Below are 72089 nucleotides of genomic sequence, written 5' to 3' on the forward strand. Positions count from 1 at the left end.
CTGTAAAAGTTCAGATGCTTTGTTGCTGGGTTTCTAGCAATTAATTGTGTGAAATTTATCTACTCAATTAAGAATTTTTCATTGTAAAAAAGTAAGCATGCTTTTTGCTTTATACTTCATGGAGATAAATAGGCACTACCAGTCCTACCTCATCTAAGACACAGGTCTAAAATAAGCCAGATGAATCATGCTATCATATTGTCCATACAGTATAAAGACATGTTACGTTATGAGCTTATAGAAGACATTTACATTGCCAATGTTTTAGTTTCTACATCTATAAATTTCTAAAGTTATACCATGTATATCCCATGAACCATGAAGGAAATGCAAAGTACTACAAAGATATATACAATCTGATTTAAAAAACCTCCAAACACATCTGAAGGACCCCATTAGAAGTTTCTATGGCTAGCCCTAAGGAGACTTATATCTATGTAAATCTTATTGAGATACAAAGGTACACATAGCATCCCAGATAAATCAGAATTGCAAGCTAATTATAGTTCTGGGTCTGGTTTGTTTGTAGCTAATTCAGATTGTTCCTTCAAAAATAAGAATGCCTCAGCCTGTGCTATTAAAAACAAAACTTCTCAACCTTCTGTAGTGGGAATTCAAAATGGAATCCACCGCCTAGGTTGATCCTGGAGAATATGAGCAATATGGAACAGATGAAGTGTAGACTGTTGTGTCAGTTGCATGATTTATACCAACACAGATAAATCAATCTTCAGTGCCTCATGAGATTTGAATTGTAGATAGCCTCCCAGTGGAAGCAATCACAGAAAGAGGAGGGATGCTGTTGTTTGCTCTGTGATTCCATACAGAGTAGAAGTAAAAAACTCTGAAAACATCTAAGACTTTGTCTGAGACACTGAACAATGAAATAACACCAGCTGATGTCTACTGTTTTTTATAGGGCAGAAGGAAAAAAACCACCAAAAACCCCAAAACCTAAAAGCCCTGAAGCAGAGGATATGGCAGTCATTTTCCAAAGGCTAAACTAGAAAAAGGCTTTAGTGTTCTAAATCTAAATCCAGAGCCTTAACTGGTAATCAGTTTTGGAGTAAGTAGTTTCTCCTACACTGGAGTTACTTTTACAACTTTCAGGTCTATGAATAGCCATGCTACGCATTTTCTGAATAGTACAGTACAAATATTATGTTGTAATGATTCCTCCAATAGTGTGAAACATCTCTATTAGATAGACTGAATCAACTTCTCAAGTTGCCTGATCTGTCTATCTCGACTGATGACACTGACATATGGAAATTGTTCAGTACCTGCATGCCTGATTTAAGTACTCACAGTCATGTACAATAATTATCAACTAAAACCTCAGCTTCAAAACGGAGATTTATTTACATATAGGTTTATGTTAGATATGGGTTTCATTTGCCCCAATTTAAACATCTAATATGAAAATATTTAAGACTGAGTTCACCCACCTAAACACAGCAGTCTAGTGCCATTTGGGATGTTCTCAATTCTTACTGGCTTCTACTTAAAGGACTCCCAAACAGTAGAGCCAAAGGAGTCCAGAAAGCAGTTTGAGCAGGCAGTTCAATTATTTGCTCACCTGGATAGCTATTTGGATTCTCTTCATTGTACTGAGTTGGATTGTTGTCATGGTTTAGCCCCAGCCAGCACCTAAGCACCACGCAGCTGTTCGCTCACTCCCCCTGCCCCGGTGGGATGGGGGAGAGAATCGGAGGAGTAAGAGTGAGAAACACTCCTGGGTTGAGATAAGAACAGTTTAATAATTGAAATAAAGTAAAATAGTAATGATAATAACAACAATATAACAAAATAATAATAATAATAATAATAATAATAATAATAATAATAATAATAATAATAATATACAAAGCAAGTGATGCACAATGCAATTGCTCACCACCCACTGACCAATACCCAGCCAGTTCCCGAGCAGCAATCGCTGCTCCCCAGCCAACGCCCCTCACTTTATATACTGAGCATGACGTCAGATGGTATGGAATAGCCCTTTGGTCAGTTTGGATCAACTGTCCTGGCTGTGTCCCCTCCCAGTTTCTTGTGCACCTGGCAGAGCATGGGAAGCTGAAAAGTCCTTGACTGGCATAAGCAGTACTTAACAACAACTAAAATATCAGCGTGTTATCAACATTCTTCTCCTACTAAATCCAAAACACAGCACTATGCCTGCTAGTAGGAAGAAAACTAACTCTGTTTCAGCCAAAACCAGGACAAATATATATAAGCCTTGTCATTCAACACCATGGGTGACCCTCCAATGTTCATCTAAGTGTTTAGGTCTAAACTAGTTGTCTAGGTTTTGTCAAAATTTATGTGGTGACAACAGCTATATGGGAGGTGAGATTAGTTTAGATAACAAATGAATAACCTTCCCCCCCACCCCCCCAGCTGATACCTTTTTAAATATTTGCAGTGTAGATAACCTGTATGTGAGGTAGTAAAAGTGGGTTGTCCTTCTGAAAGTAAGAAACAGGCACTTATAAAACATGATTCGTCTTATCCATTTTAATTATCAGTCATATGATAAGATGAATCACGTTCTAGAAGCATTTATTTCTCTCCATTGAGTGTGATGGAAACCTTCAGTGACATAGAGATGTCTAAAGATAGGAGAAATCACCCTACTAACTCATGTGCTGCACAGTGGATTACAGTGGAATAAATCTGGAGATTAGTTATACATAACTGATTATAAATAATAAGAATATATAAAAATATACTATAGAAACAATATGATATATGGTATTTATTATACTGTATCATATAAAATGTTTTGCATATATGTATAATATATAACAAATCTATAAACAATATTGATTATATATCCCCCAAGTAATCTTGATCAATGTACATAACGCCACTCATTTAAAAATAAAGACACAGACAAGAAGAAAGGAGATAAGGAACAAAATTTTTCATGCATCCAGAAAACTACCCTAGCACTAGCAGTTAGCATAGGCATTTCTGTTATTTAAGGCTGAGACAGGCACCCTGTGTTCCTATACTGAACAAAAAAAAGACATTCACTAATAGGCATTTATGAAAGGAAAATTTCATACTGGATCTCAACATAAGTAGCTCAGATTTAGATATCTTTCAGATGTCTGAAGTTGAGACAGATGAATCCTGTCTCAAGGGACAGGATTCCAAGATCCAAGAAGTCCTTCCATTTTAGTGACCAAAGTCCTACCTCATGCTGGCGTAGAAAAAAATGCATCAAATGATGCATGATGATATTTCCAACAAGCTTAGTATCTTCTGAGACAGCAAGATCCCAATGAATGGTTAGGGGTAGGCTTACTCTCATCACTTCCTTCCGAGTATAGTGAGCAAAAGTCTATGCTTTTAAGCTCATACTTTGTTCCCATGAGGGGGGTTTACAAATTTTGTAGCTTCTTTGTCATTCTCTTTCTCATATTATCTCTTAGCAGTGGAAACATCTGAGTGTGGTTCTTCCCAGGAAGTTACAGAAATGTAATACCCAATGTCTGTTGATTTCAAAGACAATTTAGTACCTAACTGTTCTTTTGAAAATCCCCATTCAACATACACATTAAGAAGGCACTAAGCTCCAGCTGGCATCCTGGATCTTGAATAGGTTGATGTTGCCTGCAAACTCTTTGATTCCGTCTGGTGAAAAGGAAAGACACTGGGTAAAATTTTCATTAATCATCATGGTAGTACTGAGAAGATACTGCTTTTTGAAAAACTCATGTGTTGTATGAATATGTGTGTGGCTCCTATCCTCCTCTAGAATGAATGAGACCAGATCGAGGTATGTTTGCATTTTTAAATTCAAATCCCACCAGAAGGTGTCCACACTTTTTAAGATTTCAATCAGAAATTTGACATACGATCCAGAGACTAAAAAAGACATGAAACAGACAATCTCAAATTCTAATCACAACTTCTAGTGTGGGCTCCATTGATGGACTTCTGTGTACACCACAACCCTCATGGTATTCTCACCTCAGATGGATTGATCTAATGGCTAGTGTTTATAGAGTTCTTTGATCTGGAAAAATAGGATGAATTATAATGAAGAAATTACTTCCATGTGAAAAATTATGCTTTCTGATAAAATCTGTGTTTTTCAGAAGAGTCATGGGGTGAGTGATTCTAACACTTAAATAGCCTAATGACATTTTAAAATGTCATAAAATGGGGCTGAAAGGTATGGTACAGGACTTAAGGGTTCTCCTTCTTAAATAGTGTCTGGAGGCCAGGTGAGATAGCCTACAACACCTAAAATAACACAACTTGCCAATACTCCTGAATGCTGCTCAAATCTGACAAAGGATGCCCTGGAAATTATAGCCTTAACAGAAGATACTTGGAGAGAAGGGATAAATGTAGTACTGAGAAGACACATTCCTGATGCCCAGTAGAAATGGGGACTGCAGTACTCTGCTGTATATAACCCATTGCTCCCCATAATGCAAGAAGAACAGATGTAGGATACACTTACCTGAAACTAGCTTCCCTTCATTGATACCTGATGCCACAAATAAAGATATACGTATAGCTGTATTCACTCTGTTAGCACTCCTAACACGGGATTTATCCCCTCAATCTCAATAGAATGATTCTGTTGATAAATGAAACCTGGTGGGATGAGTCCTGTGACTGGTGTGCCATGATGGATGGTTATAGGCTCTTCAGGAGGGATAGGCAGGGCAGGCGAGGCAAGGGGGTGGCACTGTATTTAAGGGAGGGGTTGGATTGTGTGTCACTTGCAGTTGGAAATGACATGGTTAAGACCCTCTGGTAAGGATGAAGGGGAAAGCAAATAAAGTGGATGTTGCTGTGGGAGTTTATTATTGACCACCCAGCCACAATGATGACACTAATGAATTATTCAACAAGGAATTAAGGGATATGTCTAGATCAGCTTCCCTTGTCCTTATGAGTGATTTTAACTTCCCAGACATCAGCTGGTAATATGATACAGCAGACACAAACAGGTCCAGGAAATTCCTGAAGCACGCTGAAGATAACTTCTTGGTGCAGGTACTAAGAGAGACAACTAGGAAAGCTGCTCTCCTAGATTTCTTGTTTGTAAACAGAGAGGGACTGTGGGGGAAGCGGTGATTGGTGGCTCTATTGGTCACAGTGACCATGAAGTAGTTCAGTTTCAAATCATTGGTGATAGGAGAAAAACTGCTAGCAAAACTTCATCCCTGGATATAGGGAGAGCAGACTTTGGGCTGCTGAAGGAGCTAGTTAGTTAGGTCCCCCAGGAATCTTCTTTTGAAGGTATTGAGGTCCATGAATACTGGTCACGTTTTAAGACCCGTCTCTTAAGAGTGCAGGAGCAGGCAATTCCGAAGTGTGGGAAGTCAAGCAAGCAAAGCAGAAGGCCGGCTTCGCTGAGCCGGGATCCTCTTCTAGAACTTAGGCACAAAAGGAAAGTGTATGGACATTCGAAACAAGGACAGGTGACACAGGAGTTGCTGTTTGCCACTGCAGGGAGAAAATTCATGCAGCCAAAGCTCAAATAGAGTTCAAACTGTCCAGCACTGTGAAGGGTTTTTTAAAATGTGTTAACAGCAAAAGAAGGATCAGAGATAACATTGGTCGGTTAGTTGGTGAGGTCGGTTACCTCACAAATAGGGATGTAGACAAAACAGAGATGTTTAAGGCTTTCTTTGTCTCTGTCTTCAACACCAATAATGGGCCCTGGGACACCCAGAACCCCATGCTGGAAGATTGTGACTGGGTTGATAAACTCCCAGCTGACTCTGAACTTTTTTGAGACTTGCTGCTCCAGCAGGATGCACATAAGTCTATGTGCCCCCATGGGGTCAATCCCAAGGTACTGAAAGAGCTGGCCAACGTTACTGTGGGATAATTTCTCCATTATTTCTCAACAGTGTTGGGAGTCTGGAGAGGTGCCAATTGACCGGAAGCTGGCAAATGTTGTCCCAATTTTCAAGAAGGGTAAGAAGGAAGACCCTAGTAATTACAAGCCTGTCAGTCTCACTTCAGTGCCTGGTAAAATTATGGAGAAGGTTATTCTGGGAGTTATTGAAAAACACTTGAGTGAGAAGGCAGTCACTGGTCATAGCCAGCATGGGTTCGTGAGGGGAAATTCCTGCTTAACCAACTTAATTTCCTTTTATGACAAGGTCACCCATCTGGTTGACCAAGGGGAGCCAGTAGATGTGGGGTTCGGGGATTTTAGCACAGCTTTTGATACAGTGTCTCAGAGTATCTTTCTGGACAAAATGTCCAGCACACAGCTAGACAAGTCCATAATACATTGGGTGAACAATTGGCTGATGGGTTGGGCTCAAAGAGTCGTAGGAAATGAGGTTACATCAGGCTGGTGGCCAGTCACCAATAGGGTTACCCAGGGCTCAATTTTAAGGCCATTGCTCTTTAATGTTTTTATATATTATCTGGACACAGGACTCGTTCAGCTTGACTATGTGCTTAGGTTACACCATCATGAAATTCAAGTACATGCAGTGAGTGTTTTCCTCTACATAGCTACTTCCCTGCAGGCACATATAGTCTAACCTCCGTTATCAAACCACCATGCTTTTTGTGATTCAGTGACTGCAAATTAGGTATCTAACCCAGCTCAGCTCCCTGTAAAAAGCATATGCATAAAGTTTCATTTTCTGAGTGCACATTACACTTCATCATCCCCAGATCTTCGCTACACTTTCTCTGGCTGCAGCCACAAAGACACTTCAAGACAGAGCAGAGCTCCATTGTCACACTGAGATTATAGTGCAAATCTCCTGGAAACCATACAGAGGCACAGGAAAGGCAAAAAGGTAGTTGTGAGCAGCCATCATGGATTTACCAAAAAGCAAATCTTGCCTGACTAATGTGATAGCTGCTTATGATGGGATGACTAGCTCTTTGAATAAGCTGAGCTCAGTGGATTATTTTTACCTATGCTTTAAGAAAACATTGGAAAAATGGGTCTCAGAGAGGTGAATTACAAATTGACTGAAAAACTGACCAGACTGCAGAATTCAGCAGGTACAAAGTTCAACTGGCAACTGGTATCATTCCTCAGGAACTGATTCTGTGGCTGAAACTTTAGTGTTTTTACTGAAAACCTGGACAATTGCATGCAGTGAACCCTCAGCTAGTTCACAGGTTATACATAATTAGGGACAGTTTTGGATATGTTGCATGGCACAGCTGCTATTCAGAGGGACCTCAATAGGCTGGGGAAATGGGCTGACAGGAACCTCTTGAATTTCAGCAAAGAAAAAATGCAAAGTCCTGCATCTGGACAAAAAAAACGCCTCCTGCAACAAGACAGGCTGGTGCCTGAATGACTATGAAACTACCTTGCAGGAAACCATCTGAGGATCCTGGTTGACAGCAAACTGGAGTCAGTGGTGTGCCCTTACAGCAAAGGCAACCAACCACATCATGGGCTGTATTTCTAAGACTGGAGCAAGTGGGATGATGGAAGAGATTCTTCTCCTCTATTAAACACTTGCAAGACCCCAGTCTGCAGTATTGTGTCCAGTCTAAGATTCTCCAGGATAAAAAAGACAGTGACATATGGAGTGGAGTGAGTCTAGTGAAGGACCACCAAGCTGGCTAAAGGTCTGGAGAGCAAGACACACAGGGAGAGGCTGAGAGAGCAGGGCTTGTTTATCCTTAAGAAGTCAAGTCCCAGGTGAGTTCTCATTGTCTACAGCTCCCTAGTTGTGGGGAGGGTGTGGGGGTAGAGAAGTTGGAGACAGCCTCTTCTTGGAGGTACTCATGCCAGGACTAGAGGCAATAGAGGACAAGTTGAAACACAGGAAATTCCTATTAGATATAAGGAAATTCTGTTTTCACAGTAAGGATGGAACTTTGGCCCAGATTGGTGGTGGAACCCCCAATGAGATATTCATCTACTTGGAGATAATAACAATTCAACCTCATGTGACACTGAGCAAGCTGAATTATCTTCAGATTTGGCCCCCCTCTGAGAACGATGTTAGAATTCCAGGTGTCCTTTTGAACCTAAATTATTTTATGATTCCATGATTCTGAAGTTAGCAAACATTCGCATACACATGCAGACATGCTTGGCTCTTACCTGTGAAGTGGTACAGTAAGAATGAGGAGAACAGGAATGGTAGAATGCATGCTGGGAAATTTTGAGAATAAAATAGTAGAGACAATGCAAATCAGTGTAATTAAGCAATCGCATAGGGGATTAGGGAGAGTTTCAGTAAAGGAATAAGTACAGTTTGGGTAGCTAGGTGTAGATCTAAATCTCTCCAAGAAGAAGCTTCAGTTCTCCTCTGAGCTCTGAAGATACTGATGTTTTTTACATTTTGCTTGAATGTGCTTAGTTCAAAGTGTTTGAGAAAATACGAAGGCTTTGCTGCAACCTTCCAGAGTCATGTTTCATGGTATGAAATTGAGAGCATGTCACACCCAGAAACTCTCTAAAAACTCCACAGTTGTTCTACAGAGGAAGGAACCAAAATTCAAATAGTTTCTATGAGGAGCAGACCTTAATGAGTTTTGGCTGAGAGAGAATTATTTAGTTCCAAAAGGGAGCCTGCAAATGAATTTACATTCTTAAGGTATGCGTGATACAGGAACAAGCCAAAATTATTTGACATAAGCTTGATAAGCATTATAAATCATTATTATATAAGCACTATAATGCTTATATGTCTCTTACACACTTTGTGACCTGTCTAGGGGATTAACCTCTATTCCCCTGAATGGACTAGAATGGTATATATCCACATGGCTTGTAGCTGATCACTCCTTTAGAGTAAATTCCCATCCTAAGTACCTAAGAGGTGATTATAGTCAATGAAACTCTGGGCAATCCAGTCTCTGTAAACTGTGGGCAAGGTGAGATACACAAGTTCTTTTGAAACGGCTCCAGATGGCTACGTTTAGGAAACTGTATCCTGCTTTATACTTAAACATCTCAACAGATCTCTAGACACTGTTTTTATATTGTTTAGAAAACTATTCAGTGCCTGGGATAGATGTCTATTATTTTGAGCATCCCAGAGTATCCAGGGCACCTTATAGCACAGGTTTTGTGTAAGGCCAGCGTCCTTCTGGAACAACAACTAGAGGACAGCCAGGGTATACAAGGGCATTTCAAGAGGCACTAAGCACCCATGACTGTGCAACTGACTGAAGTCCTAGAACTTCCTTGATAATGCTGAAAGCTGAGACATCTGCTCCCACTTACGTGTTTAAACCTGGAGTCAAATCCCATTCATAAAGTTAGGTGAGATGAATACCAACCAGGCATGCTGAGTTGCAGCCCTATTATTTATCTGCATAATTAAAGGTAAGCATGAAGTTGAACTTGTCCTCCAAGTGGCATTTTCATAGTCACTAAACACAGTTTGTCAATCAGGAATCAGATAATGGTTCTATTGAAAGGAGCCTATACTGGATTGAGTCTATGTTGTTACTATGGATCTCTCTGTGTTTCACTATAAACTGCAATTCATCTGGCTGTCTCTCTATAAAATCTATATTGACTATTTAGTGAATGTAGGTTAGGACTCTTCTGCAATGGAGAACTAGTTCTTTCCTCAAACAAAATGTAACAGTGGTACTGTGGTTCCAATCAGTTTAGAGCGCATTTGACTTGGATGCAAAGATGAAACATCTCCCTCTTGCTCTGTCCACATGGACCAGTAGTCTGAAACTATTGCATCAGTCTTGGCATCTTTACTTGCCTCATTTTTTCTGCAGCATAGAAACTCAGTACCATGTAGAAGCATAAACATCATAGGCTGTAGGGTAATCCTTAGCTGTATTATAAACAATTTGAACTTTTAGATTAACTTTTAAAACTAGTACAGTATTTCCAGCCCAGTGAAGGGCCACAGGAACGCAATAGCATCCCAGGAACCTGTGTTTGGAAATGCAGGAATCTTGCTTGTAACTGAATGAGACAACAATGTAGTTGCACCTGAAGTGTTTTAACAGTGTCTTTCTAAATAAATAAATAAACAAGTACACAAACAAATAAATAAAAAAAGGAACCCTTAAAAGCAGCATATGTCAAGATCCATGAGGGAAACTGGGAAGATCACATTGCTGTTGTGGAACAGAGAAATGGCAGTGAAAAGCACACACAACACACTGGCAGAAGGCCTGGGTGAACAGATGCAAAAGCCTTTGGTCACAGTCAAGGGATTGCTCATTGGCATGGCCAGCCTGGTCAAAAGGGGCCTACCCATGAATGTTATCAGCATCTGACACTGTGGTATGTTTAGAAAAATGGCCACAGATCACTCCCTAGAGTAAATTAATGTACTGGTGCAGATGTTGACAAAGGCAGCAGAGACGCAGACACTGACTCCTCAAATACACAAAATTCCCAAACAACTGTCTGTTCATTCATATTCAAACTAATACACAGTGACTTCAGCAGAACTTTTAAGAACAGAAAGTCATTCAAATGTCCTATATAATGGAAAAAAAAAGTTATTTTATTTACAGTGACCAGGATTTAAAGTCTTCAATTTATTTCAACCTTTCTTAAGAAGTTACGCTTCTCCCATTCCACTGTGAACATTTTCTTTCCTTCTGCTATCACTCTTTTCCAAGAGGATTGATTCAGGTTCTGAAGTACAGGCTTCTTGTAGAATATGAAATACTGTGGAGTGCCTGAGACCCCCCCTTTTGGATAGGCAGATATGGTACAGGAACTGAAGAAGAGACTCTTCCTTTTAGCATTGCATTTTTAGATCGAGCAGAATACCCAAGGTTTTTAAAACATTAGGCATGTGCCTATAGTTAGGCACATGCATCTCACCTTAGCTGTGAGATATTGCCTGGAATTGGGAATTGTATCATATGCTACTAACAGAACATTTCAACTGCATTCTCAAAGCCATTGATGTATGATATCCTAGACATGTCTTTTTGTTCCATGAAGTGCCTGTGAGTCAAACCAGTAACTTCACTGTGCATCAGAGAATAAAGATCATTTGAAGGTAATAGGTAGAAAGGTGATTTCTTATTAAGGATAAGTGATCATATGTATGCCTCAGTTTCTTGATTTACCAGCATTATGATGATTGCAGTTCTGACTAAATACTACCTGAATCTTAAAGCCTTTCCTTCTAACTCTCATACTTAAAGTCTGTCTATAAAGAACTATCTTAAAGGTGGACAGCAATGGATTGAGAGACCTTGGGGGCAGTCTGTCTAACAATGAAAATTTTTTTCACAACCTGTTTAACCTCCTGGTTCCTCAGACAGTAAATGAAGGGATTAAGCATAGGAGTTACAATAGTGTACACAATTGACACCAGCTTGTTTAAGTCAAAAGGGTGGATTCTTTTGGGCCGTGCATACATAAACAGAGTGGCTGAAAAGAAGATAATGACTACAGTGAGGTGAGAAACACAAGTGGACAAGGCTTTCTTCTTGCCCTGGGCTGTGGGGATATGCAGGATGGTGCTGATGATGCATATATAGGAGATAATTGTGACAGAGAGGGGAACCAGCAAGATAAGCAAGGCCAGGATGAAATCCACTATTTCAGCCATTGTCATGTCAGCACATGATATGTTCAGCAAGAGGCTGATGTCACAGAAGAAGTGGTTGATGACATAGGAGCCACAAAAAGAATGCTGAGAGATGAAAAATACTTTCAGCATGGAGGCCAAGAAGCCAATGAGCCAGGAGCACGTAGCTAGTTGCATGCAGAGCCGGTGGTTCATGATGACTGGATAGCACAGGGGATTGCAAATGGCCACATAGCGATCATAAACCATGACTGCAAGGAGGACACACTCAGTACAAATAAGGGAGCTGAAGAAGTAAAGCTGGGTGATACAGCCTCCAAAAGATATATTCTTGCTTTCCACAAGAAAATTCATGAGCAGTTTAGGGACCGTGACTGAGATGTACCAAGCCTCCAGGAAGAAGAGGTTGCTGAGAAAGAAATACATGGGCTTGTGAGGCTGATGGTTCATCTTTATCAAGACAATTATGAGTATATTTTCAAAGATCGTCAGCATGTAGGCCACCAGGAATATCACGAAGAGCAACATTTCAAGTTCCATGGTAGTTGGAAATCCCAAGAGGATAAATTCCTGGGATTTTGTGCTGTTTTTCTGCTTCATGACAAAGGGTACAGCATCAAGCTTCAGAGAAGAAGTAAGGGCAATAAAAGATAAAAAATATGGAATATTTTTAAAATCAAAGAAATAGTGAGAAGAACTGCAGAGGAAGAAAAGAAAAAATGGCAAGTTGAAAAGAAGAAAGAAAGAATGATAATGATAAAAAGGGAAAAACATGAGGAGAGAGAGAAAAGGAAGAACATTATTACATTCCGTTCATATACCATTTTGAAGATGTAAGAACAAATTCAATATGATGTTTTGATATCTGGTTCATAATTAGTGGTCTAGATTATTACTGAAATCCGTGGGTGTTGAATGCTCATATAACAGCTGGATTCCCAGTTCTCTTTAACTTGCAGGCAATACTGGATATTCAGGATGCATCTGCATGACTTGGGCAATTGGACTTATTTCTGCAAAGCCAAGTCATTCCTGTGTTGCCTGTGTTGCCCCCTGTACTCAGCACTGCTGAGGCTGCACCTGGAATACTGTGTCCAGTTTTGGGGCCCTCAATACAAGAAAGACATTGAGGTGCTGGAGCGTGTTCAGAGAAGGGCAAGGAAGCTGGTGAAGGGTCTGGAGCACAGGCCTTATGAGGAGTGGCTGAGGGAACTGGGGTTGTTTAGTCTGGAGAAGAGGAGGCTGAGGGGTGACCTTATTGCTCTCTACAACTACCTGAAAGGAGGTTGTAGTGAGGTGGATGTTGGTCTCTTCTCCCAAGTAGTTAGCAATAGGATGAGAGGGCTCAAGCTGCACCAGGGGAGGTTTCAGTTGGATATTAGGAAAAATTTCTTCACGGAAAGGGTAGTCAAGCATTGGAACAGGCTTCCCAGAGAGGTGGTGGATTCACCATCCCTGGAAGCGTTCAAGAAACAGGTAGACGTGGCACTTTGGGACATGGTTTAGTCTAGTCTACCCTTGATTGGTTTAGTGTGGACTTGGTAGTGTAGGTTAATGGTTGGACTGGATGATCTTAAAGGTCTTTTCCAACCTAAACAATTCTATGATTCTATGATTTAAAATATGAATAGGCATCTCTATCCATGTAAGGCAATGTCTTTGTATAAGAGCTAAGAGCCTGCTTCTTTATTAGTTCTTTGTCTTCTAGCTGTAGCAGAGCCAACTAACTCTCCTTTAGACCAGATCAAAATGTAACTCTATGGCTAGTTTTCTGTAATTACTGTTTACTATAGATAGTATGGCAAAAATTTCTCTGGTCTGCAAATTCCTCAAGCACTGTATCATCAGTCTTTGTTCCTTCATATCACTTCACAGAATACACAACAAAACATCATGCTGAAAAACATAACTAAGAAAAGTTCAGTACAAGTCTGTTATTACTTGGGTTTTTCAAATTGAACACCAAGGAACATAAATTCCTCAGAATCACAAAATGTCTAGGTAGCCTGGGGTGCTATGCAGTGTGAATGTAACCTGTCATCAGGCTAAAGCCATGCAGGATGGATGTCAAAGGTGGATCCCAGGAGACAACAGACTTAGAACAGTCTGGATAAAATATAATAATCAATAAAGAGAGCTGGACGCAACCAGTAGTTAATACTGTGCCTATACTAGAGTTAGTAGACAGCCCAGAACTCTTGCTGAAAACCAAAATCTAAATAGCTGAGATTCACTTAAAATTCCATAGACATTTATCAGATATATTCTTCAGATTTGAGATGAAGATCTATTTTGCTTACTGAGAGAATGAGATTCATATTTTTTATAGAAAAATATGGGGTTTGGTGGGTTTTGCGTGTGTGTGTGTATATGACTTCAGATATCACCAGGATTAATCTAGACCATTACCTTATATTAGTTACCCAGTTTTATGATGCCTGTATTAGGTGATATGACTCCTATCCTTAGCAGAAGTTTAATGACTCTTAGGTTGTTGCTGCTCCATCTCTGTTGATTGCAAGGAAATTTAAGTCTGATCAAAGACCAGTTTTGACAATTAAAATATGCAACTAAGTCAGTCACCTGAGAGCTCAACTCAGTCATGTCTCTAAGCCATGTTGTTCACCCTGTCATAATAGAAGATAACGCCAAATTTAACCTTTGTGGGTGGCACTATCTCACCTACAGAGACACACATCTGAGGTAGTCACCACAACTTTTTCATAGAAGTGTTTTTCACCTCCTTGTTCCTCATGGGTAATGAATGGATTTAACACTGGAGTGACTATTGTATAAATTATGGAAACATGTTTGTTGAGATCCAAGGATTGTATAGTCCTGGTTCAGGCATATGTTGTCACGAATGCAGGTTTGTGAATCCTGCTGATTATGTCAATTTATTGTGAATGAGTGACTTAACACAGTGTGATTTAGTAGCAGTTTAGAATTTACTTGTGGCAAATTGCAGGATTTGATTGTAGTATTTTAATAGCACTCGTCATCAGTGATTAACAAAGTGATTAGACAAAATTGATCAAAACAGTGACTTAGGTACAGATTCGAAGATGGCAAGGTTCACTCTATTACTACATGGAAGTGCATAAAGGAAAATTGTGTTATACTGAGTCGGAATGATTCACGAAGAGATTGTGTATGCAGGGGATAAGGAGGACCCTCCCGTTGAGTCACAAGGTTCAGAATAGACCCCCTTGCTTTCTAAACTCCTTCTCAGAGAGGAGTCTAGGTGTGGCTAGGTGCAATCTGAGTCTCAGACTTGGTCAACGGTTTATGTGAATAAGGATAATGCAGCAGTATAAGACTCACTTTGAAATTAAATCGTACATCTACAGACTACTTAAACTGATTCACACATGCATACACACAAACATGAATACATATATAAAAATAGCATACCTGTTAAAAATTCCCCTCGAGTTCAGTGAAATACTCATGTTGAATGTCTTGGCATTTCTCAGTGGGCGAGAGTTGAGCCTTGAGGAGTGAAGGGTTTCAGCCCAGGCTCCACTGTTGGTCTTTGGCAGTGGATTCCTGGTTGCAGCAAACTTTCAGAGTCTGCTAGTTTTGCTGGCTCTGAGAGGCATCTCGCTCAGAGGGAGATGCTGGTGCAGCCTGGACCAGTCCAGGAGAGCTCGTCTCGGTCAGAGGGAGGTGCTGGTGCAGCCCATGGCAGTCCAGGAGAGCTCAAAGGGCCTCACTTAGGACTGCTGTTTATCGGATCACGAGATAATCCAGGCTGTGGTCTGGAATTCCTGAAGTTGTAAAGTCGTTGAAGAGAAAGAAAAGAGGGGGGTGGGGGGGTGGAATGCACCACCACATATGTGAAGAGGGTTGTTAAGAAGATGGTGACCACAGTCAGGTGAGAAACACAAGTGGAGAAGGCTTTCTGTCTATACTTAGAATTTTAGACAGCTACACAGGTCACCCCACCATGTATACCTACTCAGCTGAATAGATCTCTAGAGTCTACTGACTGCCCTGACAAGTTTCTCATTTCAGCTGTGTACTGTTGAGCTTCCAATACCATATAATGCCCTCAGATACTTGAAATGTTCAAATAAGGCTAACACATATGACACAAGAATTACAGCACATCTGTTCCCATCTGGATTAGCAGCTGAAACTCATGAGGGAGACCACTGAACAGTTTCAATGACACTCTGGATGCAGCTTTTTCACCTGAATCAAAACCTATAGCTAAGTGTTATGACCCTAGTAGAAAAGTAGGCACTTAGGAGGGGATTCAGTTATCTAGAGAGGTGTTTAATTTCAGATTTTGTGGTATTTTATGTACTTCTCAGTAGGGTTCCCAGAAGTTATATGTTTCCAGTAAGTTCTGTGTCAAATCTGTCAACCCATGAAGGTATATTTATTACTTTAGTGACCTCAGATTGTACTAACTGCCAATGCTGAGGTAAGTGAACTCTTAAGTAGATATTTACAGATTAGGTGTAATAGCTAAACCCACCCCTAGAGCTAAATGAAATTATTCCATTTAATTACAATTAATTAGATTCTAAAATAACTTATTTCATTTATCTTCCTCATGTAAATGTCTGCTAAAATAAATACGGTTGTTAGGCAATTTTTCAATTCTATATATGCCCCCAAAATACGGGGACTGTACGGCAGGTCATCTCAGTGTATTTTTTACCGAATAGCAAGAAGGTTAAATGTCAGATGTCCTGGGGCATGACAAAATGGAATTTGAGGATCGAAGACCTGCTGAGGTACTGTTGCAAGATTCTGTAGCACAAAGAGTACAAAACCTGACCTGGTCTCCTCCATACTGTCAAGTGGAAGGAGTCCCTGGAGTGAGCTATTTGTAAACCCGCTTTGGAGTTGGTCTTTTATGAGTCAGATGTCTTACTTAAGCCAAAAGCATAAGATTAAAGTGATATTCATACAGTAAGATTAAGTGGAAGATTAGCACCTAGGAGAGCTGGAATTGTAGAAGTTATTTGGCTGTCAAGACATACAGCTTGATTTAATTTGCCAATATATTAGAATCTAGTGACATTTGATATGTGTTAAGGTATGTTGGTTGACCTCTTAACTGCTGGCCAAAGCCTTATGTGCACGCTTAGACATCTAAGGGCACCTCATGAAGAAAACACTTTTAGAATAATGTAAGTACATGGAGAATGAAGGGTAGTGTTGCCAGGAGAAAAAGGGTTAGTTCTTATTGCCTTTCTATTGGGCTGGTGAGGTTCCACTTGGACTACTGTGTTCAGTTTTGGGATTCCCCCAGTTCAAGGAAAATGTGGAGTTCTTACTAAGGCCTACTAAGATGCTGTGTGCTAGTGTACATGTACTATGAAAAGAAGTTGAGACAGCTAGGCTTGTTTAATGTGGTGCACAGGAGGCTATGGTGTGGTCTAACAGAAGCCTGCAGTTGCAAAGACAATGGGGCCAAACAATTCTTTGTCATGATAGGTACTATAAAGAGGGGCAAAGATAATGACTTGCAACTCAGTAGTTGCAAATAGGCCATTAGGAGAATCTTCTTCACTAGGTCAGAACAGCACTGAAACAAGTTGCCCAGAAAGATTAAAGTATCTCTTTCTTTGAAGGTTTTCAACTCTCAGCTAGACCAGGCCACAGCTGGCATAATATATAGTGAGAGTTGAAAGTTGAGAGTTCCCCCTACAAAAGGGAAGTCAAATTACGGATATACTCGCACCTGGGGTACTGCATCCAATTCTGGGCTCCCCAGTACAAGAGTGACATGGATATACTGGAAAGAGTCCAGTGAAGGGCCACAAAGATGCACCATCTCTACTGTGAGGAAAGGCTGAGAGAGCTGAGACGGTTCAGCCTGGAGAAGGGAAGGCTCAGGCAGGATCCATTAATGTATATAACTGTTTCTGAAGGGAGAGTGTAAAGAAGATGTAGCCAGCCTCTTCTGTGGTGTCCACTGACAGGACAAGAGGCAATGGGCATAAACTGAAACACAGGAGTTTCTCTCTGAACATGAGGAAACACTTTTTTACTGTGAGTGTGAACAAGCGCACTGGCGCAGGTTGCCCAGAGAGGTTGTGGAGCCTCCATCCTTGGAGATATTCAAAAGCTGTCTGAACATGTTCCTAGGCAACCAGCTGTAGTTTTTCCTTGCTTGAGCATAGGGGTTGGACCAGATGACCTCCAGAGGTCCCTTCCACCTTCAACCATTCTGTGATTTTGTGATATTCAGAGGTCCCTAAAAAATATTTCTATGATTCTATGATGCCAAATGGCACTAGGCACTTCTGAGTGGAGAACAGAACTGAGCTCCATTTGTCTACATAAGTTTGAATGGGTGTCCATAAGCCATTGAACATATTGCCTACATTGTATTGAATGCATTGCTCAGTCATATGTTGAAACCTACTCCGTAGGTAGCTACAGTGAGATTCAGTTGCCTAAACATCAATTTCTGTTGCAATTTGAGACACCACAGGCTTTTCCACCTGACACCCAGATCAAAGAATCATACAAAAACTTAGGTTGGAAGGATAGAGTTTCACTTCTGGAAGTTTTTAGCTCATTCTGCTGTCAAAAACATACTTCAGTCAGGTCAAGTTTTTCTTGGACTTGCCTAGTCAAGCTTTGAAAAACTCAAAGGATGGAGATTTCATAAACTCTCTGGGACTCTGTTGCAGTGCTTAATCACTCTGATTTTGTTTTTTTCTTTTTTGTACTATCTAATCTGAATTTAATTTTTTTGCAACTCATTACTGTTGCCTCTTGTCTTCTCAGGTGGGCACAACTAAAAATTACCTCTATCTTCTCTATAATATCCTTCAAGTAGTGGCAGACTGCAAATAAATACCTCCTTAACATTCTGTTTTCCAGACTTAAAAAATTATTTCCATCTGTCTCTCTTTGTATGCCTTGTGGTCCAACCCATCTATCATTATTGGTAACCCTCTGCTAGACTCTCTCCATGTTGTCTTTCTTGTAGTGGGAAGCCCCAAACTGGACATAGTACTGCAGATGTAGTCTCACAAATACATGCAGTTTCAGGAGACTAATACAGGGGAAGGATCATTTCCTGTGGCCTGTTGGCTAGAATACTTCTAACACAGCCAAGGAGGCAGTTGGTCTTCATCACTGCAGGGGCACACTGCTGACTCATGTTAATTTGCCTGCCAGAACCTCCAGGTCCTTTTCTGTAGAGTTGTTGCCAAGTCAGTGAGTGCCCAACTTATACTGAAGTATTGGGCAATTCTTTCCCAGGTGCAGGATTTCACATATCTTTGCTGAATTGTTTAAAGTTCTTCTTGTCCCCCTCCTGAATGTCACTTTAGAAAGGGCTGGATCTCCCATAGGTCCTGTGTCAAAATTGCCAAGCCTGTGTGGATACCATATGGCATCAGAAATGCCATTAGATATCTCTGTTTAGACAATTGATTCTTCTCTTACTGCTTATATGTCTCAACTTTTATTTCAAAGTATGGGTAAACAAAAGTAATAAAGGAACAATGAAGCACTCCAGAAGAGACCTCAGTTAAGTTTTCAGGCAGGCCTGTATCTACATTGGCAAATAACTTCAATTTCTGACTTAGTCCAAGGAAACCTTGCGTTGTCCATTAAACACACCTGTATGCTTCATGCAGAGTTACAGAACACAGAACTCATACACTCTTTTTCATGCAAGTGAAAAAACTCTTTTCTGGATTGTACCACAACTTGTAGTTACTTGAACAGAAATCTCAAAGAGCCACAAGGACACAAGACAGAGCCCAGGGAAGACCTGGGTGAAATGCTATGATGTGATGTGCATGTAGCAATTACCTTTATATGGGTTGAATCCTGTCCAATGCAGAGCCAAGTAACTTTGTACCACTTGATCTGGGGGACCATGGATCACTCAGGCTGGCATGTTATTAATAGCATACTTGTAGATAGACTTTGTTGTGTTTATTGATGCACTGATGGCATACATACCCATAGCTGGAATGATGGATAGACATTTAGAGTTGTACCAAACAGAATTAAAGTCATAAATAATCAACTTTGGACACAGTACTTTTGGATGCCTGAAGACCAAACGAGAAGGATGAAATTTAGGAAAGGTGGGTATTTGTAAGTCTGATTGTGACCTGTTAGTTCTCACCCCTTCTTCCTCCTTCCCAGTCTTCTGTTTAATTAATGCTCCTTCAGGGATGTAAATAGTAACAACACAGGTAAAAGAGAACTCTGCAAGACATTGTCATTTTGCATGCGACCACTTAACTCCACTTTTATGCCTTATTTTCTTGTTACCATTACCCTACCATTTATTTTCCATTATTTCTCTTACATTTTCTGTCTCCTAGCAATTTAAATTAGGGGTAAGCTTCATTTCACTTCATGTTAAGCATGTAGGGCATAGAAACCTATACTTAACCTCACAGTCTGATTCTTTCAATAGTTAAGGGTGAGGATCTCAGTCACATAATTTTCAGGTAGATGAATGGACGTGAATTATATGAAGACCCCCTAGAATTGTCTAATTATCTTCATTGATGGTGAACATATTGTGATCTGGTTGAATAGCTCATCATGTGAAGTTAGGCATAAGGAACTTTACTTCAAGTTACTGACTGACCCTGAGTTACTAGACTGAACCTACCTGCAAATGCTGAAAAGCAGCAGGAACTCACAGTTATCTTCCTGAATCCAACCTTCCATGCATTATTTGTGGTTCACTCAAAAAAACCCAGTTGTTATCCATCGAACTACTGTAGTGCTTTTCATGTCAGCTGCATACTTTCTGTACAATCACTGGAATTGAACAGACTGGCACCAACAGAAAAGATTCATCTTATGTATGACTTGAATCATTCTTTGTAGGCAACTATCTTTTCCTCCAGGAAATGAAGAGAAAGACTCAGACAATGGGCCTACTGTCTTAGGCATCCATTATCTCTGGTCAGTCTAGGCTACTGACTCTAAAGGTCCCCCTTAAGATTAAATTATGTTCTGAAAATGTTTATTTCTCTCCTGTGACTACAAAAAGGATCTTAAGTTCAGTGTAGTTGGAAATGTCTACATTACAGGTATTTGCAGTTATGACAAATAACTCTTGACAAAAATGCCCACATTATAAGAAAACAATCTCCATATCGGAAGCCTAGACAGTCACCTTCTTGCTCATCAGAAATCTCAGTGTTGCAGTGTTAGGGAATAACTGGTTGTTGCAAGTTTCCCGTTGTTTCCCCATTACTCAGGAGGCAGCACTCCCACATAAGATAAGGAAATGGGTGGAGGCCCATCATTTGGCCCTGAGCCTGGCTGCTGACACATGGTTGACATACAGAAAGTGTTTGCTGTGCTGATACTGGTTCAGCAGGTATGTGAGGAGAGATGAAGCAGAAGAGGAAGAGAACAGGAGCTCCTGAAGTGGAGGGAGTGAAAGCACCATAGGTGAGTACTGTGACTGGGGGGTAATAGGTTGGGGCTAGGGCACGGTGGCTAACAAAGGTGGAAGGGATGCTCAAGAGCAGCTGAGAGCAGGGGAAGGTAATATGGACAAATGACGAATGCTACAAAGAGTCTTTTCAGAAGGCTGATACAAAGGAAGGTTTGACTGACCCACAGTGGTGAACAGCCACAGAATGGGTGGGGAAGAAAAGCTGACCTAGAGAAAGGGATTGCAACCTTCAACTTAGAAAGACAGAGAACTGCACAGGTATGAGACACAGTAGAAAACCCAAGGAATCCAGGTCAAAAAGGAGAGCTAGAAAGGATTGGAAAAGAGAACATAAAGAGCAGAGTGGGCACTGGCCAGGAAAAGAAGAAAACCTGAACTGAGAATTATTTGTTTGTACATTAATAAAATGGTACACTGTGCTACCATTTTAAAATGAGAGCTTAGTGTGTGGAATGTCTGTTCTAAATACCTAGTATCTATTATAAATACCTAGATGTAAAACATACCCTCTAGAAAGAATAATTTTTCTCTGTATTATGCCCAGACCTGCTGTCCAAAACAGGAGGCTTATTCAATATTTAAAAACTACATTATTTTCTGTGTGTTTTTTTTCACTTTACTGTCAATCCAGGCTTCACAATCTTTTTTTCGACACCAACATGGGAATCACAAAATTACATGGACTGGCTATTCTAGTGACAGCAGGAATCACTGGAGCGATCTGGTGGGTGTTTAAACTTTGATAATGCTTCTCAACTAGACGTTTCTTCTAGCTATACTTAGGCAGGTATAATGTAACCATTTACACAAAGCTAAATTCCTAATCCCCTTTTCTATTCAAAAGATAAAAATAAACAAGTGTGGACACTTTTCATCCTTTCTGTGAAACTCTAAAAATCTGATGAATTGGGCTCTGTATATTCCTGTGAGCCCAAGTGTGTATTTTCATGTTTACATACCACGATGATATCTCTGGACTCCAGACCAACAGAAGGATCTTGGCATAGAGCTAGTACTCTGTGGAGTGGACTTAGCCATATTTATCCTGCAAAATGGTTACCCTGGGTCTCCCTTGGTTTGCGTGCCCCTATCATAGTCTGCTACAGTGATGCTTTCATAGTATGTGCTCAGTGCCCTGGAGCCTGGCATGAGATCAAGTGGGATATTTGAGAATTCAGAGTTTTCTGGAATAATATTGGAGGACTGTTCCAAATGGAGGAACTAGGACAAGCTTTTCATCCATATACTCTGTCTGAGGCAGAGCATACCTCACAAGTGCTCACATTTTTGTGACAAAACAATTTTGGCTCACATCAGAGGAGATCCCATATGCTGGCTAGAGCAGAGCCAAAGTAATGGTGTAGACACCTCACTCCAAAAGGGGACTATGCAGTCAGTTTCTAGCAGCAGCTGAGAACAAGCTCTGCTGTAAAGCAGAAACATTTCCTTTGGCATGAGTGGTCTTGGGCCTCATGAAATGCAAATTAAACCATCCACAGATCCTCAGAGTTAATAGATCTGCAGGTAACACCAGGCTAGACAGCTCTCTTGAAACAACTGAGCTTTGCACATCCTCATCACCAGTTTGGCCCCACAAATATGTATTCTGTTAGCTTTGTTTTACAGTTTCAGTCCTAAAGGGAGTGGAGGAGGTGTTGATTTATTGGTTTTATCATTGACTCATTGCTTTCTTATTCTGTCCAAGGTACCATCACCCTTTCTCCCCAGCCAGTGACCAGGAACCCACAGCCTCCTCTGAAGAGGGTATATTGCTGTAAGGGACTGAGTTTCATTCTGCATGCCTTGCAAGATCCAACATGTGTGTCATTCTAGGCCACTAAAATGAGACTCATCTGATAAGACTAATACTTAATCAGAAGAGCCATGCAATAGAAGTGCTTATTTCCATTTTGGGATAAGTCATCCTGCAGTGACCAGCTAAAATGCAGACATCTCTACTGTGAATGCCTTGAGCTGGGTGAACAGACTCAGATTCCAGAGATTTAACATGGGGTCTCTGAAGAGCAAAATACAAATAAATTGATCCAGCTCCCCCAAAATCATGTCATGAAAGACAGCTTAATCCTAGTTGGTTTAGACATGTAAAAGTTGGCTATCTATTTTAAGGAAGTCATCTAGGCTTCCTCTGTAATCATTAGAAAGAAGTGGGCCCTGCCAAAGTCTATTAATCCCATACTTACTTACCTAGATCTAGAGATAGTCTGTATCTTGTTCTTACTGAAATAACACTCTGGACAACTAATTATATTTCTAGATCTGGGGTTGCTGTTATAAAATAATGTAAATACAAAGACAGGACCACTAGGATCTTTTATTTTCCTGTATGCCTTAAGTAAATCTTTTGAAATCAGTACAGCTGCATTTTGAATTATTTAAACTCTATGTGTGTGTATGTGTGTACATGCATGCATGCACGTGCATATGTTAGGAGTAACTTGTGAAAGGAATTATACAATTAAAATAGGTTTGAGTTGTAGCTGATTATAGGGAAAAAAATATTTGTATTTGGTCAGATGTGTGTCTTCAATTACCTTAATTCCAAACTGTTGCCTTGAGAAGTGAAACCTGGAATGTACACTACTATATAAGAAAGTAGAACCTGCCTTATGTCCCTAATATTATTTTCATTAACCTGAAGTTGTTTTCTGTGTTTTGTTTTGGTTTTAGTATGACTAACATGAATCAGAGCTTGTGTCAGCTTTCACGGTAAGGACCTCTTACCTCTGCTCTCCCACAGCTCTGACCTATGAATATGTATAGCTATCTTGCTAAACATCAGTCCTCTTCCTTTATCCCTGTTGAATCACACCTAGTACCAAAGCTGGGTCTTCTGTCCTATAAGAACAGATAGCTTGTCAAATAATTTAATTCCTGAGTTTTATTCTTAATGACAGTTTCTGAGTGTCCATCACAAGAATATGTTGAATCCTTGGCTGTCCTTTATTGGGAGGCAAAAATAAGGGTTCAGTATAGGGGACAGTTCACTACATTAACTCCTTCCTCTAGAAAATATAGCACAGATCCTATTAGGGTTATCTCTCTTCACTTTGTCAGGGCTTCTCTAAAGATGTTCTACACATGTTCTTGCCAGAAGAGGGCAAGATTAATCCTCAAGAAGGCAATGCAACTGACACCCTTCATGTAAAACAATGAAGATAACAGTATTATGGTCTGTGACACACATCCCATTTTTTTCATGAATTTTGAACCGTAATAGTCTCAAAAGTCAAAATTATGTCTTGGTAACAAGGGAACTATGTCAGATTCAGTGGAGACCTGGGTTATATGGTATTCACACTAGACACACTTGATTAAGCAAAAAGGGATAAGAACACAGCAGATATATGTGAGGAAGTGGTGAGTAGTTGCTAGTGCTGTTAGTCCTGAAATAAGAGTGGGCATGGTAATACCAGAATATTCAGTCCATCTGTGCTGGCTGTTCCCCTCTTCGGCATGGGAGGTACCTCTCTCTCACAGTGGTTCTACTGACCATGGAAGCAGATCTGGCTCCTGTGACATCATCAGAAAAACAGGCTTGGTTTATTGTCCTGATATACATTGCTGTCATGAAACCTAGGTTTACCCATTGGGTACCCTTATACAGCCCTGTTATATGATTTGCCTTATTACCAGTTTCCCATTTCTTGACTCTTCTATTTGCTAACCATGTACCTCCATTTCTCCACCCCAGTCCCCTCCCAAATAAACAATTCACCTCTAGGTACTTTTTATCCAGTGGTCACAGTTCTGCTACATCGAGACTGAAATTTTATATTTCTGTTATTTTTACCTGACCTTGGACTTATGTAGTATTACTGATATGGTTACCTAAAAGCTGCTGGTCTTGCAAGAATCTGGTCCCCAAAAAGTCCCCACACCCTTTCTATTACCAGTGAATCTTGGTCATTTCTCACAAAACTCCCCCTTAACTAACTATGAAATCCAGGATCCTTCACAGCACTATCTGTAATTTCTGTCAGATTCCCACACTCTTATTTGTAATATCCAGTAATTTCTTATGTCCATACAGGAGTTTTCCACATCTTGTTCAGTTAGCTTAACCTCAGGGTAAGGCACAGCCAGCAGCCTAGACATTTGCCTGGAGCTCTGCCAGTATAGGACACTCTACACATTTGGGCAATTTTTCCTAGAGTGTCTTAATCAGAAAGATGTGGCCACTGACATTAATTCTGCCCTAAAATTACAGGCACATTTGAAAGATCAGAATAATCTATTAAAGAAAATGCAAAGCAAGGAGAAGAAACCATTTCACAGAATCATAGAATAATTTAGTTTGAAAGGGACCTCTGGAGTTCATCTAGTCCAATCTCCTGCTCAAAGGAGGAACATCTAGAGCAGGTTGCTCAAGGACTTGATTAGTCAAGTCTTAAAAACGTCCCAAGATGGAGCTTCCACAACCTCTCTGGGCAACCCATTCCAGTATTTGACCACTCTCATCACCTAAAAAAAAAAAAATTAAAATTCCTCGTATGTAATTGGAATTTCCCAAGTTCCAACTTGTGTCTGTTCCCTCTCATCCTATTGCTGTGCACAACAGAGAAAAGCCTTGCTCCATCTTCTTTATATCCTGCTCCCATCAGGTAGTTCTAGACAGCAACAGGTCTCCCCTTAGCCTTTTTGGCTTAAAGCTGAACAGGCCCCATTATGTCAGCCTTTTTTCTTGTTTCATGTGCTCCAGCCCCCACTAGCTTGGTGGCCTCTGCTGGACTCCCATCTCTATATCAACCTTTGTCTTGTCCTAGGGAGGCGCAGGCAGGACACTGTACTGAAGATGCATCTCCCAAGTGTCAAAAAGAGGGGAACAATCTCTCCCGTTTACTAATGGCTACATTCTTACTAATATAGCCCATGATGCAGTTACTTTTCTTAATATAAGTACACTCTGCTGTCCCCTGTTTAACTTGTTGTCCACCAGGACCCCTTTTTAGTCAGTCATCCCCCAACCTGCCCTGTTGCATAGGGTTACTCTGGACCAGGTTCCAGTTGCCTTTGCTGAACTTCATGTGGTTACTGTCAGCCCATTTCTCCAGCCTTTCCAGGTCCTCTGAATGGCAGCCCTTTGGCATGTTGTCCACTCCCTCCAATTTGGTGTTGTCCACAAACTGGCTGAGAAGTAACAGATTCTGAAACATGGAAGCACGAAAAAGTTTAATCTGGTAGTTTACCAGAATGAAACACTTCCATATTTTTAAACAAAAAAGAGCTTCATTTCTTTTAACAGAGATATATTTCATCAGTTTCTTTTATTACATTATGAATTATGCATTTCTGATCCCCACTGCTTTTTTGACTTAGGCTTCCCCTCTTTATCACCTCTCTTAAATATACACAGTCATGTTACTCTCTAGAAATGCTGCTTTAAATACATTCACAGTGGTGCACACTGCTATTTAAGGAGTCTAGCATGTGTCACTGAAGGAGAAATAAACTTTAACCCCAATGAAACAATATGACAAAGAGAATACATTAGTTTTATAACTGATTTGAAATTAAAAAGGATCCGGTATGAGACAGTATTTTCACACACACCCCAGAAAAAGTTAATATGGCTAGACATATCTTTCTGTGTATGTGTATATGTGATTCTTTTTATATCTCTCTCTTAGCCTGCTTAATCTATTACTTTTAGTAAGTGTTTCTACTTTATAGAAGCTGCTTTTCCTTCTGGAGATTCTAAGAATCAAGACTGGTAGGTTTCCATTTGGTGACCCATCTACAGGAACCTGCATAAACAATAAGAATGGACAGCAGTGTCATCTTCTCTGTGATGTGTCCTATCTACTCTAGAGTGCAGGCATGTAGACATACACCCATGAGTAAACTACAAACTGTATTGAAGATGTGTGGCCTTATTGGACCAGGCACTCACCATGTAGAAGCAAAATCAAATTTCCTAAAGATGTACTACAGGAACAGACCTGCTGAAAATAATCTTAAAATAAATTCTTTTGCATTCAGTCCTAGTTAGACCAGTTGAATAGTATGTTTGAGGAACGTTATTTAGATGTAGTTAATACTGTGTATAGAGGTGAAGGAATATAAATCATATCATAGCATTTGTGATGGAGCCTAACTGACTGGATACCCATTGACATTGGATCAAGGGGGAGTACTGCTGAAACACATAAGGGTCCCTTGTGGGGCTCATCCCTCCTGGCATGAAAAAGAAAATCTGAAACTGCTGTGCCATGAAGTAAATACATGAAGTAAATGTGTCTTCTGTTTCTCTCTCATTTACAGACAAACAGATTTAAATGAAACATCTCCAATGCTTCCACGGTAAGGATAAGTTCTCTGGGTTCATTAACGTGATATTACATTGCTCTCATGACTGTGTTTCTGGCACATACAAGTCAGGATAGCTGAGAACAAGGCTAAATGAATAGGAAAGCATGCCTATTTAAAGAAGGTACTCTTCCTTAAAAAAGGCATACATGCAGAATCTTTCATTTGTTTGCTTTCAGAAAGGAAACTGGGAAATTAGGGTGAACGCTGAAATGTTTTTGGTTTGCTTAGAGCTTAATTACTTTTTTTCCTCCCCTGCCACCACCCATCTTAGAAGCTAAAAAAGAAGAGTCATTGGCTGATCCTATTTTTAGTGGTAACAGTCAGCATTCCAGATGATTTGTAAATATCTGTGAAAGGGACCTTTTAGGTCAGTGAGATAAATTATTATATGGAATTGCCTACTCTAGAAAAACAGTAGAAGAGAGGTGGACATACTGGAGAGTGTTCAACAAAGGGCCATAATGAAGTGCCTGGAGCACTTCTCCTATGAGGTAAGGCCGAGAGAACTGGGACGGTTCAGTCTGGAGAACAGAAGGCTTGGGGGTTAACTTATCAATGTATATAAATACCTGAAGGGAGGGTGCAAAGAAGACAGAGCCAGGCTCTTTTCAGTGGTGCCTAGTGACAGGACAAAAGGCAATGGGCAAAACCACAGGAGGTTCCCTCTGAACAACAGGAAGCACTTTTTTACTGTGAGGGTGACTGAACAGAGGAACAAGTTAGCCAGACAAGTTGCAGAGTCTCCCTTCTTGGAGAAAGCTGGCTGGACATGCTCCTGGGCAACTGGCTCTAGGTGCTGTCATGGTTTAACCCCAGCTGGCAACTAAGTACCACACAGCCACTCACTCACCTCCACCCCGTCCCGACCCTCGTGGGGTTGGGGAAATAATAGGGGGGAAAAAAAAGTAAAACCTGTGGATTGAGATAAAGACAGTCTAATAGGACAGAAGAAGAGAAAATACTACTACTAATAATAATCATCATCATCATGCTAAAAAAATACACAAAACAAGCATGCAATTGTTCACTGCCTGCTGACCCATCCCCGAGCAGCGATCACTGCCCCCTGGCCAGCTCCCCCCAGTTTATATACTGAGCATGACATCATATGGTATGGAATAGCCCTTTGGTCAGTTTGGATCAACTATTCTGGCTGTGCCCCCTCCCAGTTTCTTGTGCACCTGGCAGAGCATGGGAAGCTGAAAAGTCCTTGACTAGCATAAGCAGTACTTAGCAACAACTAAAACATCAGTGTGTTAGCAACATTGTTCTCATCCTAAATCCAAACCACAGCACTATGCCTACTACTAGGAAGAAAATTAACTCTATCCCAGCTCAAACCAGGACAGCGTCCCTGCTTGAGCATGGGGTTGGACCAGATGACCTCCAGAGGTCTCTTCCAACTTTACCCATTCTGTGATTCTGTGAAAAACCATAGATGACAAATTCATATTTAGATGACTGAACTCTGGTACTCACTTAACTTAATTTCACATATATAAATTTAAATATATATATGTCCCACATTAATGGTTCTTTAATTATTTTTTTCCTCACAGATTTTAAGTTTCACCACTACAAACTTAAAAAGAGGGAGTTCATTCTTTTGTCCTGGGAGTTTCTGAGGAATTTTGTTCTTTGTTTTGTTATTTGTTCTGTTCTTGGCCTTCTCTGGTCATATTCAGGAAGATCCTTCTAAGCTGAAATCTTCACCTGACTAACTACTGATAATGTTTTTGACAATTCACATTATGCACAAACTCATACACACCTAGGCACACACCTTGCCACTATTAACACAGAAACTGGTTTGGAGCTATTCCGATGCAAAATAATCTCATATTATACTTTACCATTGTCTCAAATTATCCTTTTGCATGTAGTGACCAACAGGCCCTCTGGACTGCATGGATTGCTTCCAAATACTGTCTGTGTAAAGTAATTCAGAAACACATTTCTGTAACTTGGAGGAGTCTGGTTATACATGAGTCAGTGCATTGAAACAAAAGCCTAAGAATATCCTGCAAGGGATTACCCTGAAGGATTTCTCCTTGGCCTCTTGTGCCATCTTATGGTCTGTGTGAGGAATGGCTTCTTCACGTCAAATATAACACAGCCACCCTTTTCCAAAGTTTACAGAGAACTGCCATGGTCTCTTTAGTGTAAAACATAGGCCTGTGTAATTATTATTCTTGTTAAAGCAAGCTGAATCTCATCATGTTTGACTCAAGGATTTCTCCTCAGCCTGTATCTGCAGCCTGTGGTGAAACTAAACACAAATATGAAAGATGCAAGCACACATAGAATAAAGGCACAGTGGCCACCAAGATTGACCCAGACAGAGCAGAGAGCAGTGTTTTTACATAAGCAGGACTCATGTAAACTGTTCAAACTGCCTGATCCTATTACTCTTTCCTGCTCATCAAAGCTATGGTTCACAAGTGGCCAAACACACACCCCCATTCTGATGTTCCACAGGGATACATGTGTCTGTGAGCTCCTCAAAGCCTACACCAGACAGTAGCTCTGTCCAAACTCAGTGCCCAGACCTTGGGTCTCCATTATCCAGTCTCCAGCTCCAACCTCAAGTCTTTCCAGGTTCTGGTCACCTCCTGCTCACAGGCTTGATCAGTTTGGCATTTGCCGACATATCCATCTGCATGTACAGACTAGAGAGCAAGGTCACATGGAAGATAAACAAGCATGGAGTCCAAAATATGTCCTATCCAAAAGATAGGACAGACTGCAGTGATCAGGCTCAGGCTCAGGACTTAGTCAGACTAGCTGAGTGACCAACGGCCTGTTTATACAAGACCAGACCCTATCATCCACCACCTTCTCTCCATTTTCACACATTTGTTATCCCCAGTCAATCTCTGTTCCTCCCTTTCTCTGCTTTGGCTCATCCACTAAACATAAATATTGCATATTCCCACAATTCGCCTCAGCCCATCAGTCGCTGACTTAAGAGTTCCTTTCTTTGTTATTGGTTTAATGATCTACTGCTCATTAAGGTTTGTGCGACTGAGTTTTAATTGATTATGTCCTTTGTTTCTTCACTTTGCCTTTGATGCTGAATAGCCATTAACCAGATATCCTCTCAAACCAGAAATCTTTACACTCTACATATCCTTACAATCCCTGCTATTCTTGTTATTGGATTATAGCAATAATAAATGACCACATACATTGTTCCAAGGTCATATATATTTTTTTTCTTTTCTGCAGCATATTATATCCTCAGCCACTTCTGACAAAGCCATGGTAAGTCTGATTTTTTTAAATCTGTAAGTATTGAAAAGAAGAAGATTTGTCATATAGATACTTTTTAGGTTATGTGATAAAAGATTAATCTCTACACAAAACAAAGGAGCACAGAGGGACAATGGGATGCAGGGAGCCCCAGTAGCTAGTAAGAGAAACAATCACAGTGTGAAGGTACCTACCAAGGCTGTAACAGGACAGCAATCAATCTCATTGTCCAGGGATGAAATCTATTAAGATGAGTCAAAGGGAGAGGGTCTTTAGAGCAACTTTCAGACTGAGAGGAGTTACTGCCTACAAGGACATGGGATGGCAGGGAATAGCATTTTGGGATTATGCAAGACTGATTATGAGGTGTTGAGAGGAGGAACCACAAGTGGAGAAAGGGAGGGATCAAGGCAGTTTGGGGAGGCACAAGCATGGGAAAATAAAGGGATAACATTATATAAGGGGACGGTTGCATGTAAAGGCATGCTGGTCAATATGCTTATGTGGCAATGCCCTGTACAGCAGCACAGTCTGCTCTGGTCAGCACAGTCTGCTCTGTTTTCTCACTAAGCTCTATTTCTACCTGTCCTCCTAGGTAAGAGGTTCTTCTGCGTGCATCTATTTGTATTGAGACCTAAATACCAGCAACTGTAGTCAAACCATGGTTTGGGGACCTGTGTGTCTGCGGTGCCTGCAGTTGGAGAGACCAGAGCAAGTGAAAATTTAAGTACTAGTGACTTGAGTTGGACCACAGGTCATAGGGGTCTGTGCATCTGTGGTACTAACAACTGGAGTGAGGATGTAAGTGCTAGCAACTGGACTGGGGACCACAGGTCATGAAGGCCTGCATGTCTGGGATGCCAGCAACTGGAGAGGCTGGAGTGCATGCATATTTTGTGGGGTACATAAGTCAGGGTGTAATAGCTAGCAAACGCTGAGCTGTACTTGCTGACAAGTAGGATAAGTGGTTTGGGAGGTAGGTCTCAAAGTGGCCATAAGCCTACTTCACATACTGAAGAGACCAGATTGTCTGAGATTTGGCTGTTGGAGGGATCAGGAGGTCCAAGCCAACTCCTGGAGAGACTGTAAGGTCTGGGGGTTGCCTGAGAGACCCATTAACATGTGTGTGTCTGTGTATGAGCCAGCTGGAGATGAGAAGATCTACAGGCCAGCTACTGAGTAGACTGAGTGTCTAAGGCCAGTTAATAGAGGGATCCACCGTGAATGTGTTCGTGCATGTGTGCGCATGGGGGATCAATACTGCATATGTGTCAGTGCCAGTGAGCACGTGGGCTTGCAATGTAACTGGGAGGCCAGGGATCCAGGGCCAATTACCAGATAAATTCTGCAAGGCCAGCTGCTGGAGGGATCCATGTTGTGTATACATACATACATACATATATATATATATATATATATATATATATATATCTGTGTGTAATACATGTGTTTATATATATTATTTACTAAAGGGTTTTCATCCTCAGCAGTTGAAAAAGGGGACAGGATGACACTATTAGTGCTGTTTGTGTGAGTGCTGTTTTCTGTCTGTATTATCTGTGTGGCCAGACATACATATTTGCATGTTGTGTATGTGTGCCTGTGTGTGTGTTTATTGGGAATATATTCTCAGCCTTGCTATTGGTTGAACCAGGGGACATTGAGCTGCAGCAGCCTTGCCTCTGCTGTGGTACCAGATTCAGCAACTCCCCTAACAATATCTACCTTGAAGTGATGATGCTAGATTTCCCCATTATACTCCATAAGTATAAATAGGTGTCGTGGTTTAGCCCCAGCCAGCAACTAAGCACCACGCAGCCGCTCGCTCACGCCCCCTGCCCCGATGGGATGGGGGAGAGAATTGGAGGAGTAAGAGTGAGAAACACTCCTGGGTTGAGATAAGAACAGTTTAATAATTGAAATAAAGTAAAATAGTAATGATAATAACAACAATATAATAATGATAATAATAATAATATACAAAGCAAGTGATGCACAATGCAATTGCTCACCACCCGCCGACCGATACCCAGCCAGCTCCTGAGCAGCGATCGCTGATCCCCAGCCAACCCCCCCCAGTTTATATACTGAACATAACATCATATGGTATGGAATAGCCCTTTGGTCAGTTGGGATCAACTATTCTGGCAGAGCATGGGAAGCTGAAAAGTCCTTGACTGGCATAAGCAGTACTTAGCAACAACTAAAACATCAGCGTGTTATCAACATTCTCCTACTAAATCCAAAACACAGCACTATGCCTGCTACTAGGAAGAAAATTAACTCTATCCCAGCCAAAACCAGGACAATAGGCAATTCATAGGTGTAGTTCATCCAAATATTTAAAATAATTTGGAGGAGTTTCCCTGGAAGTGCCTATTTCTTGCCACTGGCTATGAATGTGGCCTGGATTGCTCATATGCAGATGCCTGCACTGAAGAAATTAGAAGTTATCAGAAGGTCTCCCACGCAGTGCAAGGATTTTATGTGTCCACATCTAGTCTTTTAGGTTCCCCTTTACAGTAAATTGGGAATTGTAAATATGTCTGTGGCATAAAGATATTCTATATACTTGTATTATGAGAAGATTTATTATACCATAGAAGTGCTTGTTTCTCTTACAGTAATGGATCCCTGATAACTTGTCGGATGTGCAAATCTGCAATATAGACACCTACATTTGGGCAGAAAAATGCCTTGAGAAATATATTGGTTCAATTTTATTAAATCTGACTAATCATGCAGATATATTTAATCAGTGTAGGGGCTAAGGGGCTCAATAGTCAGTGGCAGCTCCAAAAGGTGATCCAAACAATCTCAGCAGTAAATTGTATTCTGCCAATTTTGGTTTTCTCTGTAGTTTCAAATTAACTCAGGGCTCAAGCCCATACCTGTGTCTAAATCCCTTGATTTTGTGTGTTGTTTACACGGTTGCTTGCACTCTGAATATATGCTGGACTGAGCGCATACACTCTCTGGATATTAAAATTGGATGAAAGAATGAAATGCCATGTGGACACAAATGGTTCAGTTCACACAGCTCTGTGAAGATGAGCTACCAGGCAGGTATGGCTATATACAGTCAGGTGTAGCTACAACATTCCTGTCACCAAAGGCTGAATTGGGAACACTGGTTCTAAACTTACTCCAGTTCTTTTGCAGTTAGATACTTTGTGGAGAAGCAAATATTTTAGAGGCATCTGACTTATTTTACTTGTCTACTCCAGTAGTTATACTCCAGTGAAACTGGAGTGTAGTTTCACTCCAGTTTCACTGACAGTGACCCCTAGTGATTTCAAAGGGAATCTGGGATCAACTCAAAGGTAGACATCTGTTCTGAAGAAGTCTGCGTTTGTCTTCAAGAATTCTATAGGCCATCTAAAGACTACCTTCATTCTCAAACTCTTTGCAGGAGGCGGGATGTACTGGTGTTGACACCCTGGTTGGCTCCAATTGTCTGGGAAGGCACATTCAATAGAGACATCCTGAATGCCCAATATATGCAGAAGAACCTGGTCACTGGAGTAGTCACTTTTGCTTTTAAAAAGTATTGGTTTGTCATTTATTTCTTGTAAAATACTTAAACCTCTCACCTGCCAGCTATGCTGCAATACTGCTGTTGGAGCAGGAATGAGAAAGGTTCAAAAGACAGAATATGAGCAGCTTTAGACTGGGAGAAATATGGCATGTCAACTTCCCAAGTAAGGCAACTGGCTGTAAAAAAGCAGGAGACATTGCCTTGCAAAGGGCAAAAAATACCTTTGGAAATATAACTAGCAGTTTGATCCCTTGAGAAGAAAATTCCAGCTCCTGCTGTTTCTAACAACAATCTTTGCCTCTAAGCTGGGGTAAAAAATACAAAAATTCTTCAAAGTTGAGATTTTTAATGGGTTCCTATTAGGGTTTAGATTTAAAATACTAGTTTAAGTAAAATTATTAACAATTCCATTATAGCTTGTAAGTTCTGGGTGAAGGTTCCTTATCGAGTTTCTGAGTGAGTAAAGAACTATACTCCCTCTATCCACTAAGCATCCCAGATTTAAATAGAGATTTTAGGTATCAGAAGGCAATCAAAATTATTTCATTGATAATTTTGATCCTCTCTGGAACAATGAATTAAAAAGTTAAACTGCAGAAACAGTGCCAGGGAGTCAGGGAGCATGTAAGAGTGAAGGGTGAGGAGAAGTATTTATACTATGCAGTGATATTAGGGAGCAGCATGGGGTAGAAGGTATGTGTTCTGTACAGTAAGCATGAAAGACTAATGGAGTAGAGAATAGTGAAAAGTGAAAAATTGTATAATGTGCAGCAGCATGGAGAAGGGTTGAAAGGGTAGCAGCTATGTTAAATAAAGAGCACTAACATAAGAAGGGAGCAATGGATAGAAAAGGAGAAACAAAATTAATTTGAAAAGCCACCATTCTTCATCAGGAGGAACCCCTCTCCACTTTTTTCCCTTCCTTGTCTCTCAGATACGTCCAGTTCATAGAAGGGTTCATGAGGTCTGCCAACAAGTACTTCCTTGCTGGGCACCAGGTGAACTTCTACTTGTTCACAGACAATCCTGAGCAGATGTCTCATGTTCAGATGGCCCCTGAGAATCACCTCTTTGTCATCCCTGTCCAGAATCACTCACAGTGGCAAGATATCTCCATGAGCCATATGGATATCATCAGCAGACATATCCTCAGCCAATTCCAGTATGAGGTTGACTATCTCTACTCTATAGACATTGATGTCCAGCTATTTGAACACATTGGTGTGGAGATCATTGATACACTTGTGGGAACCATCAGCTCCTGGCAATACACCACACTTCGTGAGAGCAAATCATATGAGACACGCACTGAGTCACAAGCTGCTATCCCTAAGGGAGAAGGGGACTTCTATTATACAGCAAGCTTCTATGGGGGAAGTGTGGCTGAGGTCTACAAACTGACCAGAGCCTGTTTTAAAGGGATCATGAAGGACAAAGAAAATGGCATTGAAGCTAGGTGGCATGATGAGAGCCACCTCAACAAGTATCTCCTGTATCACAAGCCCACACGCCTCCTCTCCCCAGAGTACTACTGGGATGAAGAGCTAAGACGGCCCCGCATCATCCAGGTGAAGAGGATGTCCTCTGTGCGCAAGGATGGCAAGAAGTAAGCTTGTAAAACAAATAAAGCAAGGAAGAAGACAGGTCATCAGTGTCGAGACAGTAAAACCGATGTGAATGTTATAAAATCATTAATTTACCTGTATCTGTCTTTCTGCATTTCTGATGCTAATAGGAAAAGCCAAATTATGTTGTTTATTGAGATTTTTCTCTATTAACCTGATTTTTATTGCACAGCACAGGCAATAAAAAAAGCAATGACCTGCATGCCTATTTCTCTTTTCACCTATCTTTCCTTTGTAGTCATGATACTACTGTCTTTGGTGCTCACAACTCCTGAGAGCCCAGGATCAATCTCCATGTGAGCCATGCTGTCCCATCATGTGTTCTTGCCTCTAACTTTTACAGTCATGTAGAGTCATTAGTCCAAGCACTTCTTTGTTTTCTTCTTCCTTATCCTCTAATATATTCAGCATTATTGTTCTAGCCTTTCTTGAGTTATGCCTCTTTTCAGTCTCTCACATACTAATTTGACACAAGATAAGGTCAACTGTACCCACTCATACACTACCAGCAAAGCTAATAATCTCAACAAAACATATTTCATGCTGTCTTAATCAGCTTATCCTAAGAGGTCTGGATGTATTGAGGTGCCAGGAAAAAAAAAAATCCTCATGTACAAGCGCCAGCCTAATTAACAGGTCTTTTAATGGACCTTAGTGACACATACTCCTCATAATCTTTCATTCTCTATGGTTTTATCATATAACAATTCTTACAGGTTAGTATATGACCAGTAATAATATAAACTCAAATACAAAATCCCAGAGCAAACAAAGCTACAATTTCTAAAAACAATCAACAAGTTGAGATTATAACAATAGGGTCATCAAAGTCTATTTGCAGGGTTGAAGGTTGTAATTCTGTTGACATTTGATCCAAGAAAGTTTATCCAGATCATGCAGCCCTGCTGTGACAGGTGATACACTCTGTGTTGTGTCTGAAGGTGATGTGACCCTTCTACACTGTAAAGTGTGGATCCAGTTGTGCAGCCCTTGCACATTACTGCAGTATTAGTAATTACCAGTACCTGATAAGGTCCCTCCCAGCACAGCTGAAGTGCACGTTTTCACTCATATACCTTAATGTAGTCCCAGTCTCCCAGTTTCAAGGAGTGGCAGACTTCAGTGGCAAGTTCAGGTGAGGTTTCTTTCAGCTATGTGTGGAAAGTCCTTACACATTCCATTAATACTTGACATTATTTTAGAAGACTATTATCCATCAATTTTAGGTTTGACTGTATGGGAGTTCAGAGTGCTGTATAAGACAGTCACATAGGTTTGCCCATTAAAATCTCATGAGGTTACAGTCCATATTTTCTATTCAGAATGCTTATATACATCAGTCGAACAGGTAACAATTCTGGACATTTCAGGACATTCTCTGCACAAGGTTTTGCCAACCTGCTTTAAAAATCAGAGTTTTTCCTCTCTACAACCCCATTGGATTGGGGGGGATGGGCAAAATAACACTTTTGTTCTACTTGTACAGCCGCACAAATCTTCTGCACTACTTATCTGGTAAAGTGGGTCCCATTATCTAGTGTTAGGGGAATACTAAACCCAGAAATTACTTCTCTCAGCAACTTTTTTTCAACAATTATTTCATCTGCATGTTTACAAGCACAGACTTCTACCTATCCTGAGAAAGTATCTAAAGTGACAAGGACATACTCAAAATGACAGCATTTAGGTATCTGAATGAAGTGAATTTGCAAATTTACAAGTGTTCCCCACAGTTTAGGATGTGCAGTTATACTTTTCTTCTCCTGCTGTCATATTATTTTGTTGAAAAGGTGTCCTAACAATATGAAGATTTAAGAATTTGAACAATATTTTTCTAGCAAGCTTCAATCATTTATGCTTTAATTTGTGACAAAATGAAAGCCCCTTCCTGATCATTGAAGCTATAGAACTCTTTGATTAAATAAAAATGTGTATGAATTTACAAATCTTAAATGCATTTGGACTATTAAAAGAAAATTAAATCATATTTGAAGTTCTTCTATTTTCCTTTTTCAGTATTAGCTGTATCTTCAGATATACCAAGATTTTAATGATGTAGTCATTAGCTCAGTGACTTCATTAAAGCTTTCTATTGCTCTCATGCCATCTCCAAAAAATGTTGAGAATAGACAAATAGCAGAAATATGTGCACCAGAAAAATTTGGGGTGAACCAATCCTGTCACATAGCTGCAATCATCCCCTCTTTGCTGCTGTCGGCCACTGAATGGGCCACATGAGCAAGAGCAAGTATATCTGTTGTTCTTGCTGTAGTCCTGTTGTGAATGGGTGTTTTAGATTGCTTAAAGAACCACTGTCAAAGGTATCAGCAAAAGTGGTTTTATTGAAATATGATGTTGTAAAAGTGTGACTGAACATAATTTGATGGCAAGGTTCACTCTATTACTTACTGCACACAGGATATAACGATACAAAACTACCAAGACAGAATCAGTGTCACTAAGACACAAATCATCATTACCATAATAGTTTTGCACCATATCAGTTGCTTACCAAAGATCTGCCATTGGTAAAAGGTCTCTCTGCCTTGATGAGCAACCTTGAGAGGTGTCCCATCACCACCATGCAGCCAACTGCTTAGCAGGGAGAAGGCTCATTTAGGCTTTCATATTTATGGAATAAAGTGGCTGGCTTGTAGTCAAATTACATGCAATGGAAAGGGTATGCGTGAGACTCCTTGTACCCAAAACTTTCTTTGTTCCTTGATAAATGAGTCTTGGACAAGCCACCCCCTATTCATCTGTTAATCCTGTGATCCAAGCTCATATACATCATTGTCACTGTGTCACTGTTCCTTTGTGGGTTTTCAGAGAACATAATGGAACTAGAAGAGTTCTTGGCCCAGTTACAGCTTTTACCACCTTTGGAGCCTGTAGCAAACCACTACTAGTTTGGTTAACGAGTTGAGTTCCTCTGTCACAACTCCCAAGCCATTTTTCCTGCAATTTGCAGGGACCTGTAAAATCACTCCAGCCAAGTTCACTGCAGAGTATTTCTTGCCTTTTGGGTAGTTGTAGTACAATTAGTGTTAAATGATCAAGTGAGCTATTGTCTGAAACCAGGGTGGGAGAGAAGTCTTTCAAGCAACAGGAGAGTCTCCCTATCTCTCCTTTACTATCTTCTCAGAAATATCTCCCAGGGAGAAATCCCTGGGCACCCCACTGGAGCTTGAGCAGCTCCCCCTCCTCAGTAGTTTTATGCATTTAGGAGGTATCTCACTTTCAATTGATGGACCCCATATTCTTCATCCTTAGATAGCTACTTTCAATCAATGGTGGCTGAGTATTTAATTTAGAGCACATTCAGTATGAACTGAAACATTTAAAATAAAGCTCCTGCTGCTTTGATGAACAAGCCTGGCATCTCTGGCTCTCTGGCAGTGGGGAGAGTCTGAATGTGATCTCAATCCCTTCCCCTGCACTGACCCCCCTTCACAGCCAAGTACAACAATGCAAGTCTCTCTTGTACTGGAGAGTGGAGCACTGGACACAGTACTCCAGGTGTGGCCTCACCAGTGCTGAGTAGAGGGGAAGGATCACTGCCCTTGACCTGCGCTGGCAATACATTGCCTAATGCAGTCCAGGATACCCTTAGCCTTCAATGTAGCAATGGCACATTGCTGGCTCTTGAATCAAATAACAGCTAACACAAGGAATATTGAATTATTCCATCCTTTATTCCACCCCCAAGAACAAGCATGCTGTCACCAGTGGGAGGGTTTCTTCCCCCCTTTTTTTTTGTGTACACTCAGGGTTATTTTATTTTTCAAACAGCCTTTTTGCCAGCACTTATTTCTATTTGGCTCATAAACTTAGTTATGTGATTGCTTCAGTCTGATAGTCCTTCTCCAGTTATGGTTTTATTTCTTTTGCACTGAAAACATGTAAATGCACAAAGCTAAGCAAAACCTAAAGAAATAAAACTATAATTAAAAATATGTTCATTAGTAGCCAGAAAATTTGCACTAAAAACACACACAAAACCTCTGGCTAGTATTTCTGCTGTCATAGCTGGGACAACTCTGATCCAAAAGCAAGTTGCAGGCACAGCCAGTTTCTTAAATAACTTCACATATAAAACTAAAAGTAAATAAGAACAAGTTCCGATCCAGACAGGACCTGACAAATTCTGAGGCATGATACATATTATTCTTGTATACCTGGCAGCTCCAAGTTGGCTGGGCTGCAATAGCACGGGTTAGTTGTTTTGTTTGAGTATCTCTACTGAAGGCAATCTGTAGAGTATTCTGTGGTGGCTGAGAGAAATTAATGTATAACAACCCAATCCAGCCTATGCAATCAGCTGAATAGCACAAGTCAGAACATGAGATGGCACAGCTAGGCCTGACCCATATGAGTCAGACACATGAATAGGCCAGGCTATGCAGCAGGTTTAGGTGGGTGGGACAGTCTTGCAAAGGTCCATTTGTCTGGGTTTTCATAATATCTGTTATGAATATGTTGCTCCTTGCTCTGTAAATCTGGATTGGTAATCTGAGCCTTCTGATGATGTTACCCATTTTATTGCAACTGTGTTCCTTAAGAGTGATATCCCAGGTTTGAAAATAGAGCAAGAATGAAACACCATCCTAAAGCCTGGTTTGTCCAAGGAGTGAGCAGTAAAAGGTTACTGAAGATAAGCGAGGCAAGAGGAATCTGTGTGATACTGACAGCTTCCTGATAGAGATTAGTGGGGAAGTGAGGCTGAAGCATTCTGGTGAACTGAGTTAGTATAGTTAGGCCAAGTAATCAAATCATTTAAGGTGACCAAAACAGGCCACAGATTGAGTTACGAGAGTTAGAGAGAGTCAGTCTCAGTATGAACTGACCCATTTGAATCACTTTAGAAAGCACAGACCAGGATGGTGCAATGAAATAATAGTGTTGAACTAGGTGAGAGGAGTGATGTAAGATTCTTTTTGCAACATTTCCTTTCTGCAAGACTTAATCCTCTGCTGCTGTCTGATTTCTCAGCCATACTCTGTGCCCCTGCCAAACCGGTTTTACATGTGAAACTCGACTCCTTGAGAGGCATCACACTGCAAGTGTCTCACTCCCACTTTTCAGTGAAGAACAAAGACCCCCACAGGTTCTACAGTCCCAGTCTATTGCAACATCCTGTCTGAGGGCCGGAAGATCTCTCTTATCCATGCCTGCTCACTCCATGTAACTTCCCTGCCCAATGCTTCTGGAGACTGGAGACAAGTTTTCCACCACCCTCAGGGGCAGGATTGAATATACAATGCACAGAGAAGAGCTGATCTGGTAACTATGAATAAGGACTACCAAACGTGCTGCCTTAGCAGCCTGCATCATATTAAGGTAAGAAAATTTGGCTGATCTTTCAAAATCAGAACTCCAACCAAATTACTTCCTTGTGCTAAGGTTAAACTGGCAAGGATAGAGGCGGGGTCAGACATGACAAAATGGATTGTGTCTGTATGAACAGAACAGAATTCATCATTATTGCAGTGTGACTGAATCAGCCTTAGGCATCATATCAGCATGAACAGAGAATGCTGGGATACAGTATAAACTCAGACAGAGCAGGCAGAATTAGTAAATTAGGGTGGATTGAACAGGTTGGCATACTAGGATAGGTTGGATGGAATAGACCAGGCAAGAAAGAAAGCATGATGGTCAGGCACTGAGCCAGGGCAGATGTCACATGGGCTTGATGCTGGTCATCATGAAGGACATTAGATTAGGTTTAACTCAGTAAAACAAGAAGGGGTTTAATATGGGTGGACCACAACAGGGTGGTGGAATAAGATGACCTTAATGTTTACCATCACTCACTACCAACTGGCTTCAAGATTCAGGCCCACGTTCAGGCATGCTTAGTTCATAACATCCAGACCAAAAGAAAGCTTGGAGTGACTTATTTCTAGAACATAGCAGGGGTTCTGTATGGGCCATGTATATTTCTGTAAATTCTCTGTCCTGTAGTGGCAGGTCTCCTTCTTCACAGTAACAGTCTGTACCACATTTGGGCTCTGAAACTCCAGACTGAGCTGAATGGGCATGGGCAAAATAAGGGTAATGAGATTAGGTTAATCTTACAGCTTCTGCTACCTGCAGAGCTCTTTCACTCCTTGACGTCTGTACTCCTGGTCATACACTGCACCACTGTCAAATCTGGTAGCTTTTAATATCTGTTATTATAGGAGGTTCATCATAGCCAGTCATTCTCCTCTGGTGTTTTACAGGAGGAACTAAATTCTGTGGTCTGCATTTAATTCCGTAGATAAGATATAGGAGCTGCCAATAGTAAAGGAAACTCCAGCATTCTAACTGAAACCTCAGCTCATACCAGGGAGAGGCCTTTGAAACCAGGTTCTCAGGCTAGCTGGTGTGAACCATTCACACTAACCTACTTTCCTGAAATACTCTGCCTGTGGGGGAAAGAGTAAACATGTCTTGCTTGTTTCTTTCAGAAGGTTGGGAGAGGTTGTCAAAGCAATGTTAACAAAACCCGCCCAAGCAGGGGGTTAATACAGAGAGATGAAAAATAATGATAATACTGCAGCAAAATTGAATGGGTGAACGATGTGGAATAGGTGATGTTCATGGGTCAGTACTGGTGAACTGGAAACGCACAGTAGGCCAACATGCCTGTACTAGAAAAGAAGAGTAATATAGGATGACTTCTATGGCATCTCCTCCCTACAGTACTCAGCCCATTGCTGCCATTTGAACTTTCAGTCATTCAGTCTGCACCAGATTCAATCTTAGCTTATGATGCTGTCATGGTTTAGCCCCAGCCAGTGACTAGCACGACGCAGCTGCTCCCTCACTCCCCCTACCCTGATGGGATGGGGGAGAGGATTGGAAAAGTAAGGGTGAGAAAAACTCCTGGGTTGAGATAAGAACAGTTTAATAATTGAAATAAAGTAAAATAGTAGTAGTAGTAGTAGTAGTAGTAGTAGTAGTAATAACAATATAGTAATAATAATAGACAAAGCCAAGTGATGCACAATGCAATTGCTCACCACCCGACGACCGATACCCAGACAGTTCCCGAGCAGCGATCGCTGCTCCCCAGCCAACGCCCCTCACTTTATATACTGAGCATGACGTCAGATGGTATGGAATAGCCCTTTGGTCAGTTGGGATCAACTGTCCTGGCTGTGTCCCCTCCCAGTTTCTTGTGCACCTGGCAGAGCATGGGAAGCTGAAAAGTCCTTGACTAGCATAAGCAGTACTGAGCAACAACTAAAACATCAGTGTGTTACCAACATTGTTCTCATCCTAAATCCAAACCACAGCACTATGCCTGCTACTAGGAAGAAAATTAACTCTATCCCAGCCAAAACCAGGACAGACACCCACCACAGGAGCTACAGCAGTAGGAGCTTCTCATCCTGCTGTTGAGAAGTGGCTTTTATTGCAGAAAAGCAATAGAATTCAGTTTTGACTGTGCCCCCACCCCACTCCACCCCTTCCCACCCAAACCAGAGCAGCTGCTCTGGTAGCAGGCTCTTCTCCCTGCTCTGCTTGTAGTTAGTATCTTCAGATGCTGTCTCTGGGAGGTAAAGATAAAAATTATTCCCCTAATGGGAGATGGATTGGACACAATATCGACAGTATGGTACTGTGGATGTACAAGAAGTCTTCCACAGTTCTACCCATGTTCCATGTTAATTATCTGGCATCACAGCAAAATAAAGCTTTCCAGCTGGATGTTAAAAGAAAACTAAAATAAGCACAAGCTCTCTGCCTATTTGATTTAATTTGCTCACAGTGGTGAGTAGAGAGCATGTATGAGTCAATTAGACCAAACCCTGCTCCATGTCACTGTGCAGGCTGGATGATTATGGCATAAGAGTGAAGCTGAACTGGTTTCAGGTATAGTTTTAGCATGAATAAAATAGGCTAGAAAAAAGTGTCATCAAAAATTTAATAAAACAGAAGAATTAATAATGGGGTGGACTAGGCTGAGTCAGGAAAATAGGACAGGCTTGAACTTGCTGCCTAGGCTGAAGCTTAATGGGAATGTGGGGGCTGGAGTACAGCTAAAATGGGTAGATAGGCTGAGCTAGGGCCATCACTTCCCGGACTGTGATTTTAACAGGAAAAAAGAAGGAAATGCTGCGTGAATGAAACAGTTCAGGTGATTGAGAAAAGCACTGGCAAAGCTGTGTGAGCCACAAGAGGGCAGTGAACTACAAGCAAACTTTGATGAAGAAAGCTGGAGCGGTCCATTAGATAGAAATGAGCAATGAGGGCAATGACCTAACTAGACTAGCCATGCCATCACAGTGGGATAAGGGATCCACCCTCTGCTTTCTCCTGCTGACCATGTGGATTCAAGTCACATTCAAACCTCTTTAGACTATGAAAGCTGACACAAGAGGAGTCTTAGTATCAGAAGTCACACAATCCTGAAGCTCAGCAGGAGATTTTGGTGAACAGTGATCCTCCTCTCACTGCACACACCCCCACTCTGTTAACCATATTCTTACCTGGTAGATTGAAGGACTCAGGGAAATCCACTTATGCCATCCTGCTAGAAGGAAGACTGCTGCTTTTCCCCGTTCGCAGGTCCAACAAGTAGCAACAGAGGACATATGGCAAATGTGAGCATTGGCACAGGAAAAACGAGTACAGGCATGGCTGCCACATTGACCAAAACAGTGAGGACACTACCTTTGCTGGCACCCACACAAACACAGGCAGCACTCATATAAATATGAACAACAGAGAAAGCCTGATCTTCTTCCTGCAAATCAAGCTTAAAATATGCTATTGGACTATACATATACCCTAATTCACTTAACTTACACATATAGTTCTATTTGTGGGTATCTCTTGATCTCTAGCTGAGACTAGTCCCTCCAGTGTCTATCCCAGACCCGGGGCCTCTTATCCAGTCTCCAGCACAGGCCCTAGGTGTTTTCTCATTCAAGTTTCCTACCTCCCAGGTAGTCCAACTAAAAATTCACTGGCAGAACAGGCACTTACACACACAAACACATGCACATAAACAAGCTAGAGCGCAAACTCACACACATACAGGAATTACTTAGAAATAAAGAAGATAGAACAGATTTTAGTGACTGAGGAAAGGACTAACCAAGCAAATACACTAACCAGCAGCCTGCTTAGACCCTATTAGCCTTTTTTATCCATCCTTCTCTTAATTCTCTTCATCCTCACACATTTTTCCTCCTCAGTTCACCTCAACTTGACCTGTCCCTATCTTTGGTAATTCTCCAGAATATATTACAATGAATTTCATGCAGTCCCACAATCCTCTAAAACACCCCATAACTTTTAAACAACCCAAATTAAATTGTCATTTACCAGTGAGACCCATTCTAATCCTGTGATAATCTTGTTTCCTTCTTATCAACTACAAAGTTACTGTCTTAATATATTCAAGGCTACATTTGAATTATTACTATTTAGTTTTGTGCTTTGTTACTGTATCCATTATCTGTTGTTCTTTAAAGTATGAATACGTCCATATTTAATTTACTACTTCTCTTTATTGTGTTGTCTTTTAAGTTGAATAGCCTGCAAATGGATGTCCCTGTACACACATATACACAACCCCCACCTCATACCCACATCCCTCCTCCCTAGACTCTTCAGTATGAAGTGGCATTTCTCACAGCTGGAATATCTTCCATCTAATCTTACAGAAGGAGAAATCACAGACTGTCTGCTGGGCTCCTTTTCTCTGGGGACTACAAACAAACACTGTGTGGAAGCAAAAGAAGCTGATCAAAGCTATAAACAAAGTAAATCCCATATGATCTTACCTCAGCTAGTGGGCAGGACTGACCTAGACAAGACAACTCAAGTAGAATTTTCAGAAGCAGCTCAAGGAAACAGGCTGAAATTTTGATTCCATCTCCCTTGGATACCTTCAGTAATCCTTGTTTTCTGATATAACTAATTGGTTTCTTGCCTCAGAATGTACTCATATTAACAAAGAGAATATAAATTGTGAGAGCACAATACCAGATCTGAATGCATAAATAGAAGTTGTGGTGAATGGAGTTAAGTCCAGTTGGTGACCGGTCACAAGCGGTGTTCCCCAGGGCTCTGTTTTGGGGCCAGCCTTGTTTAATCTCTTTATCAATGATCTGGAGGAGGGGATTGAGTGCACCCTCAGTAAGTTTGCAGACGACACCAAATTGGGTGGGAGTGTCAATCTGCTGGAGGGTAGGATGGCCCTGCAGAGGGACCTGGACAGACTGGATCGATGGGCCAAGGCCAACTGTATGAGGTTTAACAAGGCCAAGTGCCGGGTCCTGCACTTCGGTCACAACAACCCCATGCAACGCTACAGGCTTGGGAAAGAGTAGCTGGAAAGCTGCCTGGCTGAAAAGGACCTGGGGGTGTTGGTCGACATCCGGCTGAACATGAGCCAGCGGTGTGCCCAGGTGGCAAGAAGGCCAACAGCATCCTGGCTTGTATCCGGAATGGTGTGGCCAGCAGGAGCAGGGAGGTGATTGTCCCCCTGTACTCGGTGCTGGTGAGGCTGCACCTGGAATACTGTGTCCGGTTTTGGGCCCCTCAGTACAAGCAGGACATTGAGGTGCTGGAGCATGTCCAGAGAAGGGCAAGGAAGCTGGTGAAGGGTTTAGAGGGCAAGTCTTATGAGGAGCGGCTGAGGGAACTGGGGCTGTTTAGTCTGGAGAAGAGGAGGCTGAGGGGTGACCTTATTGCTCTCTACAACTACCTGAAAGGAGGTTGTAGTGAGGTGGATGTTGGTCTCTTCTCCCAAGTAGCTAGCGATAGGAGGAGAGGAAATGGGCTCAATCTGCACCAGGGGAGGTTTTGGTTGGATATTAGGAAAAATTTCTTTACGGAAAGGGTGGTCAAGCATTGGAACAGGCTTCCCAGAGAGGTGGTGGATTCACCATCCCTGGAAGCGTTCAAAAAACAGGTAGACGTGGCACTTTGTGACATGGTTTAGTGGACATGTTGGTGTTGGGTTGATGATTGGACTGATGATCTTAGAGGTCCTTTCCAATCTTAATGATTCCTAGTTTTTACTTTCATTGAAAAATAATCCAGCCACTGTGGTGGTGTAGCTCCCCACCCCCCTCCGCCCACTCTGAGATCCCAAGAAAAGCCCTATTGTGTTGTTATCTTGGTCATAATGACTCGGGTGTCAAGCACCCTCTCTCCACACCTGGGCCATCTGCTCCCTGAATTTTATACCAGAATGACTCAGCACAAGTTGTGGCCAGAATGTTAAATACTGACCAAAGCCAATCATCTCGAGATCCTATAAATAGCAAGCCAAGAGGGAAACCTTTCTGAGCTCTCCAGGACTGCAATGGACTGTGTGACCCAGTATCTCCCCCTGAGCTGGGACGTCTCTCAGGGTAGATTTCACAAGGACTCAAAAGCTTGACTTCATGAGGTTCACCAACTGTCTGTTGATGAATGCCAGCACGTAAAAGTGAGTAATTCATGAAACTCATGAAAAGGGAAATTTTAATCACAGCTTAACCTTGGGGGGTATGTGTGTGTGTGCAATTTGACTATATATAAGTACATATTATCCCTATTCACATAAACTGTTGACCAAGTCTGAGACTAAGACTGGACCTAGCCTCACCTAGACTCCTCTCTGAAAGGAGTAGAGAAAGCAAAGGGCTCTATTCTGAACCTTGTGACTCAACGGGAAGGTCCTCCTTATCCTCTGCATCCATGATCCCTCTGTGAATCATTCTAACTTGAGTGTAACTGAATTTTCCTTTGTGCATGTCTTCCATGTAAGTCATAGAGTGAACCTTACCATTCTCAAATCTTTAACTAAGTCGCTATCTTGATTGTAACAAATTCCATCAAATTGCTGTTTCAAATTGGCTGATGCTTACATGCTGTTAAGAATTATACAACCTAATACTGTGATCTATCTCAAAAATATTAATAAATCTTAATAATAAATAAATCCCTGTAAAACCCTCTCTTTTCCCTTTTATGTCTGAGCATGACATTATATGGTATGGTATATCTCTTTGGTTACTTTGTGTTATCTGCTCAGTTGTGTCCACTCCCAGACTATTGTGTACCCCCTATTCACTAGGGGAGCGGGGGCAGAGTGAGAAACAGAGAAGTCCTTGATGCTGTGCAAACACTGTTCAGCAAAAGCTAGAACCTTAATGTATTAGCAGTACTGTTTTGGTCAAAAATCTAAAACACAGCACCATATGATCTCCTGTGAAGAATACTAATTCTATCCTAGCCAAGCCCAATACAGTGGGGTAAGTGCTTTGTAGCTTTCACTGGAATGAAGGCCTTAACTCTTGTAAATCTCTGTCACTGTGGTCCTATGACAATGTAGCCAAAGTGTGTGTGTGCTGAAGTGTCGGCAGTAAGCTCAGTCTGGCGTAAGAGTCCAGGCAATATTACTTTGAAGAGAAAACCTCCTTCCTGCTGTGCTCAGTTCACAATTACTCGCTGTCCCAGAGTGGTTTTCTATCCTTTGGTCAGTGGTTCCACACAATATCCTGGGCTAGAACAATCTGTGCCACCAGGTGAGGTCAGCAGAGGTGGTTTATCATGGAGTGAGAAATTAAATGCTTGACTTAGGGGACATGGAAGATGCTGATGGAGGTACTGTGGAAAGGCCTAAAGATTGTTACAATATTCAAGGAGATGGATGGACAGATCCAAGAAGAAAGCTTGTTCTCATTCCCCTAGTCTCTCTTAGAAATTCCTGCCTTCTGATACAAATACACAGTTCTTTGTATCAGTGTTCTGGATTGTCTTTATTCCCATGACAGCTAATACAAGGAACATGTTATCAGTTATAAGGTGCATTCATTCTCTTTTCTGGTAAATATAATGACTGCTGATTTTCAAAGGACTTTATCCTGGTTAGCAGATCAGTGCTGTTATGACCTCTAGCACCTTCAAACTTGGTGGTTTGGTTTTTGTTTTGTTTTTTTTTTTCCTGCTGACAAATGATGGTAAAGCAGTTCTGAATTTGCAGGCTATTTTGCTTAGCAGTGGCCTCATGCACTGTAAAAAGAACTGTATTTCATTGTACTATCTAGTACTGAGGATAAAGCTTCAGCAGCTGGAAAATCTCTTATCTCTGTGGCAACCACTGTAACACAGGCTGCTTGCAGGGGTGGAGGAGAAAATTCTTTTTTACATCAGAGTTAGCAGTATCATAGCCAAGAGATACAGATAAATTGTCCTTAGGGCTGGACTTAAGCAGGGTAAGACTTCTCAGCCCAGGTTTCAAGGTGCACTCAGAAACCAGTCTGACTTTTATATCCTTTTTTCTTTAATCACTTTTGGAGACTATTCAATAGCAATAAACACTTATTTGTAGCCTTGGAAATTAGAAATAACATCCTAAATTCAAAGGGAAGGAGGACTCACACTGCTGAGAGACTGTCAATTAAATAACAATTAAAGAATGGCAGACTTCCTCAGCCGAAGATGGTATAGACCAGTCATGACTCATTACTTTTACTTTCTAAAAATAAGTCACTATATGCAGGTGAGCCATTGAGAATGGTTCCTGGCCAGTGCTATGTTCTGAACAATACTCAGGAACTGGGAGGACTACCTAGCTCTAGCTGGTTTTGGAAGACAATCATGTGTCAGGGATATGGCAACACTGTAAAAGTAGAAAATTTTGGTTGTAGTGAACCTAACTATATAAATGTACACAGCATAGCTAAATCAAAATACAGTATGAATAAATCACTGTGGTCTCAGGAAGGAAAAGAGGGCTAGAAGACCATGGTCTATTAATTATAATTGTTCTTATGGACTGAGATGCTAGGATGAAGTGCTAAAGATTAGCTCAGTTGCTTTCACAGAGACCATGTGTGTAGAATAAAGCAGTAGCAGTAAGATGGGATTCAGCTGGAGTTTGCAGTCTTCACGCTCTTCTGCCCACTGCTCTTTGTTTTCATATTGAAGAGAACTGACTGCAGCCTGAGTGACAGCCAGGTCACTGACCTCTTGCAACTTGCAGTAGCCTTTGTTAGAGAGCAATGATCACCTCTTTCCCCCATGAAACTCCTATTTTGGAGGCACAGCTCTGGAGACTAAGATACATCTCGTATCTGTGACAGCCAGCTATGGCGCTTTCCAGGCCACTTGCTCCACTCTGGACAAGGCCAGAACACTGGGAAAATGTGTGAACCTCAACAGGCCTAGCCTACAAGTTAGTTACTCCTGGGACTTAGTACAAGTCATTCCTAAAGAAAGCAACAGACACCCCTGATTCTATAAAGATCCCGCTCTATTTCAACATCTCTGACAGCTGCAGATCATGGCTCCATGCTAGCTATTGGGGATCACTCACAAGCTGAGCCTGCAAACTGCAGCTTCAGTGGCTGCAGATTAAATTGCCCTTACCCAATGAAAGGAGTTTCAGTCCTAATTTGGGGAAAAAAGAGAGATGGATAAGTGATTTGGAAAGAGAACCCTAAATACCTTCAGACAGGGATTACACTGACTCCAAGTCAGGCACTTTCATTCTGCATTTCAAGTTGCTTGACCATCATTATCTTTTCTAGTCCCTACCTTTCATTGTACAGGGAAATACCAGAGTTTTTACAGTTGAGCAAAGTGTATGGGCTATTATAGGAACATAACTTTATTCATGAGAAGTGATCAGGGCCTTGAAATCATCTTCAAAGGCTACCAGAGAACCACAGAATGGGTAGAGTTGGATGGGATCTCTAGTCATCTAGTTCACTCCTCCCTGCTTAAAGTGGGTCAGCTGGAGAAGGTTGCTCAGGACTATACCCAGCTGGGTCTCCAAGGATGGAGACTCCACTCCACTCCTTTCTGTACAAGCTATTCTAGCACTTGACCATCCTCAGTGTAAAACCTTTTTTCTTATGTTTAAGATTCCCTGGGAATCCTAGCCCTATTAAGGACTGAACAGGGCACACACTCTTCCCCCCACCTTGTAAATTTATTATTCTTTGATTCTATGATTCAATTTCAGGAGTACATCAGCACGGCCCAATGAGAGCAAGGAAGGGCCAGGTACCCCTATGCTATCAATTAACACATTTTCACACTTTCTATGAACTTAAATGTGTTTGCTTTAATGAGAAGAATTCCTTTGCTCTAGGTAAAATCATACCTCTTAATTCTATAAAATAGGACTGTTACAGGTTTGGCTGTACTTTAACTTTAGTAAGTATGGAATAGCCCAACTTGACACAATCAATAATGATACCTCTGCTTTGAAGAGACGGCATCAATTAACAGAGAGTTTGAACTCAATTGCTAGACTGAACTCTGAGGAAAGGGAATGGAGAGGTACCTGATAACTAGTAGGACTGCTAAAGCCATGTTTGGTTTATCTGTGCTGAACTCAGTTTACCATCACAGAATCCAGGCTGCCAGCTCCTATGGGGCTGGTGAGAATTATTCTCCTTGAAATATCAGAGGTAAAATAAGGCCTGGACTGAAAACAAAAGGATTCAAAGTTGTACTCTCACCTCCTCTCCTCACCTCTTCTGTAATCCAGGCTCAGCCAGAGTTTGGACTTCTGATGATGTTATCCAAAGTCCCAGCTGTTACCAATGCTCATCAAATGAGATGAAGGTGGCTGAACTGAATGCAGTATTATAATTTTTTAGATCTATTTAAATCTATTAGATCTATTTTTTACTTCTATTTAAATCTCCAGATTTCTGGATGAAAGTCTATCAAAATGGTGGTAGAGGTTGATACAGATCAACGTCCTGGAGAAAAAGGAACCAAATCAAAAGAATAGTTACCTTAGGTGGCTTAACCGAAATCATCTGGTTACAGTGGATTGAGCAGGCCAAGATAAATTGCGTAGAATGGATTATAGCTGTATGTGGTCTACCTGTGCTGAGTCAGCATGAGTGGCTATCCATGGAAATGTGTTAACTTGAATGAATCAGGCCAGACTAGTGGTTAATGGGATAACACAGAAGACATAGAGACAGAACATTAAATTAAACTGCTCTGATGAAGGTTCAACACATCACGTGAGGGTGCAAGGTAGTACAAACTCATTATACCAGTGAATTAAGAAATTCTGATACAATTGTTCCCGCACAATTCAGACATTTGCTCCCAGCTCTTTTCCAGGCCAGGCTGTGTATGAACTTCAAATCTGTTCTTCCAGTAGTATCTACCACCAGACAAGGTTCAATGGTCTGTTAACTCTGTGACTTAACAGGGGCCTGCCCCTATGACATCTGTTTTCTACTGCGTCAGTAGCAGCAGATGGAGCTCCATGTTCCCTTTATCTTGGGATAGCTGGAAGAGTTCTCGCCTCACCAGTACCACTAGGTTCAGCATCACAGTGGCAAATACCAAAATACATCCAAGGAAGGCTTCTATTCTAGGACCCAGCTTACGCCTATGCAAGTGCTTTCCTCCAGAACAATAAAAAATCAGATATAGGGTCATACTGACTGAAACTGCTTTGTTCCCTCTCTTTAAATTGGAAAAGTTCAATCTGAAGCGTGAACAAGGGCATAAAAGCCCAAGGAATTTGCAGATACCAGAATATTTGTGAGAAGCTCGTGTACCAGATTGCTGGTTGAAATATTAATCCATCACTCCTGTAGAAGTAGTGTGGCCAAATCATGTGAAATGGGTTTATCCATTCCTCTGGTACTCAGTGACAAGATGGAGAAGTAACTCCCTCCAAGAGCATAGCAGAGGGATTAGTAGGAGGGCTAATAATTAACTTCCTGTCTCCTTTCAAGAACAGCAACTGTGGCACTTCCTAGATCGCTGTTTCTGGAAGAATCAGCTGCAACATGTATCAAGTAACATACACATTATTTACTGCTGGTACTAGAAATTTCACCCTTCATCTGTGGATAGATGAAGGGGGACCCTGAATTTACTTTTGAATACTGGGGAGATAGGAAAATAGACACAAATTATACTCCCAAGGGCTGATATTTCCATGGATCGAGGTCTTTCATTTGGAAATTCGAAGAAGATTTACTGTACTCCACACCCCTATGCTATACCCTGGTTTGTCCATGCAGAGAGAATAGAGAATTAATACTGGTGGGCCAAACCTGAAGAATCTACTACTGCTGCTGTTGCTGTCCAGAGGTTGGAAGATGTCAGTGAGAAACAAGGGTGAAACATCCTGCAGAAAAGCAACAGTTTGCTGAAGCCTGGTGGCCAAGGCCTGCAGGTCAGAATTCCCATCCCCTGTCCAGTTGCATGAAGGCAGAAGATGACCAGTGAGCAATCCTGGAATAAGCTGAAAGAGTTGTATGTGGATTTTCTAGAGTTTGAGAGATATTTCTGCTAAAAAGAGTATTTCTCATAAAGCAGAAAAAAGTTTGTAGGGTTAATATTTAGAAGTCAAGGACAAATAATACTGTGCATAATACTGTACACTTGTTCCTGAGTTGTGACTGGTCATGCTAATCAAAGCAAGAGAGATCATCAATGAAGTGAAGAGGTTACAGTCTGAAAAAGGACAGCAAAATGCAAAGGATTTTGTGTAAGAAACATCTTTAAAGTATGTAAGAAGCTCTTTAAGAGTATTCTGAACTGGATAATAGAAAAGCCTATTTATCCACATCATATACAGCAGTGGCCTATGTTTAGTACTAGTGCTATACACACTCTTCCAAGAGTCACACTAACAGCAATGGTTAGCTTGACTGGAACAAAGCAAGTGGAGCAAAGAAAGCAGTGCAGCAAGCTAAGGGCTGTAGCTCATGGAGTGAGAAACACCACAAAGCAAAGCCAGCAGGAGCACTGAATATTGGAGGGTACAAGGCATAGCTAGTTGAACAAGAAATGGTAGAATAATGTAACTAAAACAAGGAAACATGATAAGATCAGCTTATACTGGATCCTACTACTTGCAGGACTTAACAGTCCTAAACAGTGACTTAAACATTGCTGTATGAGAGTGCAAAACTGGCCTGGAATTTACAGACCTGGGAAAGAGGAAGCATGAATATAGCTGTGCTAACTGAAATTGCAACCACACACAGTTCATCATTTCTAAGAAGTTACTGTTACAGTCTTTACAGTTGCCTCTCCAGAGGAAATAAAAGTGAAGTCAGGTGATTGTTTTTCTCTCCTGTAGAAACAATTAACACTCCTGCATATCTGATGTAAACTGTGCTGTTGTAGTATGAGCACCTTCCACGGGCTACTTCCCACTACATGAGCCATTTCTTCCAGGTGTACCTTCCAGTACTCATTCTATCTGCTCTTGAAACTGGAACTATCACTTCATCTGCTAGAAATCTGTCTAGTTTGTGCAGCTGTGATAATTGTTTGTTATTATAGCTCCTAGAAAAGTGGAAGTACAGAAAACTAAGCAGGAAGTAGTGAAAACTAACCACAGCCATTCACAAATTCACAAATTATTCAAACAGCTTCTCATACACTTTGCAAGAAACCCTAATATAACATTGTTTAAATTCCTCTGTTCCAGGATATAACCTTCGTATTCAATGCTGGAAGCTGTGGCCTTACATTGGTGTAAAAAATCATTCCAGGAACACATAGAAGCAACTGACCCACACTTCTGTACACAAGCATAATTACAGTCTCTCACCCCACTTCACCCACTCCACCCCCCTTACCCCCCACCCCACCAGGAATCCATTGGATTGAGACATTGTTACTTTCCATTTGAGACCTAACCATAGGGTTTCTGAGTAAAGTCAAAGAATCACATGGAACCATCAGGGTGTGGCAATGCCTGAGCATACACGTGTGAGGACGCATCAGTTTAAGGTCATTGAGAAGACCAAGGTTCTAAGAGGGAAAGGATAGAGATGGACCCAGGAATGCATAACACATACACCAGGACATGAGGAATAACCTGTTGTAAATCTGTAATAGAACAAATTTTGATTTGCTGTGTAGGCTGAGACAGTGGGCAACAAGGTAGTACAAGCTAGTACAAAGGATTCATTTGAGTACATGTGGAGTAATTGCTGGAGGTGACTTAGACATTAGACTTAGATTTACAATTTCAAGAAAGGCACAGCACTGAAGAAGCTGTCCAGATTAAATGCGGCTGGATGCAAGGAATCTATCCCACAGGGACTTCCCTAAGCCTGCAACCTTGGATATCGGCAACATCAGGGGAGCCTGGTGCGCTGGCTCTAAGGGGAGTTGCCCAGAGGGAGGAGTGGTGTGGAGACACCACGGCCCAGCTCTGCGATAAGGGACTCAGAAGAGGACCACGGCACCGATAAGCTGCATAATTGATACCCTGAGCCAACAAACTGTCATGATTTTGACAAAATGCTGTCCTTTTGGTAAACTTTGCTCATTATAATATCATTATAATACCAAAACACACCTCCATCCCAAAACCTACCCGCCTCTAAGGTGAGACCACTCCTCACTGAGCCTGCGCTTTGAATTTTTCCAAGCCTATACCTTTAAAACGAAGCGAGAAAGTTTTACACCAATCATAATAAAGTATGCATGACTAGAGTACCTCAAGCTCCACCTGAAAGGTAAAAAATAGTATAAATTAGCCTAAGAGAGAGGGGATGTTAGGGAAGATACCATCGTGTGCTACTCTGACCTCTGGGATCAGTCGACAGGCTGAGCCTCTCTTCCCCTCCATTGGGATGCCTTTGGGTAAGAATCTAACACTTGGTTGTACCAAGTGCTTCCCCGGGAAATTTAGAAACCTCTGTAGAGTTGCTTTTATGTCTTTTGATGCATCTGTATTATCCAAAGCTTTGGTATTTGCATGTGCCTTGCAGTCAGTGAATTTATCACTGGTAATCCAAAGAACCTGTGTGTCTGTTGCTTTAATAAATTGCTTTGATTTATTGGTCTAGCCGTGATAGTGGTCATTGAATGCGACCAGACGCTTTAAGTGTGGCCGTGGTAGTTCATGCCGCACGACTAGACGAAAGGTGCCTACGCTATTTGTGAATCCGTAATCGTGATAGTTCAGTGTACTGAATGCGACCGGACTTATAACGATAAATTGGGGACCTTCCAAAGCCCTCTTGATGCAACAGTACATCAGGACAGCAGGTTAGGTTCAATGAGAGCATTAGTTCAACATTAACTGGTAAAGTCAAAATACTTCAAAGTTTAAAATATGCATCCTGAAGAAAAAAAAAAAAAAGATCACAAACCCACAAGAATGAATCCCAGCTAAAAGCAAAGATGGTGTGGATTTGACTGTTCCTGTGATATCAGGATTATTGCACTGCACTGATGTGATCAGAATAGTGTCCCTGCTGTCAGCTAGTCCATGGCGTCTCCTGTTAGAAACTGAGAAATCTCTGCTTCTGGCCCTGTCCTATTAACTTACATAATATGCTGGTATAATTCTGCAAGATCTTGCCTATATGCTATATTTACTGGCACCAGTTCCTCCAGGTTACCTAGGAGGACTTTAGACTGCACTGGCAATGACATTGTTAGCCACACTTACTGGGGGCTGGAGCTTGTGTCATCTCATCCTGTAGAAGATGCAGGCCAGCAGGCCACTCAAACTGGGAGAAATATCTGCACCTGTGAGGCAAATGGAAATACCTTTAGAGCACATTAAAGGTTACATCTCTGCTCTCTATATACCAGCAATAGAGAGAAAACCCTCCCTACAAGCAAAGCAGGATAGGCCATACAACAGCTTCTCTATGAGGATCTTTTGGGAGGCAGTGCTGAAAAACCTTACTGAAGCCCAGGTAGACAATATCCACTGCTGTCCCCTGACAGTCTGACAAGTCATTTCATCATAGAAGTTTGTCAAGTTGGTCAAGCATGACCTCCTCTTGATGAAGCCATGCTGACTACATCTGATGATTTTCTTGTCATTCAAGTGCCTGGAAATGGTTTCCACAATTAGCTGCTCCACCACCTTCCCAGGGACTGAGGTGAAGCTGCTTAGCCTGTAGTTCCCTGGGCCCTCCTTGTCCTTCTTGAAGTAGGAGTTACATTTGCTTTCCTCCAGTTCTGAAACACTTCTCCTGATCTCTATGATAGATCAGTTATTGAGAGTGGCGTTGCGATGGCATCTGCCAGCCTCCTCAGCACTTCTAGGTGCATTCCATTAGGTCCCATGGACTTATGTATGTGCAGTTTACTGTTGCTTGACATGATCCTCTTCCAGCAAGGGTAGATCTTTCTTGCCCCAGCCTTTCCCCCTGTTCTCTGGGACCCAGGATTCCTGAAGGCAGGACTTGCTAGTAAAGACTGAGGTGAAAGTTATTCTGGATGAAATAAGCCAAGACAGTAACTCAAGTGAAATCTTACAGCCCATCTCCCTGCAAAACTCAACATTTTTTCCAGCTTCCTTTTCAAGTCCTGCACTATCTTCAAATCTGTTTTTACATTGGCAGCTGATACCAGAAAAAGCTGTGTGCTGCAGGTCACTCTTTACTGTAACTAAATGTGGTTTTGAGGGAAGACATAAATCCATCCATCCTAGCTTTAACACAGTCTTTGTGGTAGCAATGGCAACAGGTAGCACAATTTCTGGCTCTATAGTGACTCAGCGTAACATGATCTAGGCCTTCAGCCAACCCTGCTCCCATAAGGATGGCAAGAAAATTACTTTCCAGACTTGTAGCAACAGGACCAGGCAACAACTGTGACCAAAGGGATTGCTGCCTTGTTTTCTCCTTGTAAGCCGAGCTCAGACTGGACATGGCCTTCTGCAGGGGGTGTTCAAATACACAGCTGCCAACGGTGAGTTGAATGTGGGCTCCTTTCTTCCTTCAGCTCTTCTGAAATTTCCAGCACTCTTGTGTGAAGGTAGAGCCCAGGTGGTGTTTCACATGGGCAGACAACCCTGACAGTACATAGGTTCTAGTAAACAGTCCAAATGACGACTGGGCCAAGACAAGGTACTGCACTGTTAGAGGAAAAAAAGGTCAGAACTGTGGATTATCCTGTATGAGTAAAGGTAGCGTAACTGGTTAGATTACCTCACCAGGCCAGCCCATGTATGGTGATTGTCAAAAATACTGAAACAATGGGATAACACTGAGGTATAAAAGGGTTTAAAAATTAATTGGTCAAACAATGTTCTAGCTTATTTTCAGCTAGCTAAGCCAGTGCAGAAGTGGACCAATGGAAAAGGATTATCTCAATGTTTTAGAAATAACAGTTCTTGATATAAACAGCTGCTTTTAGTATTCCTACAAATGAAAAGTGAAATCACAAATTCAAAGCAGAATGCATAGCCTGATGGGGATTTACACAGGGCTTCATAGTTAATTGACTTTAATGGGTGAGGATTCCAGCTGGGGTACATAAGCACTACTCATTGCCTTTACATCCATAGCATTTGTGTCAACTGCCAGAAGTCTAATGCTCAGAATACTTAATAATAATAATATTAATAATAATAATATTTCTTTGACATTGTTAGGAGTAGATGTCACTTCATGAGCACCAGAACAGCTCCAGTGGAGTCAGTGAAGCTGATTGTTCTGACTCAGAGATCCTTGCAAACATGTGAGAATGAAGGAGTACTGGATGACTGGGACCTGCCAGCAACAAGGTTCTTAGGAAACACCGCTCTAGCATGACAAAGGTCTATTGTGGTCATTTTGCTCAGAGTTCCTGAACTTTGTTCCCAGTTCTTAATTTAATTTTACTGCTGTAACTCTGGAAAATCTGAACTGATCATTCAACTTAGACACCTGGTATAGGTTTTAATGTATCCAAGAACTTGCCTTGATCTAAATCAAGCTAGGTGTGTCCCCAGGAATTGTAGAGCTGGGTTTTGGTCCATCTTTCTGGTCCGTCATTGCTTTCTGTCAGAGTTCCCAAAGTAGTTGTTCAGTCCAGACCAGTGCCAAAGTGAGAGTCACTCACACAGAGAATGTACACAAGCAGAAAATCTGGACCCAAATATCAGCCAGAAATTGAGGTACAGACAGAATGAAGACACTTTTTTTTTAACCTCATGTGATCCTTCCAGACCAGTATATTATTCTCACCTCATATCAGCTCTAATTTAAGATAAAATAATACTTTAGCATGGCTAAGGAAAACCAGGAAATGGGTTAGAATTAACCAATAAAGGCCATACAGAGGGAAGAGGTAGGGCTATGAGCTGAGTTTGATGTGTCAAACCAGACTTGGTTATCAAGAACCTGTCTGAGCCAATGAGTATTTGAATCATAGAATCATAGAATATCTCAAGTTGGAAGGGGCCTATAAGGATCAGAGAAATCCAAGACAGCAGGATAAAGCAAATGTCAAAGACCCTGATGTCTTTTTTTCCCCCTGACTTCTGTTTTTCTTCTTAAGATCTGCAATGTCAACATAGATACATTTCTGAGGATACCTCAGAAGACTGCACTTCACAGCTTACTTAACTCTGGAAGTTAGAAGGAGCCTTTCATGAAACAAGGTTGCTTCCTTGCTTTCCTCATAAACCTCGCCTTCTCGTTCCTTGAAGTTGGCACTGGGTGTATCTCTTTCCAAAGCAGTGGATTACAACACAGTTACCTTCTTTCCAGCCTGCTTTTACAGTGACAGGTGATAATTTTACTCCTTAGATTAGCCATACCAGCCCTGCATCCAAACTGTGGCTAGACAAAGGGAAACTCAGGAAGTCTGTCCCTATGGAAGACTCAACAAAGAACAGCCTTTAGTGAAGGAACTCAAAGGGATGAATTTGGGCTTAGAATCCTTAGAAGACCTTGAATCAACTTACCAAAACTATCATTGAATAAGAACTAAAACAGTGTCCAGGCTTTGCAGAATGAATGTACACAGACAGGAAAGGAATCTCAATTGCTCTGTCCTGTAACACTCATACCAAGGCTGATATTTTTTGTTGAGGTAGTCAGAGGACATGAACTCCTGGATATGAACTCCTTCCTCTGTTGGTCTGCTTTGGAAATCCCAGTCTTTATGCCAGAATGATTTCTCTTTTGAGTCAGTTCAACACTGGCTGCTATGAGCATGGCAAAGAATTGTCCTAATTCTTATGGTATCTGATGCCAGGTTGGTTTTATCCTGTTATCAGATAATGTCATTGGTGTCGCTGAACTTATACTACCTTTTGGTAAATCTTAAAACTGGTTTCCTGTACGACTCAGTGCTTGTCTGCAGCCTGTTGCCTGCACCACTTACAAACCTCCTTTGCTAATGCTGATTAACAGCAGAAAAGCATCGCTTGTGTGCATCAGTGCTAGGTCTGTCCTGTTGTATAAGCACCTAATACTTCAAGTTACCTTCTCTGGGTTATCTCCAGGTCAAATACATACTACAGTAACTACATGACGGATAATTCAGTCTATCAAACTGAATGAAAATAAGAATAAGCAGATTAGCTTGGATGGTTCAAGCCAGTCTACGGGTCCGGGGTGTTCCCTTAGTAAGCATCTATAATAACTGTGTACTGCATTTGGCTAAAAATGCGGAAAGGGGATTAACACGGTTAAGGATATGTAGATTATGCAGGAAGATGGGGCAATACAGAGGGCTTGAATAGGTGCACCAGACTGGGACAATGAGTGACATCAGATGGAAAAGACTGAAGCAGTGTTGGGGTGAATTTTTCAAGAGCTCCCTGAGAAACTGAGTCTTTTCCCAAGCTTTGCTCTGTCTCCAAACCTGTTTTACTGGTGCCACCAAACAACAGAGGTAAGTGTTAGGATGCTGAGCAAATCCCCTTCCCCGCAGTTTGGGTCCCTGGGCTTAGTACAAAATTTTGCATAGTGCAGCTGAGGGCTCCACTCCTTTCCCTCTGGTGACCTTGGAGAGAGGCTCCCAGACATTTCTGGCCTTGCCTGAGTTACAGCTCCAGCTGTACTGCAGACATGCCTATGGCTTGTTATGAACCCTACTGACCCAGACCCAAATGCCAACCCTAACTGACTTTCTGGCTTGACCATGGACCTGCCTCATCACCATGAATTTGCCTGATGACCAACAGCTGAACAAGGCTACCTGCTTTTGTTGTCTCACTTAGGTACTATAGCACTGAGTCCTTACTGGTGCGGAAACTGCCCTGCCAGCCATATTATCATGTTTGCCTGACAGCTGCCCCCCCTTAGGCAGTGGCCATCACTTGTTGCTCCCTGACAGTCACTCTGCAGGTCCCTTGTCCCAGATGCTGAGGCGTGGCCTGTTGCAGAATTATCTTGTCAGATTCATAAATTCCTAATGATAGCAGTTGCCATGATGTTTGTCTCCACGGGAACAGCCTGTAACACAGTCTAGATGTCTAGCCAACTCTATTCCTATGGGCTTGGTAAGAAAATTTCTGCACATAGAATAGCACAATAATTCCCAGGATACAGATATATAAACAGAGGCCTTAGTTGCCTTCATGTCATCTGGGTATAGTCTTAGCTATGGCAGTCTTTCAGAGAGCATGTCTCAGCCTTCCAAAACAAATGTCATTTTCCTGCATTCATGAAATTTAGGAGGAAAGAGACAAATACATAGTGTTAGTGAATGGGTATCTTTGAGGATATGTGCAGTGAGCCTGCATATGAGCAGAATGGACTAAGATTTTAACTGAGGTAAAATGATACTATCCCTTTAGAGCTGTGGGCAAATCACCATGTATAAGTGAGTACCACACTTTTGGAATTAACTATCTGTGTCTATGCCAAGGATATATCATTATCACTTCTCTGACACAAAGAATGTAAAAATTTCAGCTGGCATAAGGTCACATAGCTTGTCTGAGGCAAATCAAGCTGATCCCCAGTATGCACAAATTGCTGTGGCACTACTGGAATGCAAGATGTTGATTTCATTCTGCTTACTTCCCAGAAGCTTTCGGGAATGCCAGCCCTCCACTATGTACACGTGTTTTCCTACATGGATTTCAGCTGCAACTGGTGACCCAAATTCAGTGTGTGTGAGAGAGTACACAATGCTTAGGACATAGTACCAAGAATACCTTAGAAGTTTATAAGGGCAGACCTTCAGCTGAAATAAATCAATGGTAATGTTCTGAAGTCACCAGAGACTACATATGGATATATAATAATTATATGCATGTATATTATATATAGTCTGTATAGAGGAATCTCAGGAAGTTCAACAGGGGGAAATGCCAAGTCCTGCATTTAGAATCATAGAATCATAGAATCATCTAGGTTGGAAAAGACCTTTAAGATCATCCAGTCCAACCATTAACCTACACTACCAAGCCCACTCTAGACTAATCAAGGGTAGGCCAGACTAAACCATATCCCGAAGTGCCACATCTACCCGTTTTTTAAACGCCTCCAGGGATGGTGACTCCACCACCTCTCTGGGCAGCCTGTTCCAATGCCTGACCACCCTTTCCGTAAAGAAATTTTTCCTAATTTCCAGTCTAAACCTCCCCTGGCGCAGCTTAAGCCCATTTCCTCTTGTCCTATCGCTAGCTACTTGGGAGAAGAGACCAACACCCACCTCACTACAACCTCCTTTCAGGTAGTTGTAGAGAGCGATAAGGTCTCCCCTCAGCCTCCTCTTCTCTAGGCTAAACAACCCCAGTTCCCTCAGCCGCTCCTCATAAGACTTGTTCTCCAGACCCTTCACCAGCTTCGTTGCCCGCCTCTGAACACGCTCCAGCACCTCAATGTCTTTCTTGTAGTGAGGGGCCCAAAACTGGACACAGTATTCCAGGTGCGGCCTCACCAGCGCCGAGTACAGGGGGACAATCACCTCCCTGCTCCTGCTGGACACAGCATTCCTGATACAAGCCAGGATGCTGTTGGCCTTCTTGGCCACCTGGGCACACTGCTGGCTCATGTTCAGCCGGCTATCTACTAACACCCCCAGGTCCTTTTCGGCCAGGCAGCTTTCCAGCCACTCCTCCCCAAGCCTGTAGCGTTGCATGGGGTTGTTGTGACCGAAGTGCAGGACCCGGCACTTGGCCTTGTTGAACCTCATACAGTTGGCCACGGCCCATCGATCCAGTCTGTCCAGGTCCCTCTGCAGGGCCATCCTACCCTCGAGCAGATCGACACTCCCACCCAATTTGGTGTCGTCTGCAAACTTACTGAGGGTGCACTCGATCCCCTCATCCAGATCATTGATAAAGATATTGAACAAGACTGGCCCTAAAACAGAGCCCTGGGGAACACCGCTCGCGACCGGCCGCCAACTGGACTTAACACCATTTATCACTACTCTCTGGGCTCGGCCACCCAACCAGTTCTTTACCCAGCGAAGAGTATGCCTGTCTAAGCCGTGAGCTGCCAGCTTCCCGAGGAGGATATTATGCGAGACGGTGTCAAAAGCTTTGCTAAAGTCGAGGTAGATGACATCCACAGCCTTTCCATCATCTACCAGGCGGGTCACTAGGTCATAGAAGGAGATGAGGTTGGTCAAGCAGGACCTGCCTTTTGTGAACCCATGCTGGCTGGGCCTGATGCCCTGGTTGACCTGTACTTGCCTGTGGAGTTCGCTCAAGATGAACCTCTCCATAATCTTCCCCGGCACCGAGGTCAGGCTGACAGGCCTGTAGTTCCCCGGGTCCTCCTTCCGGCCCTTCTTGTAGATGGGCGTCACATTGGCAAGCCTCCAGTCATCAGGGACCTCCCCTGTTAACCAGGACTGTTGATAGATGATGGAAAGTGGCTTGGCAAGCTCCTCTGCCAGCTCCCTCAGTACTCTCGGGTGGATCCCATCCGGCCCCATAGACTTGTGAGCGTCCAGGTGGCATAGCAGGTCATTAACTGCTTCCTCCTGGACTATGAGGGCTCCATTCTGGTCCCTATCCCTATCCTCTTGCTCAAGGGCCTGAGTACCCTGGGGATGACCGGTCTGGCTGTTGAACACAGAGGCAAAGAAGGCGTTAAGTACTTCAGCCTTTTCCTTGTCCTCGGTGACAATGTTCCCCCCCACATCCAGCAAAGAATGGAGATCCTCCTTGGCTCTCCTTTTATTGCTGATGTACTTATAAAAGCATTTTTTATTGTCTTTTACAGCACTGGCCAGATTGAGTTCTTGCTGGGCTTTTGCCTTTCTAATTTCCTCCCTGCAGGACCTAACAAGATCCCTGTACTCCTCCTGAGCTGCCCGCCCCTTCTGCCAAAGGCGGTAGACTCTCCTTTTTTCCCTGAGTCCCCGCAAAAGCTCCCTATTCAGCCAGGCCGGTCGATTTCCCCTCCGGTTTGTCTTACGACACACGGGGACAGCCCGCTCCTGCGCCCTTAAGACTTCCTTCTTGAAGAGGGCCCAGCCTTCCTGGACCCCTTTGCCCTTCAGGACCGCCTCCCAAGGGACTTTCCCAACCAGGGTCCTGAAGAGGGCAAAGTCTGCCCTCCGGAAGTCCATGGTAATAGTTTTGGTGCCCCTCCGCTTAGCATCACCCAAAATTGAGAACTTTATCATGTCGTGGTCGCTAAGCCCGAGACGGCCTCCGACCTCGACATTTCCCACAAGCCCTTCTCTGTTGGTAAACAGCAGGTCAAGCGGGGCACCTCCCCTGGTAGGCTCGCTTACCAGCTGCATTAGAAAGTTATCCCCCACATGCTCTAGGAACTTCCAAGACTGCTGCCTCTCTGCTGTGTGGTATTTCCAGCAGATGTCTGGCAAGTTGAAGTCCCCCATGAGAACAAGGGCTAGCGATTGCGACACTTCTGCCAGCCGCTTATAGAATGCCTCATCTACCTCTACCTCCTGGTTGGGTGGTCTATAGCAGACTCCCAACAGGACATCCGCCTTTCCAGCCTTGCCCCTCATCCTTACCCATAAGCATTCCACCTTGTCATCACCACTGTCAAGCTCTATGCAGTCGAAACACTCCCTAACATACAGAGCCACCCCACCGCCTCTCCTACCCTGCCTATCCCTTCTGAAGAGCTTATAGCCCTCCAGTGCAGCACTCCAGTCATGAGAGTCGTCCCACCACGTTTCCGTGATGGCGACTATGTCATAGCCATCCTGCTGCACAAGGGCCTCCAGCTCCTCCTGTTTGTTGCCCATGCTACGTGCATTGCTGTACATGCACTTAAGCTGGGCTGTCGATTTTGCCCCCAATGTTGCCATGCCGCCCCTGGGCTCCTTACTAGCGGGCCTGTTTATATCCCCTTCCCCCTTCAAACCTAGTTTAAAGCCCTCTCAATGAGTCCCGCCAACTCATGAGTGAGAATCCTTTTCCCCCTTGGTGACAGCCGATCTCCATCAGCCGCCAGCAGGCCCGGTGCCGTGTAGACCTCCCTGTGATCGAAGAACCCAAAATTCCAGCGATGGCACCAGCCTCTGAGCCACCTGTTAATCAGGTGAGTTTTCCCATTCCTTTCAGTGTTCCTTGCTGCCACTGACGGGATAGAGGAAAACACAACCTGTGCTCCCGATCCTGCAAGCAATCGCCCCAGTGCCCTGAAGTCCCTCTTCATTGGCCTAGGACTTCTCTCTGCAGTCTCGTCACTGCCCACCTGTATAACCAGCAGTGGGTAATAATCGGAGGGCCTCACGAGGTCAGGCAGTTTCCTCGTAATGTCCCTAACCCGGGCCCCAGGGAGGCAGCAGACTTCCCTGTGGGATGGGTCCGGGCGGCAGATCGGGCCCTCAGTTCCCCGCAGGAGGGAATCACCCACCACAATTACCCTCCTTTTTTTCTTAACAGGGGCAGTCGTAATCCGTGGGGGTGACTGACTGACCCTCGGCAACCCCCTGGCTGGACCTTCCCCTTCACCTCCCTCCCCGCTTGCCTGGCCCTCAACCTCCAGAGCCCCGTATCTGTTGTGTAGGGGCAGCTGGGGAGGTGAGGGAGGCCGGGAGGGGATTCGCCTGCCTCCCCGGGCAGGGACCTGTTTCCATTCCCCCCCGTCTCCTGGATCCCCTCCTTCTGCTTGCCGGCAAGAGGGTAGGGGATCCTCTGCTCCTTGTGGGGCCTCCGCCTGCTGCCCTGGCCCCAGGGACGGCAGGGTGCGGCTCCACCAGTCTATCTCCTGCTCGCACTCCCTTTATTTGGGGAGAAGTAACTTCAGCCACCAGTACAGGTTGGGGGCCGACCAACTGGGGGTCCTGGGCAACAAGCTGACCATGAGCCAGCAATGCACCCTTGCAGCAAAAAAGACCAACAGCATCCTGGGCTGCATTAGGAAGACCATTGCCAGCAGGTCAGGGGAAGTGATCCTTCCCCTCTACTCAGCACTGATGAGGCCACATCTGGAGTGCTATGTTCAGTTCTGGGCTCCCCAGGGAAAGAAAGATGTGTAGCTATTCGGCTGAGTTCAGCAGAGGGCCACGAAGATGATTAAGGGACTGCAGCAACTTTCATATGAGGAGAGGCTGAGACAGCTGACATTGTTTAGCCATTGTTTAGGCTCAGGGGATCTTATCTGTGTGTAGCATCCAGTGATGTGACGAGAAGTGAATGGCACAAAATGAAACACATGAAATTCCATCTGAACACAGGAAACCACTTTTTTACTGTGAGAGTTGTCAAAGCCCAGAACAGGTTGCCCAGAGAGGTTGAGGAATCTCTGACCTTGAAGATACTCAAAACCTGACTGGATGTCATCCTTGGCAACCTGATTTAGCTGACCCTGCTTGAGCAGTGGGGTTGGACTACATGGTCTTGAGAGGTCCTTCCAATTGTAAAAGATTCTCTGATTCCATGAGTCAGTGTACAGAGAGACCTATATTAACCATACAATTTACAACTAGAATTATGTGTACATTATAACTGTGTGATTAACTGTTGTGTTTAAACCAATTTCTTGTTGCAGGTGATCAAAAACTGCCATGGGGATGTGCTCTGCTGTACTCATTGCTCACAAGAAAAGAACTGGTCAAGGATTTGGAGGTTGAGGGCCACTTTGGCTGCAGACTCCATGAGGTTATGGAGTTTAAAATCCTGAGAGCAAATGAGCAAAGCAAATAATAGAATCACAGCCTTGCACTTCAGGAGAGCAGATGACTGCTTATTCAGAATGTTTCTGGCAGGATCTCAAAGGAGATAGCCCTGGATAATTCATCAAAGGGACCCAGGACAGCCGGAAAGCCAAGATAAAATTACGCAACTGAAACCAGCAAGGGATGTGAAAAGCAACAGGAAGAGCTTCTAAAATGACACTGGCAGCAAAAAGTCAATTGTGATTTTTGCCTCTGTTTTCATTAGTAAGGTCTGCCTTCATGCCTCTGTAGTCCTCCAGCTTACTAGCAGAACCTGTGGAGCATTACTTACAGGAGAGAAAGATAGCATTCAGGAGCACTAAGACAGTTGGACATACACAAGTCCACAGCACCACATGGGTCCCATCTGGGGATATTGCGGGAGCTGGCCAATGTTGTTGTGAGGCTACTCTCATCCTGGAAAAGTCATGGCATTTGGAAGAGGTTCCTTATGACTGGAAAAGGCAAATGTTACTCCCATCTGAAAGAAGAGCAAGAATTGTCCAGGGAACTACAAGACAAGCAGCCTCATCACAGTCTACATGAAGGTTATGGAGTAAATCCTCAAAGGCATTTCAAGCCATATGAAGAAGAAGATGACTGGGAGGAGCTAGCATGGATTCACCAAAGGCAAATCATGCCTGACTAACCTGATTGCTTTCTGTAATGGGATAATTGCCTCTGGGCATAAGGGGAGATCACTGGATGTTGTGTACATTGACTTCAGTTGGGCCTTTGAAACAGTCTTCCATAGAATAGTCAAATTGATGGGGTTTGAACTGGATGACTGGACAATACAGTGGGTGGAAGATTGGTTGGACAGATTTAATAGATTGTGATAATTGCTATAAAGTGTAGCCGGTATCTCATTACTGGTGGAGTCCTTCAGGGACTGGTACTGGGGCCAATATTGCTTCATGCCTTTAATAAAGTCCTGGACAATGGGTTGGAATACATACAGAAAATTTGTGGGTAATACCAAATTGAGGAGAGTCTTGGTATGCTGGAGGGTAGACCTATTCAGAAGGTATCAATAGCCTGGATAAATGGGCTGATAAAAACCTCATGAAGTTCATCAAAGACAGATATAGAGTCCTGCACCTGGGCCAGAGTAACAACATGTAAATGGACAGGCTAGGGTCTGACTGACTAGAAAAAAACCTTCTAGAAAAGCATCTGGAGGTCCTCGTGGATAGCAAGCTGAGCAGAAGTCAGTAGTTCTCCCTTACAACAAAGGCAATCAACTGCATCCTCAGTTGTATCAGCAAGACTGTAGTCAGCAGGGTGATAGCTATCCTTCATGTCAGTGAGCAGCAGGAGTGGTGCTTATGAGCAGGAAGGCACCCAGGTAGGGCCATTCTCCCCGGCTGCGGTGTAGAGCACAGTGTTTACACCCTGCCCTGGCCAGACTGGCCCAAGGGCTACTGCATGAACTATCTTCCGTTTAATTTGTTCAAATGCTTGGCATTGCTCAGAGCCCCATTTGAAATCATTCTTCTTCCAGGTCGCCTAGTAAAGAGGGCTCATGACCAGACTGTAATTTGGAATATGCATTCTCCAAAACCCCACAACGCCCAAGAAAGCTTGTATTTCCTTTCTGCTGGTTGGTGGGGACATAGGTATTATTTTGTTGATCACATCCATTGGGATCTGACGGTGTCCATCTTGCCATTTTATTCCTAAGAACTGGATCTCCTGTGCAGGTCCCTTGGCCTTACTCTGATGGCAAAACCAGCCTTCAGAAGGATTTGGATCATTTTCTTTCCCTTCTCAAAAACTTCCTCTGCTGTATTTCCCCACACAATGATGTCATCAATGTATTGCAGGTGTTCCGGAGCATCACCCTGTTCCAGTGTCATCTGGATCAGTCCATGGCAAATGGTGGGGCTGTGTTTCCACCCCTGGGGCAGTTACTTCTAGGTGTACTGGATGCGCCTCCAAATGAAAGCAAACTGTGGCCTGCACTCTGCTGCCAAAGGGATTGAGAAAAATGCATTAGCGATGTCAATTGTGGCATACCACTTTGACTCCAGTTCATATTGAAGTTCTAGCACGTCCAGCACAGCAGCACTCAGCAGTGGCATGACTTTATTCACACCACGTTATTCCACTGTTATTCTCCACTCCCCATTAGATTTTCGTACTGGCCCTATGGGACTATTAATGGGTGAGTGAGTCTTGCTGATCACTCCTTGGCTCACCAGTCAATGAATCAGGTTATGGATGGGAATCAGGGAGTCTCAGCTGGTGCACTGTTGTCGTCGGTGCACAGTTGTGGTAGCGATTGGCACCTGTTGTTCTTCGACCCTCAGCAGCCCCACAATAGAAGGTACCTTCAAGAGACCAGGCAAGGTAGACAGCTGTTTAATTTCCCCTGTCTCAAAGGCAGCTACACTAAAAGCCAGCCAGGAGAAGAGTCTATGTCAAGGGTGCATGGAGCCTCTGGGCCAGTCACAATGGGGTGCTTCTGCCACTCATTCCCAGTTAGGCTCACTTCGGCCTCCAACGCAGTTAGCTGTTGGGATCCCCCCATCACTCCAGAAATACAGATGGGTTCTGCCCCTCTAGAGCTTGATAGCATTAGGGTACACTGTGCACCAGTGTCCACTAGAGCCTTCTACTCCTGTGGGTCTCATGTGCCAGGCCATCGAATCCACACAGTCCAGTAAAGCTGGTTGTCCCTTTCCTCCACCTGGCTGGAGGCAGGGCCCCTCTAGTCCTGGTCATAGTATTCATTACTCACTTCTTGTAAATGCAAATCAAAAGTCCCTTCATTAAATCAGAAGTAAGATCAGCCCTTCTACTCTGTCTGGGGAACTGCTCACTGGAAACTGGAGCAGCAATTTCCCTGGCAGAACTCCCGTTTGTGATTGTTTTTCCTTGCAACTCATGTACTCATGCCTCTAGGGTCGAGGTAGATTTTCCATCCCACTTCCTCATGTCCTCTCCATGGTCATGCAGGTAAAACCACAGGGTGGCCTGTGGTGTGTATCCACTATATCCTCTTTCTTGAGTAGAGGGATGCTTATTCCTAATGGCTGAGATACTGGTCCGTACAGGTGGGGAGTAGGACATATCCTCTCTGAGTTGCTGGAACTCTCAGGACAGTTTTTCAGACAGTTTTTCCACAGCTGAGATGCAGGCCTGTAGAGAGGAAGAGATACTTTCTTTGTATTGCCGGAGTTGGCCAGACATTCATCCACTGTCGTTTCCTCTCCATCTTTCAATGTCATTACTGCCAATGAGTTTGCATGCGACATTGGTGCACTCTGTACAAAGATCCACCACATGGGCCGTGTGCACCTGACTTCATCTGGATCTTTGGATAACTGCTTATTGTTTAGGTCATCATAGATCACCTCCAGCACGCCTCAGTCCCTCAGGTACTGGATACCTCTCTCCATCGTGGTCCACTTGCTTGGGTGGCATATGACATCTTCCTTGAAGGGATACCTTTCCTTCATGCCTGACAGGAGTCACCTCCAGAGGCTGAGAGATTGTGCCCCTTTTCCAATTGCTTTGTCAATGCCCTCTTCCCTAGAAAGGGATCCCAGCCACTTGGCTTCCTTACTCTCTAATTCCAGGCTACTGTCCCCATTATCTCAGCACTGGAGCAGCCAGTTGACAATGTGCTCAACCTGGACGAGGACTGAAATCTTTTTGCATATCTCATAGCTCACTGAGGGATAGGGATCGGGTGGTTGCCATCTCATTTATGGGTTTTGCCTCTTCCTTATCCTGTTCTCATGATGGCCCTGGTTCATCTTTATCCCTTACTAAATGACCTGATTTTCTTGTGTATTTCTTCTTGTAAATAGGGCCAACTGATACCAGCACAGGTTGGTTCTCTAGTTCAGCCACAGTGCCTGTTGCTGGGTTTTGAGTAGCCTCAGTTCCTGTTGCAGAGGTTTGAGTAGCTGCAGTGCCTGTCATGGGGGTAGACGTCTGGATGGTATTCTTAAATAATTTAACCCTAAATGAAGACTTGAACCACTGTGGTGGTGCATCCCCCCCTTCCTCTTTCTCTTCAATGGCTTTACGATCTCAGGAATTCCAGGCCACCACTTTTGTGTAGGGAGTTAGTCAGTTAAGCATCCCTTAATTGTACTAGAAACTCCTACATGACTGAAGCAGAGAGCGGCCCTGTCCTTATCAAAATCTTTGTATTATGGCTAACGAGGAGAGCAAGAGCAAACAGCTACCCCTGACAGCCTTGAAACAGAGTGGTATCATCGTTACTGGAATTCCAGCAACTAGCGACCCAAATTGTGGCTCGGATGGAAATTTACTGGTGATTAAAGACAATCATCTCACAAACCTATAAACAGCGGTCCTACGTGAGGCCCTTTGAGCTCTCCTGGACTGCCACAGGCTGCACCAACATCTCCCTCTGATCGAAACGCCTCTCAGAGTCAAATACCAGATTACTCTCATGAGCAATAATTATATCATAAACCAGTGTTACACAGTGCAGCAAAATGATAACCTTGATCCAGCTCCCAGAGGTGATAAACAGCACAACAGGGAGCACATACTGCAAGTAAGGTATTACATAACACATCTTTGAGAGCAAGTATAGAATCATAGAATTATAGAATCGTTTAGGTTGGAAAAGACCTTTAAGATCATCCAGTCCAACCATTAACCTAACATTACCAAGTCTACACTAAACCAATCAAGTGCAGACTAGACTAAGCCATGTCCCAAAGTGCTACGTCTACCCATTTTTTGAATGCTTCCAGGGATGGTGACTCCACCACCTCTCTGGGAAGCCTGTTCCAATGCTTGACTACCCTTTCTGTGAAGAAATTTTTCCTAATATCCAACTGAAACCTCCCCTGGTGCAGCTGGAGCCCATTTCCTCTCGTCCTATCGCTAACTACTTGGGAGAAGAGACCAACATCCACCTCACTACAACCTCCTTTCAGGTAGTTGTAGAGAGCAATAAGGTCACCCCTCAGCCTCCTCTTCTCCAGACTAAACAGCCCCAATTTCCTCAGCCACTCCTCATAAGGCCTGTGCTCCAGACCCTTCACCAGCTTCCTTGCCCTTCTCTGGACACACTCCAACACCTCAATGTCCTGCTTGTACTGAGGGCCCCAAAACTGGACACAGTATTCCAGGTGCGGCCTCACCAGCGCCGAGTACAGGGGGGACAATCACCTCCCTGCTCCTGCTGGCCACACCATTCCGGATACAAACCAGGATGCTGTTGGTCTTCTTGGCCACCTGGGCACACTGCTGGCTCATGTTCAGTAAGTAAGCCAGCATTGTGACCAGCAAGTATTTAATATAATGAATGCTTATAACACATCTGTTCTAACACTCTCTGGTCAGATCTGTCATTATGTCAACCCTTCTTGCCCCATGCTGGGCTCCAAAAGGACTGTTGTGGTTTAACTCAGCAAGCAGCTAAACACCACACAGCCATTTGCTCACTCTCCCCCACTCCCCAGTGCGATAGAGGAGAGAAATGGGAAAAAAAAGTAAAATTCATGGGTTGAGATAGTTTAATAGGACAGAAAAGGAAGGGAAAATAATAACAATAATAATTATAAAAGAATATACAAAGCAAGTGATGCACAATTCAATTTCTCACCACCAGCCAAACTATACCCAGCCAGTTCCTGAGCAAT

The 72089-nt window shown here is 42.6% G+C and overlaps 2 protein-coding genes across 2 annotated transcripts; one reads left to right on the forward strand and one right to left on the reverse strand.

Moving 5' to 3' along the window:
- Window positions 1-11135: 11135 nt before the first annotated feature.
- On the reverse strand, window positions 11136-12104 carry LOC104034839 (olfactory receptor 6B1-like). The gene has a single exon (XM_009487949.1). It carries the CDS (start codon window positions 12102-12104, stop codon window positions 11136-11138), a length of 969 nt encoding a protein of 322 aa, XP_009486224.1.
- A 9474-nt stretch (window positions 12105-21578) lies between these two features.
- On the forward strand, window positions 21579-35649 carry LOC104028332 (histo-blood group ABO system transferase 1-like). The gene is made up of 5 exons (XM_075723047.1): window positions 21579-21643; window positions 22625-22693; window positions 27202-27240; window positions 33914-34048; window positions 34974-35649. Exons 1-5 carry the CDS (start codon window positions 21579-21581, stop codon window positions 35647-35649), a joined length of 984 nt encoding a protein of 327 aa, XP_075579162.1.
- Window positions 35650-72089: the final 36440 nt, after the last annotated feature.

Source organism: Pelecanus crispus, chromosome 18 (genome assembly GCF_030463565.1).
Source record: "Pelecanus crispus isolate bPelCri1 chromosome 18, bPelCri1.pri, whole genome shotgun sequence".
In the NCBI taxonomy this organism is placed as follows: domain Eukaryota; kingdom Metazoa; phylum Chordata; class Aves; order Pelecaniformes; family Pelecanidae; genus Pelecanus; species Pelecanus crispus.

Bases quoted from the DNA above. Each gene is read 5' to 3' on its own strand.
- LOC104034839 (XM_009487949.1), bottom strand. From the start codon at position 12,104: ATGAAGCAGAAAAACAGCACAAAATCCCAGGAATTTATCCTCTTGGGA.
- LOC104028332 (XM_075723047.1), top strand. From the start codon at position 21,579: ATGGGAATCACAAAATTACATGGACTGGCTATTCTAGTGACAGCAGGA. The intron at 21,644-22,624 runs GTGGGTGTTTAA...ATTCTGTCCAAG, and splicing joins GGAATCACTGGAGCGATCTG to GTACCATCACCCTTTCTCCC. The intron at 27,241-33,913 runs GTAAGGATAAGT...AACTCTTTGCAG, and splicing joins ACATCTCCAATGCTTCCACG to GAGGCGGGATGTACTGGTGT.